This window comes from Carlito syrichta, unplaced genomic scaffold (assembly GCF_000164805.1).
Source record: "Carlito syrichta isolate Samal-C Ts95f unplaced genomic scaffold, Tarsius_syrichta-2.0.1 Scaffold302067, whole genome shotgun sequence".
NCBI lineage: Eukaryota > Metazoa > Chordata > Mammalia > Primates > Tarsiidae > Carlito > Carlito syrichta.
Window position 1 is genome coordinate 143,698 of NW_007246163.1, and position 70,909 is coordinate 214,606.

General features: G+C 41.9%; 1 protein-coding gene across 1 annotated transcript; it reads left to right on the top strand.

Annotated features, from left to right (window-relative positions):
* The first annotated feature begins 17,558 nt into the window (after nucleotides 1-17,558).
* On the top strand, nucleotides 17,559-33,764 carry TNFSF15 (TNF superfamily member 15). The gene is made up of 4 exons (XM_008055991.1): nucleotides 17,559-17,878; nucleotides 30,876-30,918; nucleotides 31,978-32,025; nucleotides 33,187-33,764. Exons 1-4 carry the CDS (start codon nucleotides 17,594-17,596, stop codon nucleotides 33,639-33,641), a joined length of 831 nt encoding a protein of 276 aa, XP_008054182.1. The 5' UTR covers nucleotides 17,559-17,593; the 3' UTR covers nucleotides 33,642-33,764.
* Nucleotides 33,765-70,909: the final 37,145 nt, after the last annotated feature.

The following is a 70,909-nucleotide window of genomic DNA, read 5'->3' on the forward strand; positions in this document are numbered from 1 at the left end:
AAAAAAAAAAAAAAAAAGAAAAAGAAAAAAAGAAAGTGTAAGACAAGCGTGCCACTCTACAGCTGAGTAGAGGCGTGCAACAGCTCCAAGAGAGCATGCTTTCCTTGTGAACCAGAATGTGCTTTGAACGCAAAAAGACGACAACAGCTTCTAGGAATCACCAATGACCAAAGCAGCCCATCCTGGTCTTTCTCACCCATATCTCGTTCTGGGTTAGCCACAACCTCCCCTGGACATGAAAGAGGAACAGCAAGGCACCCCACAGCTCCTCATCCTGATAGACTCTCCTTACTCACCCATAATAAAAAGCATCATGACAAGCTGAGAGAGAGACCACGAAAGAAAGAAAACTGCTCTGCATTTCAGTACCTTCAGATGCACTTTTTGAACAAGGAGTCTGGCATTTTCGTTTTGTGCTGTGCCCTGCAAATGATCTATCCAGCACCTTAGATGCCCTAGAACAAAGATCCTCACTAAGGCACTGGGCACTCGCCTTGAGCCAGGAGATAGGGTGGAGACTGGAAAGCCAGTCTCAACAGATAAGAAGCCACAGGAAAAGAAAAGAAGCCATAAGCCTGCAACGTTAATCAACCTCCACGGACAGGACAGAGCAACATTCCCTCCAGAAAGTGAAATGTTAATCAACCTCCCAGGACAACAGAAGTGGCATCTCTTCCTGAGACAAGATAAGGCCATAAAACTTACGCCCCAGGTGTGGCACATGCGCAGACAGAACTGCCTTGAACTCCCTGTAACCTATCCATGCAAAAAAGCTAGTCAAGGCTGATGCATATGAACTGCATCTCATCCATACAATTAAGATTATAGGATGGTGGGAAGAGACATGCGCAGTAACCTGAGATGTTACCCCTCCCCCAGGAAGTGCACTTAACCCTAGAAACGTCTGTCAAAGTGTTATCTTTTTGCATGCTTTGCAGAATAGAGCCCACTTTCCCACCAAAGAGAAAACGAATGTTCCCAGCTATGTTTCACTCTTGGCTTTAGCTCTCTTCGTGTGTGTGTGTGTGTGTGTGTGTGTGTGTGTGTGTGTGTATGTGTGTGTGTATGTGTGTGTGTATGTTCTATACTTTTTTTCTTTTGGTATTTATTTTTAATTGACAAATAGCATTCATTTATATTTATGGGGTATAATGTGATATTTTGATCTGTGTATCTACATAGAAAGATGCAACAAAGTTAATCAACATACCCATCATCTCATCAACTTACCACTTTTTGTCCTAAAAATGTTAAAAATCGATTACTCTAGCAATTTTAAAACATGCAGCACATTATTATTAACTGTGATCACTATGCAGTGCAATAGATCACTAAAACTTATTTCTCTAATCTAAGACTTTATACCGTTGGACCAATATTTTCCTTTCTCTAACTCCCTCCTTTCTACAACCAAGTCCCAAAGATATACTACTCCAAAATCATAATTTATGAGCAGATTGGTTGAGGAGAAATAACTCAGACTTGCTCTATTATTCTTGACCTCTGCTTCTCTGAGTTCTAAGTGAATTCTAAGCTGTATATGCAAATGTGTGGTTGGATTTTTGCCTTTTATGGGCCGTGCTCTTCAAAGACCACCCCTGTATTTCAAAATTTTCAGAGGTAAAGCACACAGGCTCTGAACTCAGGCAAACATGGGTTCCAAGCCCAGCTTTACCATTTAGTAGCAGCTCATATACCTTGTTTTCAAAGCACAAGATAGTAAAACCCACTTCACAAGGATGTCCTGAGGACTAATTAAGATTAGCGCAAGGAGATCTCTTAGCACAGTGGCTGGCATAAAAAAGTGCTTAATAAAGGTGTTCATCAGTGGTATGTTTAAGTCATGGTTCTCAACCAGGGCCATTTTGCCACCCCCAACCCCCAGGGGACATTTGCCAAAGTCTGCAGGCTTTTGGTTGTCATAACTTGGCAAGGGGGTGCTACAGGTATCTAGTGAGTAGAGGGCAGGATGTCATTAAACATCCTACAGTGCACAGGCCAACAAAGAATCATATAGTCTAAATGTCGTTAATGTGCCAGGCACAGAGGCTCACACCTCTAATTCCAGCACTTTGGGAGGTTGAGATAGGAAGATCACTTGAGCCCAGAAGCCTACAGAAGCCTACAGAGCCTCCATGGTTTGCCCAGGGTTACATCCCTCAGCTGTGTAACCCTGGGCAAACCATGGAGGCTCCTTAGGCCTCAATGTCCTCTTGGACCACAAGATGACAAGAAGACCATGTGCTATGAAGAATAATTGACACAATGCTCACGAAGCTCTAGGCACATAGTGCAATACATATTCGTGATCACTGTCTTTCATTGGGACAGATGCAGCCAGAGGGACTGAGCTAGGAAGCCCTCACCCAGGACCCCACTGACCATCCTCTTTTCCTTTGTAACAGGTCAGAAAATAATTGTCCCAGTCACTTTCCCTAAATGGTTGGCCATGAAAACATCCTCACAGCTGAATACCCAGACAACCAGTTTGCAATCCGAAGAGTTCTCTTCCTGTCCATCCAATCCTTCCTTGAGACCCAAGCTCCTTTCTGGGATTCCATTTTATTCTTCTGTGAAATAAATAAATTAGATTAGATCATCTCTAATCTATTTTCGTCTCATCCCAGTTCAGTTATTTTGCTTCAGCTAAAGCAGGATTTCTCAGCCTCAGCATTGTCGACATTTTATTTTTAAAAGTTTAAGAATTTTTAGTATAATTTTAGAGAAATGACCTTACTCTGTTGCCCAGGGAGGAGTTCAGTGGCATAATTATAGCTCACTGTAATCTTGGACTCTGGGCTTAAGTGATCCTCCTGCCTCAGTCTCCCAAATAGTCGAGACGACAGGCAATCACTACAAGGCCCAGTCAATTGTTTTTATATTTTTTTCCTAGAGCCAGGTCACGCTATGTTGCCCAGGCTGGTCTCTCTATGTTGCCCAGGCTGGACCCAGGGTTCACACTTGGACCCACATCTCAAGGCTGTCGCCAGCAAGACCCCGGCCTCAGCCCCCAATCCCTTCATTTCCTCCATGCTTCTAGGAGCAGAGCAGCTTCTTCTGAACACAGGGTTTGGATCAACAAAATCCCAATCATCCATCATCATCAAACAGCATATTTCACTGGACTAGCCCATGGAATCAGCACCAACACATGCACAGATGGAACCATGAATGTGGGTGGTTTCTTAGCCCATGAGTTTTACTGGAGACCAGAGTCAGGGGTGTAAATAGCCTGATGTCACACAGTAAGCTTTTGACTGGTCTCCTGACTCCTTGTCTGTTTCATATTTGGGAACAGAAAAGCAAAAGTAGAAATACCAACTCTGAATCTTGTCTTCTCATGGGTGGAAAGGAGACTGACCTTGGGGTAGTTTCCTTCTGAGACAAAGACATTTGCATGAAGTGATTCCCCAAAATGCCTTGGAGGAAAGGTTTTCTTGTCTTCTTCCTCTCCTAGCTAAAGCAAACAGGACTCTGGATTGTTAAAACAGCAACTTAAAAGGGGTAAGTAAAACTACAGAATGCAAAAAGAAAAGCTATTTGAAGATCCCAAACCCCAAAAGTTTCGATTCTGTAACTCTTCCAGCCAGGACCCAAGGCTCCACTTTCCTTTTTAAGAAAGAAAAGAGGCACTTAGTGGTTCCTTGATTTCTGTTTCACAGCAGCCATCTGCCAGCAAGAATGCTTTTGCTTCATTCTTTTAGCTTGTAGCTCATCTCATTCCAAAGGTATTTTGAGGCAACAGACAAAAGTATCTACAATATGATAGCAAGGAGTGGGGTGGGAGAACAAATCAGAGCAATGGGCAAATGAATGCCAGATAGTAAGATGAGCCAGGGAACATCAGTATGCAGCAATGAACAGTCGTTGTAATGAGCTGCCTAGCAGCCAAATCAATGAAGAAAACCAATCCATTACCAGGTTTGCATCTTCCAGAAGAGAAAAAATATGTCCATTGACCAAGAGAGAGACAAATTTTCCCTGACATGACATGAAAAATATACCTTTATTTTTTAAGACACAGAGATTTGGGGAGTTTGTCTATCGCAGCAACTAGTGTTAATTACCCTGACAAATCCCCACTCCTCCATCTCCCCACAACCTTCCACAGACACTAAGTGTCTGTTGAATGAAGGAATGAGTACCAACTCCATACACCAGGCTTTCTGATTTCCAGGTTATGCCCTGTTGTCTTGCTATTAGGTTGAAATGTTGCACCTTTTATCCCCTAGACCAGGGAATAAATGTCTTGGTCTTGTTCACATTTTGGACTGGATAACTCTGTGTTGTGGGGAGCTGTCCTGTGCACTGTAGAATGCTGCAGGATCACTGGCCTTAACCTGCTATAGGGCAATAGCAACAAAATCTCCAGTTGTAACAACAACAACAAAAATGGTTCCAGCTATTGCCATATGTCCCCAGGGTCAAAGGGGCTCCCAGTTGAGAATCACCACCCTAGATTTATGATCTTTAAGGATATTTTTATATAACCCTTTCTCTCAACAACCCCTGCCCCTAGCCACACACCACACGCCACACACCACACATCCAATATGCAATGGTGGAACAGGAGCAGGATGGCCACAATAAATACACCTGCTGGAAAGAGTGGGGCAGACACAGGAGTGGCAGATCAGGGTAGTTCTGAAATCCTACTGGATAGATGTCACGAAGGCTTCTTCTCTGGGTAGGGGTCTGTGAATCTTCCCTCAGGGAAACTTAGCTTTGTTCACTATTCTCGTGACCCCCAGCTCCACCCTTTGGGGGTAAGAGGAGCTTCATTCCCATAATCTTGATTGACAACATATGAAGTGAAAAATGGGTGTTTTGTTCTCCTTGGAGTTTGCATAATTTTCTTAATCCACTTTCTGTTTCCAGAAGGTTGACATTTCAAGGGTTGTTTTAAATCTTGAAGATTGTCTAGCCCAGGCTTGTGGTTTCTTTGGCCTTGCATTTCACTCAATAACTTAATAGGCTTCTGGTCCATTTGCCAGTGACCACAAGCAAGTTTCTTTTTAAGACATAGGTCTCAAATTTGCCTTTTCTCTTGCTTTTTCATCTCCTTGCTTCTCTCTCTCTCTCTCTCTCTCTCTTTCTCTGTCTTCACCTAATAGCAGCTACCTTGAGGCTATATGGAAAAATCAATGAGAAGTCCACACATTTTATCTGATCTTTACCCTGAGTCATTTTCCACATCTGAGATTTGACTGGGAGATTGTCTCTTAAATCCTCTTTAAATCTTCTCTCTTACTGTGTGATATCTAGAAGTCTGCTATTTCAACTCTAAGACCTCATGTTTCTGAGCTATCTGGTCTTCTTAATTTCTGCTTGCGACTCATCTAATAATTTCTTGAGCTCATGTAATACTGTAGTACCTTGCCAAATATAACCATGTACCATCATCCTATTCTCCTACCTCTTCCCCTGGAATGATGAGTTAAGTGAGCAGAATTTGCCCTTCTAATCATCACAGGTGACAACTTAACGAATATCTTGCCCCTGCATAATCTGACCTCCATCTTTTCAGTCTCCAATTCAGTTTCCCATCACCTGCCACTTGATCACTAACCTAATATTTCATATTTTATATTATGAAGTGATATTTTATATCTCTAAGCTAACATCTTATATTTTATATTGGTACCCCAGTCCTGGTACCAATTTCTGTATTAGGTTAATTGACATTAGCTGCTAAAACAGACATATCCGGAAGATTTCAGTGTATTAACACAATAAAGGCTTACTTTTCAGTCATTAGAAGTCCAATGAAGGTAGGAAAGCCCTTTTGCACATTGGATCTACTGAAGAACAAATTGCTTTCAGACCCAGGCAATAAAAGATGAGATTGCTTAAAAAGCTTTGAAGGATAAAGATTCAGTAAACCTGGGTACAGAGATCAGATTAAAGGTGTGCTTCTTTTCTCTCCATGGCCTTGGAAAACCCAGTAGACACATATGGTATATAGTACAGCTGTAAGGCAGAAGATCATACATGGATGGCCCCATGAACCTCACCTACCTGTGAGTTTTTTGACCAGTACTGGTTCCTAAACATCAATAAACTTGGGAGCCTTCATAAACAGGGCAGTAGCTTCAGTAGAGAGCTGAAAACTGTGGGGTGGGAGAAGCCGGTTGTAGCAGACTATTACGATTCACAAATACTCGCTGTCCCTTCTTTAGTGCAAATTTCCCTTCCCAACCTCACTGGGATAGGCTATGGCCAATACAGTGTGAGTGAAGGTGTTATGTGTCAATTCTGGTATAAATTTTCAGAAACAGGGTATGGAGACACATATTCTCCTTTTCTTTAACTGTCATGTGGCAATGTTTTAGATACATAGAGTCTGCTTGATCATCCTGAGTCCTGTAATGAATATGAGTTGGAGGAGGGTTGTCCTTGATTAGCATACATAGTGTAAGCAAGGAATAAACCTTTGCTCCTGACATCTTGGAGTTGTTACTACAGCATAATCTAACCTGTCCTGACCCATAACACCAGTGGTCGAAGATTGTCCCAAAGAAAGAGAACATAGTGGAAACAATGTTGTGGAAATAATAACCTGTAGAATCAAGAGAAAAAAAATTGCTAAATTTGGTCATGTGATTCTCCCAAACTGTGGAAGTCACAGGGAGATAGCTCAAGCTAAAGAAGAAAGTTCTGAAAAAATACTGAGCAACTGGTGATTGGAGGCAATTACAGAGGTAAATGCAGCAGTCTGAAATGAGCAAATGAGATGAACCTAAGAACTCTTCCAATGCAAGATGCTGTGATTACGTGGAAAGTGTATGTTAAAGGTTGCCTTTGGCCTGTGGATTTCCACATGTCAGTGAGCGCTGTGGTCTGAACCTTTTGTTAACATTTGTCCCCCTCACCCACCAAAAGCAAATTTGACACATTGAGGTCTAATCCCAAATGTAACAGTATTAAAAGGCCTTTGAGAGGTAAGAAAAGAGACCTAAGGGAGCTGGTTTGTCCCTCCCTCCACGTGAGGATGCAGCAGGAAGACACCATCCTAGAAGCAGAGAGCAAATCAGTCACCAGACACTGTATCTGCCGATGCCTTATCTTAGACTTACCAGTCTTCAGTGAGCAATATGTTTCTGTTGTTTGTAAATTACCCAGTCCACAATATTTTTTCTGTAGCAACCAAAACAAACAATAACAGTGAGGAAAGCACAGAGACCACCCAGCACCTCAGCTAAGCCAAAGAGTCCACCTGCCAGTGAGGCCCAAAGGCCTCAGGAAGTTAGATGGTTTCTTTTGTTAAGCACAGTTATTCTTGTGTTGGGTGTCTGCATCATCATCTCCCTTCCTCCTGTTGTCTCTTCCTGTCTCTCTGGCTCTGATTCTCGGTCCCGTTTTCCATTCATCCCTGGATCTCTGGCTTTCTACCTTCATCTCAGTCTGTCTCTCTGTTTCTATGCGTCTTTTCACCCCTTTCCCAGCTTCTCCCATCTTTCTCTCTCACACATATTGCCTCCACCAACATACCAATCAGATGCTTTTTGATTTAAAAAAAAAAAATGGTTTCTACCTCCAGGAAAATACAAAGGAAAGTCCCCCCGCAAAAAAAAAAAAAAAAAAAAATGGTTATTTATAAAAAATAGTGTATTTATTATTTTGTGTTTAAACTTCAATCACCTTCAAAGTACTCTCCATTTGATGCAGTACTCCGTTTGATGAAGTGCTTTATCCACTGTTCAAAACAGGTTTTGAACTCATTAATTTTGATGCCTTTTAGTGCTTCTGCCATTTTTTGTTTTACCTCTTCCACATTGACAAAACATTTCCCTTCAAGGACTTTTTTCATCCAGGGAAACAAAAAAGTCATTCGGGGAGAAACTGGGTGAATAGGAAGGATGAAGTATGGGAGTCATGCTGTTTTTGGTCAAAAACTGCTGAACACTCAGTGTGGTACGGGCAGGTGCATTGTCATGGTAGAAGAACCAGCCACCTGTTTGTCACAACTTAGGATGTGTCTTCCGTAATGCAACCTCTCACAACAACACTAACTGGTACACTGATGCTGATGGGTTCCTAGAACACTTACCTAGCAGGGGAAGCCTGTACTACAAGGGGCCTGCCCTCCAAAAGATAATTCGGGGACTTTTGGGGTCCTCCCTCCTCATAGTCCTTGGGTTTCTCTCTCACCATATCTGGTACTAAAGCCATTTACTTGTTCAACCACATGTTCGAGGTCTAATTTGGTTTTTTTTTTTTCCTTTTCTTAAAAAAAAACGACAACAGCAACAAAAACCAACTTCCTTTGCATCATAACTCATCTCTAGCCCCTGTGGCCAAAGACCTTGGACCCAACCTCTCCCCTCTAAATTCCAACATCATTATATCTGACTCTGACTCCAGGTGGTACTTTCCCTTCCATACAGCCTGAGCTCTGTTGTTCAGTTCCAGAAACATTCTCTGGAAAGGTCATGCCAAGGGTGTGGCCACTGTGAGCATTCTTGGGTATGAAGGAATAGAATGTTCCTAAGCATGCACATCCTACTAGGGCACTATATCCACCCTGGCCCTAAGGAGCCTCCCAGCCCTCTGCTGAAGCCTTGTTTCCTGCCCTTCCCCCACATGCTCCTCTGGGTGTATCACACGCCTCCCACTTGCACCTTGGCTCTCACCCTGACCCCCCTGGCCACACCTTCCAGAAGAACAGAGCACAGGACCAGGACCTTAGGAACGTAGGCTCAACTTCATTTCCAGCTCTACCACTTGCATTGCCCTGCTGGGTCTGTTTTCTCCTTTTCGAAACTGGAGTAATAGTGCCTTCCTGTCACAGTTGTGTGAGAACCAAGAAATACAAGGACTGGCAATTAAGTTCATGAACTCATCCTAAAAAAATTACTACACATCTCATTGCCGAATAACACTATGGTCAGTTTCAAAGTAATCCTCTTTGGAAGCTATGCATCAACACCAGCACCTAGTCACCTGTCAAAGCAATTTTGGAATCCTTTTTCTAGAATGTCCATCAGAGCTGTCATCATGAGAATGTCAGAGTTTGAATTAGAGCAATGATCAAACATTAAATTTCTCGTTAAACTTGACAAGAGTAGAAGTGAAATCAGGGACATGTTAGTCCAAGTTTATAAGGATAATGTCATGAAGAAAACAGCAATGTACAAATGGATTAAACATTTTTCTGAGGGGACAAAAAGCATCACTGATAAAGAGAGGTCAGGACAGTCAGTAATGAGCAGAACTGACAAAAACATTGCAAAAACTTATTGAATTGTGCATCAAAAAAAATCATTAGCCGACTGCAGGAAGCATAGCAGAACAAATAAAAACTGATAGAGAAACAGTAAAATCTTAACTAAAAAACTTAGCATGAGAAAAGTATGCGCAAAAATGGTCCTGAAGGAGTTTTTGCATCACAACAATGCACCAGTTCATATAGCACTGTCCATGAGAGAGTTTTTAGCCAGTAAACAAATAACTGTGTTGGAACACCCTCCTTACTCACCTGATCTGGCCCTCGATGACTTTTTTCTCTACCCAAAGATAAAGAAAATATTGAACGGAAGACATTCTGACATTCAGTACATCAAGGGTAACATGAAAACAGCTCTGATGGCCATTCCAGAAAAAGAGTTCCAAAATAACTTTGGCAGGTGAACTAAGTGCTGGTGTCAGTGCGTAGTTCCCCAAGGGAAGTAATTCCAAGGTGACCATAGTGATATTCAGCAATGAGTTATGTAGTACTTTTTCTAGAATGAGTTTATGAACTTAATTGTCAGCCTCCATTATCATGTACAGAAAGTTCTTGCTACCACACTGAAATAAAGGCAATGATACTGCAACATTTATTCCCATTCTGCTTTGCACCACCCAAATCCCATATACCTTCTCATCTTCTGGGAACTTACAGCCAGGGTCTACTCTGATGGGCAGTAGGCATGCAACTCCAGCTGTTGTTTACCTTGAATCTCCCCACATCACCACCACCAATACCAAAACCCCCTCATCTCCATCCTCACTTGCCCCCTATCTTTATCCATAAAATCCACTTCAAAGCCCAGGCCAAACCTTTCCCTCCTCTCTAACTCCCTTTTCATCCTTCCTAACCTGTGATCATCTGTCCCCATCTTGTGGTCCCACTCACTAGGCAGTGTACATAAGGTGTATTGCATGGTATCCCCACAAAAATGTATGTAGCATCCACACCATGCCCTAAACTTGGGAGACTCAGCAATGAAAAAGGCATAGACTCTACCCTCAAGATGCTCAGAGGCTAGTGGGTGGGAACTCTGGGCAAATAAATCATGACAATGAGGTGTGATAAGACTGCAGTAATTGAGATGTGGGCTGGACACACTGTGAAGAGGAAGCTCTAACTTTGCCTGGGGCTGCCACTATGAGTGTAATATCTAACTTGATGGCAAGATCCACTGGACTCAGTTCAGCACTAAGAGCCAATACTGTCCACCTGAGAAGTCACACTATAACCACAGACAAAATAATGATAATCTCCAATCTCAGATCTTGGTTATAACTGTACCTCCAGGTTCTGATAGAGTCTGGGTCACAGAGTTGCTGCCCAAGGAATGAGAGAATGCCCACACCCACAGTCAGGCCTCACAACTTAACAGCATTGTTAGTTAAAACTGAGTAATGATTTCAAGACCAGAGAAGGGACACAGTCCAATGAGGATCAGGCGTGGTGTCCTAAATCCATAATCCCAGCACTTTGGGAGGCCGAGGCGAGAGGACTGCCTAAGCCCAGGGATTCAAGACAACCTGGGCAACTTGACGAGGCCTTGTCTCTACAATAAATACATTTTTTTAAAAAATGAGCCGGGCATGGTAGCACAAGCCTATAGTTCCAGCTACTTGGAAGGCTGAGGCAGAAGAATCACCTGAGTCCAGCAGGTAGAGGCTGCGGTGGCAATGAGCATGCCACTGCACTCCTACCTGGACAACAAAGTGAGACTCCAACTCAAAAAAAAAAAAGGAGTCCAATGAAGCTGTCTGGTTGGCCAAGACTCCTTGGGATCTACCTTGTTTGCTCAGAGTCTGCAGACACTCTGTCACTAGCTGATGCATCTCTACCTCGGTTCTGTCTGCTCTTCATTCCGGAACCTCTGCCAATCCTCTCTCCACATAGGTACTTCCTTTCTAATCCCAGCTTGTCACCTACCCAGAGGCAGGTCTCCTCCTGTATTCTGACTGGAACAAAATGGTCCACAAATAAAAAATCCAACTCCAGGTTCTTTTAAGGAAATGTTTATTAGCTTTAGCAATGGGTTCAGATTCAGCAAGATCTAGTGTATCTGGCAACAGCAGCTGTCTGGACCAGCACTAAGAACAAGGAAGAAAATGTAAAACATTCCTCTGTGAAGCCAAAATACACATCCTGAAATCTGTGTTCTAATGCTCATCCACGTGGTTAATGGAAAGTCATCTAGGATCACACCCTGTCCACTGACTCCTTTTTTTTTTCTTTTCTATTTTTGGATCTCAGAACACAGAGTAGGAATCACTGTAGCCTTCAAGTCATTTCACACTGTCATAGAGGTCCATGCTTGGGCTGCTTTGTATTTAGTCGGTTGATTATTTAGTTATAGTGTTGTAAGTCCCTGTGACATGTAATAAAAGGCAGGACCTTGAGTGGTATCATATGACACCATAGGCAACCTCTCACCAATTCACCCTCTGACTCCCCCGGCTCAGGGTATACGTCATCCTGAGTCCTGTATTTGTCACTGCTTTACTCTCCTTTTCAACTAGTTGTACGTAAGCCTTGCTGTTTATCATCTTTGAGGACTTGCTTCTCCATTCAACATTACTGTGCTGAGATTCAGCCACACTGAGGCATGTTGCAGTTGTTCCTTCATTTGGACAGCTGTACAATGCCCCGTTGTGTGGTTCACCACAGTTTATTTACCGCCTTTTCTGTTGACAGCCATCTGGTATGCATCTGGGTTTGTGCTACTGCTGCAATTTAGATCCTCGTTCTTTGCATATGGCTCCTGTTGAACATGCACAAGAGTTTATCTTGGGTATATGCCTACAAGTTGGCATAGTTGGCTTTAACCCTCTTGAGAATTTCGATCATCCAGAGCAAAGCTAGAATTAAGCAAAGCAGGAAGAAGCTTATTAGGAAGGAAGGTGAAAAAAAGGAATTCCAAAAGCCTGATTTTCAGGGCATGATCAGCATAGGAACAACACTGCTCTTTGTGATTAAACAGCTATCTTCCTTATTTTATTTTATTTTTTAGTTTTCTAAAGTCAAAATATAATCCAAAAAAACAAAAACTGTTTTAAAAATTTAAACTATATTTTAGAAAGGTTTTCATACAAAATGGTTGCACTTTTTCTGTTGTAAGTTAAAGGGTTGTGGGTCGGTCACTGAAAAAAAAATGTTCATTGAATAGCTCATTTCCCAAGAGGGACGGTCCTTCAACCATCAGAGCAAGCCAGTGCAGGACATTAGAGTTGTGCCCTGGATTAGCACTCTTGCAGAAAGACCATGGACGCTGCATAAGTCAAAACATGCTTAGATATCAAGAAGTAATGCTGAAAAATCAGCTTTTTCCCATTTCAAGCAGCAACAGGGAAAACGTCTGCTGACGAATTCCAGCTGTCCATTCTAATCCCTCACTGCACATTGTGGAGAAATTGCTATGCTACAGTCTGGGGAAAGGGTTACTCACAAATAAGGAGGTAAGTCGGGGTGGCAGAGATGGGTGGGGAAACAACTGGTGAGCAAAGAGAAATCACAGAGAAACACAGAGACCCTGAAAACATTAATGCCAAAAGCATCCTTAATCACCACAAAGTTCAACTGCCCAGCTCCATTTTACAGATAGAGAGAACAAGGTCTGAGAAATAGAAATGATTTAGAATCATTCTGTCTCAGAAGATCAAGAACTGTGAAAGACATAAACTCCAATAGCCTCTTCAATAATCAAATTTCCTCTAAAATATTCCCAGTAAGTGATTGTTCAGGTCTGAAACTTACCCTTGAAACAGAGCTCCCACCTTGGGAAGCAGCATGATTTATCTTTGAACAGTATTGACAGAGGCTTAAAATTGAACTGAAATTTGCTTCCACTTATTGGCCTAGTTCAAACTCCTGGATGCCACGTAGAATGGTAATAATAACAATAATGACAACAACAATGATAATAATACAAGTCTATCAACAGAATCCAAAAAGCTCTAAAAACTGAAGCTTTTTGTAACTCATTTGACAGCAAAAACTGACCTGAAAGGGCATGTGTTGTTTGAAATCCTTATCTGCCACACTCAGCATGAACATGTCAGGCTGCAGAAATGGTTCCGTATTTGATAATTTGCTGTTGTTTCAAGTTCCACTGAGAGTGTTATATAATATAAGGCATATGTCATGCATTACTTGGGAGAAACATATGAAACTATTATTATTGTAAGTCAAAATGGTCAGATATTTGCAATTTCAGGTGGTTCAACTTAATACTTTTCTAAAACCTGGCCCTAGGGATATTTTAGATATGGAACCTGAGGAACTATAACCATTTTGGGGAACCTCGACTTTGAGCACTAGTTGTGTGGTAGGTGCTGTGTCGAGCATAACTCTCAAATTAATATCTTCACACAAGTCTCTCCCTGGGTGGACTCACCATCCAACTTCCTTCTGATCATCTCCACTTGGTCATCTCAAAGTCCCCTTAATTGGCACTCATCTCAATCCGAGCTTACCAGCTTCCTGTCAGTCTTCTCTGTCTCGATTAAAGACATCTTTATCTAGGCTGAATGTGGTGGCTCATGCCCATAATCAAAGCACTTTGGAAATCCAAGGCAGAGGATTGCTTGAGCCCAGGAATTTGAGACCAACTTGGGCAATAGTTCCTACAAAAAAGATCTAAAAATTAGTGGGGTGTGGTGGTATGCAACTACAGTCTGTTACTTGAGAGGCTGAGGTGGGAGGATTGCCTGAGGCCAGGAAGTCGAGGCTGTAGTGAGCTGTGATTGTGGCACTGCACTCCAGCCTAGATGACAGATGAGATCTCATGTCAAAAAAAAAAGATGTCTTCATCCATCCACTATCCAAACCAAAAAACTTCAACCTCAGACTTCCTTTCTCCTTCTCTCTCACCCCACATCTAGCTCAGTAAGAATTATGACTGCTGTAGTTCAAAATACATCCGAGATGTGCTATTTCTGATGACTCTTGCTGCCACCACCCCATGTTAGTCACTATCATGCCTCACTTGGATGCCTGCAATAGTCTCCAAACGGGTCTCCCTGATTCCACCTTTCTCCCCTCAGGCCGTTCTCAACAGAGCTACCAGGACTTCACTTTCAGAGTGAAATCAGAATCTGCCACCCCACTCACCCACCCAACACCTTCCAAACACCCCACCTCACTGAATGAGACACCAAGTACCAGCCAGGCCCAGAAGGCCCTACAAGGCCAGCCTCCACTGTCACTCAGATCTCGTGGCTCCCACACACTGCCCAACTGTCCTGGCCACCTGACACTCTGTGAACGTGCCATGCACACTCGCTTCAAGGCCGGGAATGCTCTTCCTCCAGGCAACCACATGGTCTCTCCCCATTCACCTTCTTCGGGTCTTCACTCATATGTCTCCTCTCAATGAGGCCTTATCTGACTGTTCTATTTTAAATTATAATTAAAATAATTACTACTCCTTTTTTTCTAAACCACCTAAGACCATCTAATATACTATAAATTAACTTATTTATTTTCATTACTGGCCATCTCCTCCCTACTAGATCATAAGCTATGTGAAAACAAGGTTTTTTTTGTCTGTTGTCTTCACTGCTTTGTTCTCAGTACCTAGAATGCTCTCTTGAACATAGTAAGCACCCAAGTGCCGTAACTCATCATCTCTCTGTAAGCAATTTACTCTTGCCTTTGAATTCAGTGAGAATCAAGGAGGAAGCAAGAAGCACCTCATGGTAGCCGCAATAGATGTCTGTATTATCAAAGAGGATATACAGATGGCAAATAAGTACATGAAAGGATGTTCAGCAAAATTAGCCCTCAGAGAAATGCAAATTAAAATTACAGTAAGATATGACTGCACACCAGTCAAATGACTAAAACAAAAAGAAATAATGATAACACCAAATTCCGAAGAGAGGATGCAGAAAGGATGTTGGATTTTTCACACATTGCTGATGGGGAATAAAATGACACAACCAGTCTGGCAAAGAGTACAGCAGTTCCTTACAACATTATATGTGCTTATTGTATGTTCCAACTATTTCTTGAGCATTTATACCAGAAAAATGAAAACATATCCACACAAAAAAACCTGTACATGAATATTAATAACAGCTTTATTCATAACAACTCAAAAGCGAAAGTAACCCAAACATCCTTCGGTGGGTGAATAAACAAACTGTGACATGTCCATACACAGAATACTATTCAGTCATCAAGAGAAAAGTTAAATTACTATAGCAAAGATTTAGGTTAGTCTAAAAGAAGTTTCGTGATAGATTTGTTAAACCAAGAATGAGTAACCATGGGACATGAAAATCATTATTTGTTGGAACTCTTTGAAAATGTGTTAGATGCTTTATTTCAATAGATGTTAGTCATGAGTCTATTATGAGTTACTATGTTAGAAGCAATAGCCACAGGGAAGGAATATGACTTAGTACTTGCCCTCCCAGATCTGAGGGTCTGCTGGGGGAAACAGAAAACTAGAGTCTAGTATGAAGTGTTCAATGATAAGGAAGAACGGGAAGCTATAAGAACGTAAAAAAGGAGCATCTCACCTGATCGTAGAGGCGGGGGATACAAAAGAGGTTTCTACAAGCAGTTAAAGAATAAAGGATCAGCTGGGTTCGGTGACTCAGCCTGTAATCCCACGCCTTTGGGAGGCTGAGGTGAGTGGATTGCCTGAGCCCACGGGTTTGAGACCCACCTGGGCAGTGAGACCTCATCTCTACAATAAATCAAAAAATCAGCCGGGCGTGGTAGCACATGCCTGTAATTCCGGCTACTCGGAAGGCTGAGCGGAAGGATTGCGGGAGCCCAGCAGGTCGAGACTGTGGTGGCTGGGAGCAGCCACTGCACTCCAGTCTGGGCGACTGAGTGAGACTCCAACTCAAAAAAAAAAGAATAAAGGATCACAGTAATAAGGAAGTAAGAGGACTAGAAGCTTCCACAGCAGAGAGAACAGCATGTACAACAACACAGCTGGTCCATAGTGTCTCCGGGGGACTGCAGCTTGGGAAAGCAGTAAGAAATGAGGCAAGACACTGGGGCAAGATGACGAGATCGGGGCCAGGCCATGAAAGTTCTTTCTAAGAAGGCTGAAGGATTTGGGCTGTGATAGTAGCAATTGAATGGAGACTTTAGTCAGACTGTTTTCCACTATATGCTCCAGACCGTTCCTTACTTCCATTTCTGACACCTACCTTTTTGCAGGATCCTCTATTCTCCTCTAAGGTCAATCCTCCCTAAGCTCCAAGGCCTAGGTCCAACATCACCTCTTTCTCCAGGAAGCCTTCCCAGAGCTCTTTCTGGAGGGAATTACCTCCTCCTGGGCAGAGAGGGCGCAAGTGTCTGTGTAGTGTGCTACTCAGTAGCACATAGAGTGGAGTGTGTCAATGGTGAAGAAGCTCTGGCTCTGTCCCCATTAGTAGGTGTCTCCTTTCTGACTCTACCACTGACTCTTGGTGCTTCATTTCCCTTTCTGCAAGATAGGAATAATAATTTTATTATCACAAAAGTTATCTCAGGATTGAATAATTTTATCGAGACATTTAACTTAGAGCAGAGATTGGCACAAAGTAAGTGCTTAATAAATGTAGCTTTTATTGCATGTTGTGACCCTCATATACCCAACATTAGGTGAGCCATATCACTGGTGATCAACTAACTTTGGGCTAACTAGAGAGTAGAGTTCAATACCCTTCCTTCACAGACAATCGCATCTATCTATGACCTCATACTCTCTGACTGAACAATGGTCAACACTGGTTAGAAATGCCCTTTCTTTTCCTAGGCAGTCATGTGGTAGAGGCCAGAATCCCAGCCCTGACGTAGAAAAACTAGGTTCTTTTCCTGGCTCCTCTGTCTTCAGGTACTTCATCTTTCAGATCTTTGATATTCCCATCTGTACAATGCACATGAGTTCTCATGAGGTTCAAAAGGACAGAGGGCTGGGCAGCACTTTGCAAAGGGCTGATGCAAACGTGATTTCCATTTCCCAGTCTGCAAGCTACACACACAGCCCTCACTTTCACTTCCAGAAGAAGCACGCTCCCCAGACCAGCACAGCTGGCAGGCCTCCAGTTCAGGGAGCAGGTAGATTTTCATTTGCCCCTCCTACTGACTTGATGACTTCTTTCTCTCCTCCTCCAGGGACTTTCCTAACTTCCTTTTGTAAACGAAGGCAGGAGCACATGAGCCTACTGTATATAAATATGCTTGGGAAAGCTTTCTTCTTCTTCTACTTCTTCTTCTTCTTCTTCTTTTTTTTTTTTTTCCCGTTAACCAAATTTGGTTTCTGATGTAGGCGGTGCATTCCCTAGCAGGGCGGGGCCACAATGTGCTTTTGAGGGGCGTGGGGAGAGGAAGAAGGGAGGAGTAGGCAGAGTGATTTATTCACCCACCATGAGAGCTGGCCTTCTATTTAATGGAGGGTCTCTCTGGCCAGGAGTCAGAGGCGCTTCTGAGACCAGTAGGAGCATGGCTGAGGATCTGGGGCTGGGCTTTGGGGAAACAGCCAGCGTGGAAATGTTGCCAGAAGACGGCAGCTGCAGGCCCAAGACCAGGAGCAACAGCATGCGCTGGGCTCTCACCTGCTGCCTGGTGTCGCTCCCCTTCCTGGCAGGACTCACCACCTACCTGCTTGTTGGCCAGCTCCGGGCCCAAGGAGAGGCCTGTGTGCAGTTCCAGGTAAGCAAGACTGTTCTGATCTGGGGAGAGGAGGGGTAGACATCAGCACTCTGCAGGCAAGGGCAGCTATTTCAGCTTTGGACGAGTGCAGAGTTCCCTGATGCATCATGTCCCTTGCTTTGTCATGCAGAGAAAATTTAGATTTGGGGGAGAGGGAGGGCAGATTGGAGAGGTTCATTCTGGTTTTTATTCTCAATATTTCCAAGAATGAATTGTCCCTTTTTTCAACATGAAAATAGCCTCAAACCTCCTATTTTTATAACCACAGTGTACTGACAATTTGGGAACATTCTTATTTATGTTTTTAAAAGCTTATAAAAAGTACATAATTGACACATGGTCATTGGAAAAAAGTTAGAAAATACAGACAAAGAATGAAAGAAAATTACTACCCATAGCCCCTTAGAGCTAACCACTATAAACAGTTTGGGATCTATAATTCCATATAAAGTACTATAGTAGATGGAAGATGGGATTATTTTTAAGTAGATCGGATTATTCGAAGTCTTCTAATAGATTATGATTTTACTACTATGTTAGTAAGTTCAAAGCAGCATGATACTATAGATATACATTCCTATATATGTATGCTAGAATTAATTTACATAATTCCCTTTTTTGAGTTTAGAACTAGTATTTTTTAAGTGCTCAAGAAAGAGTTTCCTGCCCAATTGTCTGTCTCTAAGATCTTGCTACAGACTGGGGAGAAGAATATAGAGTCTATATAGGCTCATGTTTTTGGAGCCAAGTCAAAAAAATAATATAGAGTCTAAAGAGAATAATGGTGGGGAAATGGGAGTACAGGTGTCAAAATTTAATTCTGGACTAGGAACATCAAAAATCTACCTTCAAAGCCTAAAGAATGCTTCATTCAAAAGCAATATCCTTTTTACAAATGCTCCTTCAAAACCTATGATGGCTGATTTAATTTCTAAGTATTAAGTGTCAAAAGTATTAAATGTCAAAGGAAATTTCAGTTGGTTTAACTGGAAACCTGGTCTCTAAGCAATCCCAAGCAGCTTCAAAGCAGAGATGCGTGGCTAATTTGTAACTCTTCCCAGCCCATCAGTGTCAACAAACAGACTGTGATTCAGGAAGCAGCATGTGTGGCCACATGCCATGGCTCATAAAATGTAGAACTATGCAGACAATCCAGAAACGCTGCTCATGTTGGGGAGCTGCAGGGCCAAGGAGGTCAGGCCGCGACCTCTCATCCACATGGGATTGGGTACCACAAGAAGCCAAATTGCGGTGCCCAGTCAGTGCTCTGAGATTCGGTCCTTTGTCAGCCAGAAGGAGGCAGTTGTTCTTGAATGGGGCACCGAGTGGTTTCCAGCACTCTCCACACTTCTGAGGCCTGACGGGAACCCAGGGGCAAGATGAGTGCCCGCCACTCAAGACAATGTCTGAGATCCTTTAGGTCAGTAGATGCCAGAAAATACCTTTGTCTACCTGGAAGACCATTGAGTGGAATGCCATGGTGCAGGGAGGGCCAATGATTTGCTCAGTCAGGAGGTGAGTTGGAGACATGAGCAGTCACAGAATAGGAAGCCCCGTGAAGGAAGGTGCAGGGTCTCCTTCACTCACCACTTACACCCCAGTTTTATTGCTGTGCCTACCCTATTGCAGGTGCACCAGAAATAAATAAGGCTCCTACTATTCGTTCTATGACAGTTAAACCAATCTCCCTGGAGAGTGGACACGCAGGGATGTCTGGAACTGTCATTTGGCCAGGCTACATATGTAACTCATTAGTGCGTCAGAAGAAAGAGAAAGGGAAATAGCAGTGAGGCTGGCTTACGTTTAGCAATCAGGGTCTTGAAAAGAAGCAGCTGGCCCACTCAAAGAAGAGTGTTGAAAGAAAAAGAACATTTATGGAGTTTTGAGGGATTTAAAGAAGGACCTATTTGGTGAGATGCAGACTGATTATAGGGAACTGAAAGGGCTGGAAGCAAGAGGAATTGGCAACAGTGGGAGGCCAGTTAGTTACCATGCCTTGACATGAAGGGACACATGGAGGGAAGAGTGTTAAAGGAACCCAAAGAGAACTGAAGCCTAGGATAGGGCTTCCCTGGGAAACCTAAGGGTTTGGTGGAGAAAGGCAGTCACTGCCAAAGCAGCAGGGAGAGAGCAGAAACGGGGAGGGAATGCTGGCCAGTCTCTCCCTCCAACCTCTGATCCCATTGGCTAGACTCAACAGGAAGCCAGAGCTCAGTAGAGCTAGGGAACAGCCATGCAAGACATCAGCCTCACAAGGCACAGAGCAGGACTGAGAAGGGTGGAGAGTGGATCTAGAGGGACTGATGAGAAGAACCAGCTCAGAGGAGACGGGAGAAGATGGAATTCAAGGAGGGAAAACCAGGTCACTGAGGAGAGCTTGGATGGTCATACAGTGACATACAGCTGTGAGACATAAGGACTTGAAACCCAGATGTATGAATATAGGACATAGTTTCATTTCTTTGGGGTTGATTCCTTTTCTACCAAAAAGGGATACTAATCCCAGTACTACATTTTGTATGTGAGAATGTTGGGAGAGCTTCATGCACACAGTTACCGTGATGTGACTGTCACTTCATGCCAGGATCCAGGCAGCTACTGAGAAAACTTGATCTTGACTTCAGGAAATAGGTTATTTCAATGCTGAGGTGTTGTGGAATTCCAGATGTTCTCCTCGCTCAGCCAGTGGTAGGGATGGTTCAAGGAAGGCTTCCTGGAGGAGAGAAGAAAGGCATTTGGGCTAGAATGCTTAATCTCCTGGCCCAGCTACAGAGGTAGGGATGGTTGAGGGAAGCCTTCCTAGAGGAGAGAAGAAAGGCACTTGGGATAGAATGCTGTGCCTGAGGTCCACGTTATGGACCCCCATTACGAATAAAAGCCAGTCAGAATATCATAAGTCATTGGAGGTAACAAGATCCTTGATGGTTACCCAGCCTAAAACCCTTTATTCTACAGATAAGGAAATTGGAAGAGATTTGCCCAAGCCTGTAACTCTAGTCAGTGGTAGAGCCCAGATTTGAAACTGGACCATCTGACCTCCTTCCCTGTGCCAGTGGGCATACTAGGCCAGGCACCTGGTGGTCATACCATGGGCCAGAGAAGGAGATCAGTAGTATTCATAGAGGAACACAGCCACAACTATTACCAGTTACTAAGCTTCACCCCCGTGCCAGCCTCTCAGCAAGGGCCTTCGCATGCTGAATCTTATGTCGCCCTCAGAACCACCCACTCAGGACTCCTGGACACACAGGGGAGTTCAGGTTGTCTGTGCTTTTCCAAAGAGAATAGTAAGAGTCAGAGCGCTCGCATGGCATGCCCATGTTGCGGAAATACAATTAAAAACACAATCCTCTCCCAACCCAGAAATCTCCTCTTCAAAGATAGTAGAGAAAGAAAACAGCCTTTTTCTCAAATAAACATTAAGCCAGAGTGTGAGGCACATTCCAAGCAATCTACTAAGAGATTGCAAAGACGGAAAGAAATCTCATTCTTTTATATAGCCATCAGATACAGCCTGTCATGTACAAGTTCAGAGAAAAGAGCAAAATGCCTAATAGCACATATAATATGGTACACTTCATTTTATGAAAACATTCACATATATGAATGTGTGGGTAAATGCATAGACTATCTCAGGAAAAGCCCAAAAGAAATTGGCAGCTCTGTTAGCATCCAGGTAGGGAATGGGTGGCTTGTCAACAAGGGAAGGATAGAGCCATGTATAAACCTAGCCTCTTTTGTACAAGATGTGTGTGCTGCCTATACAAAAAAAAATATCAAAATAATAAAACGTTGTAGGAGCTTTAGACTTCTGCGGATATTTGGCAGATTTGCATTTCAAAGACATCATGGGTCAAAAGCCCAAAGTCAGTTTAAATTCTGGCCTAGATGCTTCTTAGTCATGTTACCTGTTACGTAACCTTTCTGGGCTTCTGCTTCTTTGTGTGTGAAATGGAGATAAATAGCAACCAAGTATTAAAAGTGTCTGTCAGGGGTGGAGGATTTGTAAATGGTAGCAACTATTAGTATGATGACCAGGGAACTTCCCTGCTCGGAGCAATTACATCACAGAGGACAACTTCTCCACCTGCTCTGGAGTCTGTCATCCTCTGGCCAGGGAAGAGGTTTGGATGCTGGAGGGCTTTTCTTGGTACGTGATGGGTTGTATCTGCTTGGCTGTATAAAGGCTGAGATTTCTTTCCGTCTTTGGAATCTAATGAGCTGTCTTTGTGCCTCCCTCTCCACCCTAGTCTTTCACCTAATTCCCACAATATCCCCCATTCCTCCTTTACCCAGCTGCACCTGGGTCCTTCAGTGGCTTCTGTTGCCTTTAGGGTGGGTCCACAAGCCCCACTCTGGCCCAGGTGCTCTGAGACCAGGCCTCCATTTCCCTGGGCACAACTCTGGCACAGAGTCTATGCTGCAGGCAAAGCCAAACACACCAAGGTGACTTAGTCCAAGCCTGGCAGAGCGGGCACTCAATGTGCAATGAATCATCAGCAGTGCTATAGGAGGTGTTCCTGCCCAGGGTTAAACCACTGCCCTGTCTGTCCTTCCCATCCTGGTCCTACTTCTAGAATCATCTGCACACTCTTTCATGTTTTACTTGGTTCCCTCCAATCTCCCTTCCACCACTTCCTAAAAATCTATACAGAGCTCCTGGTCTTTGTTCCCCATACCTTTCTTCTCCTGTTCATGGCCCCTGAGACACCCTGGTCTCCACTCAGAACAACAGAACACCATGGTGATAACCAGCTTGGGCTTCAGTCACACAGACTTGAGGGAAGTCTGTGGCTCCACCACATCAAAGCTGTGATCTCTTAATGTCTTATTATATACCAGACACCATGCTAAGTTTTTTTTTTCACATTTATGCCTATTTATAGTGTGGCAATTGGTATCTGAGGTTTAGTGTGGTATCTGGTATATAAATATGTGTAATACATGTTTGCTATTATTATTATTACATGCGTCATTATCAGTTGATCATGGAAAGTACTATTATTATCCCCATTTTTGAGATAAAACTGAAGCTTAGAATCTGTGATGATTCTGAGGCCCAGAATCATGGGTGCAAAAGCTCAAGGATGTGACATTGAGATTCAAATCTACTCTCTATATCTCTTCTAACCTCTATGTTCATCTGCCTTTGTTGAGTATATCACATTTGTTTGGTATAAGTCCAACAAAGTATTCATCTCCTGGCATGGTCACGAGGATTTAATCCTGAGAAGTGCCAGGCACATAGTAAGTACTCAATAAATGCCAATTCCCTTCCTCCCTTGAGGGTACCTAGCAGCACATGACACACAGAAGACACTCATAAAGTGTTTTCTGAATGGAAAAGGGGTGAGGGGATGGGCAAGGTGCCAGACCTCCCTGAGCCTTGCATCAACCCTTTATAGAATGAGGAAGTCAATGCACTTTTTCCTTGGCACTGCAGTGAGAATTATGCAAGACGTCCAGTAAGATATCACCACAGGGTAGATGCTCAGCAGACATGATTTATCTCCCCACCTCTCCTTGGATGAGCCCTTTTATCTCACTCAAGTTGTTTCCTCTTTTGGAAGGAGGACAATCGTGATAATACCTTTCAGTGTTGTCTAGGGGAAACAAACAGATAGTTGAGATAAAAATACTCTGTAAATTGCAGAATGCTGATCCCTTAGTGACGCTGCCCCTGCTGTAGCCACAGGAAACCCCAGCGCACCTGGAAGATATCATTTCACTCCAAAGTTCAGCTTGGACAAAGGGCAGGGAAACCAGGGTGCAGACGCAAGTGCAGAGGCAAGAAGGGTGAGAGAGCCTGTGTGAATCCCAGACATCAAGGCAGCTTGCAGCTGGTCATATCACGATCACCATTTCACACACATCACTCCTGAGTGCCAGGCCAGCATGGAGAGACCCCGCATCCTCATCCAACAGAGCACAAACTGCCAGCTGCGGCTGCACACTGGCTACAAGAGGTCATCCCCCAGCCTTACTGCCCTAATGAGGTCTAGCAGCTGACTTGAAACGGGTGGTGCTAAATTCCATTCCCTCAAGCCCTTTGTCTTCTTTGCTTCTAGAAGCAAACTGTGGCCTAAGGAAGCCTATTGAATGTCTGTCCTTAGGAAAAGGAGGAAGCCACCCAGAGCTCCTAAGGGATCCAATCTGCTGCTTGCCATAAGGAGACACAAGGGTGGCTTCTGTGTACAACTGAAGTCTTAAGACCAAAAGGAAAATGTTCAGAACTGACAATATAGCCCACAAGCGTTTACTGAGCCCAAAGAAAGAGGGGAAATGAGTTGGACACACATGTTATGTGTGTGGTCTCTCTGAGCCATCCCAAAAGTCCTGGGAGGAAAGAATCACTGCCTGCTTTCATTGATGAAGAAATTGGGTCCCACTGAGGTCAGGTGACATCCCAAAATTGGAACACCAGGAAATAATAGAGCTGGGATTTCCAGACTTGCTCTGCTGCAAACACCAGCATCTTTGCTCTGTACTGTGCTGAATGTTGCATGTAAAACCCTTTCCAGGGCACCTTGGAGGATGATGAAATAAAATGACCTCAGAATAAAACATTTCCACGTTGGATTTATCTTTGTGCAAGTATAAACAGAGAGAAGCAAAAGGAAGCAACAAGGAGGCGAATGTCTGCATATTTCTCCTAGACGTGCTGGGAGAATGTTATGGGTCATAAAACATTTATGCCTTTGCAATGGCAGCATTTATGACAGCAAGAAATGAATATCTCTTCCTGTTTATGAATAGATAGGGAGAGAGACCACAGAACATGGGAGGAAAGGCTAAGTAGATCATTAGTTTAAACACACTCAAGGGAATTTTCTGGGGAAATGCCAGGGAATTGCAAATCATCTCGCTTCAGGCTTGTCTGTTGTGCACTCAACTAATGCTTGTGGAGCTCCTGATATGTGCTGGAGTCTGTGCTTAGTCTAAAGGTTCAGATCCCAAGCACTCCATGTATTCTTTGACCTTGGACAGTTGCTTAACCCCACAAAGGCTCCGTTATAAGGTTTACACAGACTATGCTGACCCCTCCTTTGAAGGTAGCTGGAGTATTAGATAAGGAACACACATAAATGCCCAGTACAGGACCTAGCACCTGGGGAGCATTCAACTAAATATCAGTTTCTTCTTTCCTGCCATTTTTTTTTTCTGCCCAACTGAAAGAATTAAAGTAATTCCCAAAATACCTGTAGTAATGCCCAAGCCCATTGAAGTTCTTGATGCAGGATGAGTGGCCACAGCAATCAGGTTTCGGTTTTCAAAGACCATTATACTCATGAGCCTATGCTAAGTATGCATCATGTATTCATTAAGTAGCAGGCCATGATCAATTTGGGTCAGGGATTAACAGTCAACAAGCAAACAAAAACAATCAAATGTGATTGTCTGCCTCTGTCCCAAACTATAGAAATGAAAAGGGATAGGGAAAGGAAGCACCAGCTTGTTTTGCCAGGGCTAATATGTGCTGGTGGTGGCAGGTGATCCACTATCCCTTTAAGAAGCAAGCTCATGGGCATTTGCCTTTTCTGACTCTGGCTCTTGGCTCTTGCAACTTTCAACAAATATATCTAGAGCTATGACTATGCTCCACACAGAGACTGATAAAGACCTTTAGAGGCCAGAGTATTAGAAGATCATGCTACCCACTTCTATGCAATTAAACATGTTTAAGTGTAAACAAAAAGATCTCTTTGCCAGATTTTTGGATTGTGAAACTCCAGCCAAAGTCACTGCATCTGAATTTTACCCCATCTCTTGCTCTGTTTTCTTCCTCTGTCTTCCTGATACCTGGCAATCTGTACATTTTGCCAACTGGATAACCCAGCACAAGTGCCAGGCACTGTCTGAGGTCCTGGGAATACAGTGTGAGCAAGATGGACAGACTAGGTCCTCGCCCGTGTGCAGTTTGAATTCCACTAGAGAGAAAGGCAACAAGCACACAGATAATAAAATAGAATCCTGGTTCTCAGCCAATGGTTTGAAAAGACACGTAAGGGGAAATAAATCACTCTTCAGGGTACTCTTGGGCCCCATGTTTATTCAGAATTGGAGGCTAATGTTCAGTGACCAGCACCCCTTAGGAGCCACCATCTCCTTGGTGCCTCAGAATAACCCAGAAGTCGTAGAGATGAGTCAGGGATGAAACTGAAGACATTGTGTTGACCTGATATCTCCAACAACCATCTTGAGAGCAGGCATAGGGACAACTTCATAAAATTTTCCCCAAATAAGCTACTATTTCATCCTCTCAAATCTCCTTCTCATTCTTTTCTGCTTCCTATCACAATAATACTCTTCTCATAATAGAGTCATTACTAAGAGAAGCAGTATTGGAAGACTTAGATGTTGTTCTTGGAAAAAGAATCTAACTGATGTTCTTCTTTTGGACTCTTGGAATGTTGTGGTCTTTAACATCTGCCAACTGGCACTGCTACTGCGTCCAGATGTTTAGTGGCATTCTGGACCAGTAAAATTCATACATGACTATCCATATATTAAAATAAAATGTGTGCCTAAGTTATAGAAATCCAGCAGAGTAAATAGTGAAATGTGTCCACATCCCAGATACATGCTAATAACAATAGAATTCTGATTCAGAGAAAAATGCCTCCAAGCTCTTAGCTGGGTATCTGCTCAGTCAAAGATAAGAGGAATGTTCGAGAAGGTTCCTCAGCATAGAAATAAATGAATAGAAAGAAGGCCAACCAGGGCAAGCACTCTTCCTCCACAAGATGATGCAATCAGTATCTCCCCAGTTCTCTTTAAGAACCCCACCTTCAGTTTCTGCCTTTCCAAAGAACCAAGTTATCAGCTTTATCAATAGCAAGTAAGGCAATGGGCCACAAAATAAGCTCACTTCTGGGCTTCTTCTCCACTCCCATCAAAGTTACTGATGGTAGACAAGTGGTCACAGCCATCCAGTTTTGGTTCTCAAAGACCATTTTCCTCAAGACTCTAGGCTAAGTGTACATCATGTATTCAAAAGGCAGCAGAAAGCTGAGGACTAAACCTGACCTTTTTTTCTCTTATCCAAATTCCTAACTAAGAGGCTTGAGGAGTCACACCTAGTAAGGACTCACCAGACAGAGCTTTATTATGCTATTATCCTATATAATATAAAGTCTGTTTTCCAGTCTGACTCTGGAATAACATCACATAACAAATAAAGAAGGAAATTAAATTATTCTATGGCCCTACACAGCCATCTCTTGGGGACTCTCAAGGTTCCAAGACCCCTGTAAGCCACTTCTCTATTCTCTCTAAAGTGTGACACATGGAGGACTTCATCTACATATCAACAAACCTGGAGTTTTCCACCCCCTTCTCTTAACACAGTATCTCCTCTACTAATTTCCAAAATTCCTTAGATATGAACTACAAATTACCAGTCAAGCAATCTCTAAATCTATCTATGACCTGTAAGTCACTACTTGGAAATTTCCGTCCTTCCTGGTCCAAAAAAATGAAAATCTCCCACATATTGATTTATGATTTTGTGCCTAACTAAAATGTATATGATCAAGCCACCATTCAACCACAGTGGGCACATGTACTCAGGACCCTCTGAGGATAGGTGTTCCCAGGTATAGGTCCTCAAGATTGGTTCAGAATAAGTCATCTTAAAATATTTTACAGAGTTTGGCATCTTTTCCTCTACAAAGCCTTGTGTTCTGATTGCCACCATGTTCTGCTAGGCCTCCTTACTCTTGCACAAGCTTTTGGTCTTGTCTGAAGTGACCATTACCTTTTTTATCACCTGGCTAATATCTACAGAACCTGTAATATCCTGACACTTCCACTTTTGGGCCAGGTCTCTGTCTGCTGATCTCTGGACTTAACCCACTGTCATGGAGGAAACTGCTGGTATATATTCATCCACCTCAACCAGTGAGGAGCTTGTCTAGAAGCTGTGAGGTACCATGGTTTAGGGCTTGGAATTCTGGAGTCAGCACGCCTGGGTTAAAAACCTACTCCTCTACTTTCCAAGTATGGGACATTGGGAGAGTTATTTATTCTCCCTGAGCCCCATTTTTAGTGTGAAGATATGAGTAGCATCCACCTTACAGTACTGTTGTGCAACTGAAGGAGATAATGCCTGCAATTTGTTTAGTGTAGCACAGTGTCCCTACTCGTTCATAAACAGTAGCTGCGCTTGCTATGTTTTTTCAGATCTCTTGAATCACTCACAGTGGTGGCCTCTTATGGCTGGATACACAAAGGGCTTAGAGAAAAGTAAAAAATGTGTCACAAGACTGGGATGGAGAGTTGGGACTTTGATAGTACAAGGTCTTGAAGACCATGAGGAGCTACTGAAGGTTTATGAGCAAATTGTGTCTTGATAAATCAGTGCTTTAGAAAAAGTCCTCTGAAGGCAGGCTAGGAAATGGTTGAGAGAAAGGGAGAAAACAGAGGCACAAAGACCTGCTAGAAGGCTCTTGGAAGAATCCAGGAGAGCAGTATGCCAAGGCCCAGAGTAGGAGCATGCTGAGAAAAACTACAAAATAGAAATGACAGCCCTTGGGTTTGTGGAAGAAGAAAGAAGCAAGTTTCAGGTTTGATAACCAAGGGGAAGCAGTAGCGGTGCCATTAACAGAGTTAGGAAGTGGAGGAAAAGGGGCTGGAGAGAACATGAAGTCAACTAATCATTCAAAGACAAGATCTCTGCCCTCAAGAGGGTTTCCAGTAGCAGTAATGTAGTGTGGCTTAGGATAGAAAAAAGCCAGGAGGTCCAGGCTCTAACAAGACGCAGAGTCAACAATGACACAGTGATTGTTATCAGTGACGCAGAGTCACTGATAACACAGACGCAGAGTCAACAATGACACAGTGACATCCACATGACGAGACAGATAGAGTCAACCGTGCACACGATACCTTATTATAGACACATGTAGTGTATAGATGCTAAAATACACCAATTTGCTCTTTCTCATTCTCACACAGACACACAATTCCTCATTCACAAGACATTCCTGGGTGTCCACAGAGATTGGCTCCATGACCTTTGTGGATACCAAATTCCTTATAAAAAATAATGTAGTATTTGCATATGACCTACACACATCCTCCTGTATTCTTTAAATTATCTTTAGATTACTTACAATAACTAATGCATTATAAATGCTATGTAAATAGTGTTATACTGTACCATTTTATTTGCATTACTTCTCATTGTCGTGTTATAATTTTTCAAATATTTTTGATCCACGATTGGTCAAATGCACAGGTGTGGAACCCAGCTGTACACTCACAACACACACACACATGAATTTTAAGAGGCAAAATCGATCAAGTGTTTATAGTAGCAGGAAGATCACTGTTAGTGAGGACTATGTAGTTGCAAGAACCAAATCAGAAAACTGGGTTAAGTCAAAATCTCAACAGAGAAGGGTTTTTTGAAAGTATCATAAAATGTTTTTATTTTTTATTGGTACATAATATTTTACATATTTATGGGGTAGATGTAATATTTTGTTACATACATAGAATGTGCAATGATCAAATCAGGGCATTTGGGGTAACCATCATCTTGAGTATTTTTCATCTGTATGTGTTGGGAACATCTCAAGTTCTCTCGCCTAGCTAGGAAATGTATGATACATTGTTGCTAACTATATTCACCCTACTCTGTTATCAAACATTAGAACTTATTTCTTCTATCTATGCTTGTGCCCATTGACAAACCTCTCTTCATGCTCACTTCCCATGCACACACTCAGCCTCCGGTATTTATCATTCCACTCTCTTTTCATTGAGATTAACTTTTTTAACTCCCACATTGAAGACAGAACATGTGAAATTTGTCTTTCCATGCTTGGTTTATTTTACTTAACATAACACTTTCTAGTTCCAACCATGTTGCTACAAATGACACAATTTCATTATTTTCCATGGCTAAATAGTATTCTATTGTGTATATGTACCATATTTTCTTTATCCATTCACCTGTTGAACTCTTCAGTTATTCCTTATCTTGCTGTGAATAGTGCTGTAATAAACATGGAGTGCAAGTGTTCCTTTGATCAACTCATTTATTTTTCTTTGGATAAGTATACAGTGGTGGAACTGCTGCTTTGTATGATAGTTCTAATTTTCGTTTTTTGAGAAATATCCATACTGTTTTCCATAGTGGCTATACTAGCTTGCATTCCACCAACATTGTGTAAGAGTTCAATAGTGATATTATTTCTAAGCTAAGAGTATAGTTTTGCTCTTAAGCTTTATGTTGAGAAGTGAGTAGTGACTTCTTCATTCTCCAGGCAATCTTTGCACTGACTCATGCATTTTCTGATTTGACCTTCACCTCAGCCCTACAAGTAATTTAGGGCTAGGTATGTTATTTCCTACCTTACAAATGAGGACACCAAAGCTCAGAGAAAAAAAAATCTCTTGCTCATGTACTAATAAATGGTGGAGCCAGGATTCAAATTCAAGTCTGCCTCTAAGGCAGTCACTCTCCCACTATCACATGGTATCTGAAACAGCTCACAAACTAGAGTTACAATGATTTTTTTAAGTCTTTATGTGTTGCATGGAAACAAGGAAGAATTATTGAGGCTGATGAGAGGACATATCCATTATTTTTATCTGTATCGTGTTTTAAGAAGAATTTATAAATTGTAGTGAGGAAAAGAAAATAAAGCAGATGCCATTATTCATTCAACTAATAAAAGCAATGACAAGATGCTAGGGTCCCCTGGAAATTGAATAGGAAAGGTTCTCAAAAAAAAGAACTTTAAAGTTGAGCTTCTAAGGCAGGCATAAGAGATAGAAAGGTCACTGGAAGTACCAGAGGAAGAAAGTTGAAAGTTGTGGTGCAAGATTACCATCAACAAAAATATTCTCATTCCCATTTCCCTCATCACAGAGTACCCAGGCTGGGGAGCAGCGTCATCTTAATCATACCCATGGTGTGGGCAGCTGTGTGGGTGTTGGGGTCAGAAGAACCACATATGGCCTGAACCATGCCTTTTTTTCCCAGCAGGCTCTAAAAGGACAAGAGTCTGGACCTTCACATCAGCGATCTTGTAAGTGTGTTCATCTTCGTTGCCTTTTTTTGTGGGCAACAGGAACGTTTCTAGTAGTTCTTATATGTAGGAAGTTGAAACATGGGTCTTTAATTACCAAGTGGCTAAGCTGAGGGCTACAAATCCAGAGGAAAAGTGAGCCTCCACTCCAGGCACTAGGAAGGCAAAATGGCACCTTGGCTAAGTACATGGCCTGTGGAGCTAATGACCTGAACTGAAATCCCAGCTCTGGAATCTACTAGCAGTGTGACCTTCAGGCAAGTAATTTCACCTGTCTCTGCCTCCATTCACTCACCTATAAAAAATGGCTATAATACTACCTACCCAACAAAGTTAGTTTAATCAAATCAATTAATTTCCATAAAGGGATTAGAATGATGTCTAGCACATCAGAAGTATGCAAGGTATTTGCATTTTATCATTATCAACAACATTATTTTTTATCACTTCAATTGAAACACAATCCAGTATGATCATCTCTGAGAACCAATGGGAAAGTCTAAGGTCTTCTTGAGAACTAATGAGGAAACAGAGGTCCAGAAAGGAAGGACTCACCAAAGTCATATAGTCACCCATTCCCCATCCTGTTTCTGTCGAGCATTCATACACCTCAGTAGATAAAGTTAAAGGGATCTTAAAGCAGGCAAAAAGCCAATTAACTCCCATGGAAGCAGCTTGAGGGAAGGAGCAGTGAGTTATGCTTTGCCTAACTCTGATCATGTGCCAAGAATCATGCTGAGCAGTCTTTGTCCGTGGTAGGGATTGCTGTCCCCATCTAAGAGATGAGTAAACAGAGTCTCAGACAAGATAAACGTGCTCAAAGTCATGGAACCAAAATTCATTTGCATTGAAGACTCTTTTTCCTGAGTCTCCACTGTCCTCATTGGTACTTGATGTAGGCACTCCCATCAAATTCAAAACTCACAAGAAGGGGAACTGGACCAAACTAGAAGAGATCATTGTGTCTCTCTGTCACAGGCACCATGCAACTCTCAACATGCTGTCTTCACTTCAGTCACCCTTTGACTCATTCAAAGCACATTTCTTCTTTTGTTTCAGACACACCTCTCAGAATTGATGGAGATAAACCAAGGGCACACCTGACAGGTAAGCCTCCCTGGTGTGTTTTCCAACAGACCATGGACCATGGTTCCAAGATTTCTTTCAGCACATTTACCAAAATTCATTCTAGTAACTTAAAACTAGAAACCATGTCCCATGGTAACTAGAAACCACACTCTTTCTCTCAGTATAGGGTTTCAGACATCTTCTTCCTTGTGGGGGTTCCAAAGGTCCTTGTCTCTTGGGCATATTTTTCCAGATTTTATCAGCCCTCTTCCTTTCTTTCCTATCCCTCTCTTTCATTCACACACCTAGTCATTCGAAAATGGCTTTCCTCAGACTCTGGATCTGGTAGCCGATGAAAGGTCTCCTGAGTTGTAAATATATCCAGTTCATCTGTGCCCTATTCAAGATGATATCTCTGGACATTTAAAATCAGAAAAGTGCTGCCAAAGAATTTTTGCTGATGTACAGAAACCGGGAGGAATGTTATGCTGTCACCCGTTGGCTAGCTTCCCAAGTCAAGTGTGGAAATTCCTCATACCTGGAGTTCATACACCTCTGAGACTCCAGAAGAAAGGGTAAAACAATGCAGAAAGATGTGTTAAAATCCAGGCTGGATTAGAGTATTTGTTAAAACCCATACTCTCCTGACCCATAAGAAAATTTGCAGTCAGCAGGGGGATATCCTTATGACCCAAGACATTGGTATTACCATTTGACTAAGAGGAAATTATTTGTGGTGAGTCCTGAGTGAGGATTAGAAAGAGGGAGATGCCAAGTTGCCATCACTTACCTCTTGCCTACAAGGCAAGCATTTTGTTTTAATTGATCAGGGGATAAAACAATTCCACTAATCATTTATGAGACAAAGAATAGGAATTTGGAGGGTGTGCTGTCGTGCCTTGTCATAGGTAAACAAGGGGGCATCCGTGAGTTTATCTAAGTTATTTGGGATAATTATTTGCAAAAAACCATTTTCCTGAACACAAAAAAAGCAGGGGAATTTTTTATTTTCACTGTTTTCCGGGATCGCAGGACTTGGGTAAAATTCAAAATTATCAAGTCAGACAGCTCAGGCTCAGAGGGGCAAAGTAATAACTGCTGGTTATATTCAATCACTTAACTCTTCTTTCAAAGTGATAAAAGACTCTTTAGCGAAGTCCACAGCCTCCAACAAATTAAACCTCTCTCTTGTCTTTGCAGTTGTGAAACAAACTTCCACACAGCACTTAAAAAATCAGTTCCCAGCTCTGCACTGGGAACATGAACTGGGCCTGGCATTCACCAAGAACCGGATGAACTACACCAATAAATTCTTGGTGATCCCAGAGTCGGGAGACTACTTTGTTTACTCCCAGGTCACTTTCCGAGGGGCCACCTCCAACTGTGGTGAAATCAGCCAAGGGAGCCGACTGAACAAGCCAGACTCCATCACTGTGGTCATCACCAAGGTAACAGACAGCTACCCCGAGCCGACTCAACTCCTCATGGGAACCAAGTCAGTGTGTGAAGTAGGTAGCAACTGGTTCCAGCCTATCTACCTAGCGGCTATGTTCTCCTTGCATGAAGGGGACAAGCTGATGGTGAACGTCAGTGATATCTCCTTGGTGGATTACACAAAAGAAGATAAAACTTTCTTTGGAGCTTTCTTGCTATAGGGACAAAGCAGATATCATTATGTGAAGGTTCTCTGCCACCTAGTTCCTAATTTTCTTCATTTGTATGTAATTATAACCCAGGGTTTTCTTGGGACCAAGGGCAGGGGGCATTTCACAGAGACAGTGATTTAGCAATGCAATTTAGGGCCCAAAAGTTCATACTTCATATGCCTTACCGATGGGAACACTAATCAGGAAAAGACTAAAGAGGCCTGATACATTATTATGGTTGCTTGGAGAACTGGTGAGTTTCTAAACTTTAAGACGTGAATCACTACATAGATGGGTGATCCACTCAAGTCAGGATTTAAAGAAGAATGTTTCCATGCCGTCCTGCTACACATCTGTCACCAGTGGCCCAGTTTCTGTTCAAAAAATTTGATCATAAATTTGCTTTACTTCAGGAGCTTTGAAAAAGATTCAAAGAAAGTTCTAGAAAACAGTGTAAACCCTTCAGAGGCAAAATTCTTTATCAGTCTCTCCATACTTTCAGGTTTTGACTTTTAAAAAAGCAAAAAGAGAGTTGGTATTTCTCATGAATGTTCTCAAGAAAAGAATTGGGTTTGTTGTTGTTATTGTTGTTGTTGTTATGTTTTGTTTTTTTGTGGGGGGTGTGGAGTCTCACTCTGTCACCCAGGCTGGAGTGCAGTGGTACACACACTCATGGCCACCCCAGCATCAACCTGCTGGGCTTCGGCGAGTCTTCCATCTCAGCCTTCAGGAATTGGTATTTATGTCACCTAGAGCATATGAGAAAAACTACCTTTCCTTTGACTATGTACACAGGTATCAAAATAAGCAAGTAGGAGTTTCACATGCATATCAAAAATACAATAACAGCATATATTCAGCACAGTTTTCTTGAGCACCTGTTATGTTCTGGGAACTACCTTTATCCAGAAGACACTATGAAGAGCAAGCAGACTCTACTCAAAAGTTATTATCAACATCACTAAATGCTTCCTGGTCAAATATCAGTCAGTATACTCTAAGTAATAACTCCAAGTCCTAAAAAGAATCATTTGTAATTGTTACATAAGATTTCTGGCACTGTCCTGTGTAAGATATCCAACTGATTAGGTCTCTCAAGAAACCTGAAGATAGATTTCCAGCTAACTAGATCAACTATATGACAGACTTGCTTAATGCCAGGAGATTATGGACTTGTTTCCTGTTGAGGAAAAAATAATTCAGTCACCAAATCTGGAGAAGTTAACCCATATCTGCCTTGAGGTTTGATTTGCAGCTTTGTATGCAGAGTGTTTTGTGGGTATATTTCCCTTAAAATATTCAAAGGGAATTAAAATATAGGATTAGCTAATCAGCCTAGCCAAGGCTTCTTCCCTGAATCAGGGGCTGGACATTGAGGGGGGTCCCTTTTGTGCTTCAATGGTTTAATATCCTCTAGTCTGTATGATTTTCCTGCACTAAAAAACAAGGGCAGGAGGGGTAGTTCTGCTCTTTTAACCTTTGTTGATTTGTCTGTAAAGCAGGAATTGCCAATTTGTTTCTCAGGATCAAATGGGCTCACGGGAATGAAATGTGTAAACTTCACGCATCCTGCATGGTCTAAGCATTTTGGTGAGAAATGGCCAGGAACCCCCATCCAGCACCTTGACCTCTGTTATAAATGCTCCCTTAGCTGGGCATGGTAGATCATGCCTGTTGTTCCAGCTACTTGGAAGGCTGAGGCAGAAGGATCACCGGAGCCCAGCAGGTCAAGGCTGCAGTGGCCGGGAGCAGTCACTGCACTCCAGTCTGGGCGACAGAGTGAGACTCCACTCAAAAATAAATAAATAAATGCTCCCTATCCTTGGAGACATCACAGTTGTGTCTGAGAGCACACTTGGCACCAAATCCACTTTTGCTCTGCTTGCTAGCAGACTATAGAGGCAGAGAGGCACATGAGAGGCTTCTGAGTGCAGTGATCAGTGCAATAGTTGTATTTGATCAACACTGGTTGAATTATAATTCAATAAAAAAATTAAATTCCAGTTTCTCAGTTAAGATGTTAAGGCTCTAAGTATGTTTCCTAACCTCTGCTTAGCTAACTTATACTAGGCCTCTCTGGCCTTCAGCTTCTCAAAACAGTCAGCACAGGACTCAGTGGGAGCTCAGAGAAGGGTGTGGTCATCTCCACCTGCTTCCCAAGAGCCTTCATAGAGGAAGTGAAGCCTGAAAGAAGGTGGGCGGGCCCCAGATGGCCACAGGGAAAGGGCATCTCAGACAGAGGAATTACCCTCGACTTAAAGCAGAAAAGAAAGGTTTCTCAGTAACTCCAAAGCTAGCTTGATAACAGAAGGTTTTCTCTCAACCAACCTCTAGAATAATATGTACTGGTAAATTAAGACTGTTTCCTGAATGGCTCTAGTCTGACTCCATGACTGGAACTAACACCCATTAAGAAAATACGAGGGGGACCCCAAAAAACTGGAATTATCTTTTGGAGAGCAAGTCCTTGTATATAGGCTTCCCCCGCAACCAAAGTGTTCTAGGAACCCATCGGCATCAGTGTGTCCACGTTGTGGTGAGAGGCTATGTTCAGTTCAGTGAAAATTCTTTTGGAGATTCTTTCAATGTGTTTGCCTATTTCATCATGGGTGATTTACAAGCTCACCTGCCTATACTGTGCTGACTGTTCAGCAGTATTTGACCAAAAATGTCATGACCCTATGCCCCACCCTCCTTATTCACCCAATCTCATCCCTAGCAACTTTTTTTGCTTCCCAGATGAAAAAAGTCCCCAAGGGGAAATGTTTTGCCAATGTGAAAGAGGTGAAACAAAAAATAGCAGAAGCACTAAAAGGTATCAAAATTGACGAGTTCAAAGACTGTTTTGAGGGGTGGAAAAAAGCGTCTCAATAGGTGTATTGCATCAAACAGAGAGTACTTTGAAAGTGACTGAAGTTTAAACACAAGAATAAATACACAATTTTCCATAAATAAACTCTGGGTTTTGGGGGTCTCCCCCTCGTTAAATGCTCTTTCTGCACCTGACTTCATGCTGCATGTGGGCACAAAGCAACTTGGTTGTGCAGGAAAATATTTGCACAGAGGAGTCCCAAGTGGCCTGCTCAGATGTGCCCACTGTTCCATTAGGAGATCTGCTGGATTTGGAAGTTTATTCCAGAAAAAAACTTCCTAATTTGGGGGAAAATCCCTGCTATATATTTATTTTGCTCCTGTCATAAGTTTGTTTATTGAAGAATGTTTAGTAGCTCAAGTTTCACTGCTGATTTTGTCAGTCTCTACAATACAATATATCTTTTACTATTCATAAAGGCATAGCCAGGCATTCCTAATAGGACTCAAGTGAGAATGTCTGTTCCCAAGGCATTATCTCCATAACAAATATTAGTGCAATATTATTTAAAGCAAGGTGGTAGAATGCTTTTTTAAGACTCGTGATGGTCCTCTAAAAGGGGTTCATAGGATGCATTCAAGGACTTGGGAGAGAGGGAGGAGCATGCTTTAGAAAATAGTTAATTTAGAGAGAAAATGCTTTGCTAGTTACATGTCTCTCAAAAGGCTGAATCCAAATCAATTCCACAAACATTTACTGAGTAACTACTAGCCCTGGGGACACAGTGATAAATTATTTTGGTCTCAGACATGCTCACTCTAGCTGCTCAGCACCTTCCTTGTCTGAAGATCCTTTATTTTGGTTGTATTAGATAATTAATTAGCTAACTTTAGGCACATGGATATTTTCTCATTATGAAAATGGGTACCATTTGATGAAGGCTGATCACTAACAAAATTATTTGTGTCTGCTCTAGGGGGTTTTATAAATAGCTACTCAAGGATGGCTTTCCATAAATAAAAGAAGGGGGGAAAAGATACCATTTTCTATGGTAGAATTCATTATTTAAGCCACATGTAGAGAGAGGCTATTATTGGCTGGACTCATGTTTGATCATCAACACCTTTAAAAATATTAGAACTTTATGGATGACCCAGAAATGCTTTGAAAAGTATGTGTTCCTCAGAAAACACAGGAACCGTGGTCAAAACACATGGGATCATTTTGGCCCTAGCGTGGTTTAGATCTATTTGACAGAACAGAATTGCTTAAGCAACTAAAATTTCTTTCTTTTTTTTCCTGAGGTACAGTAGGGAAAGGGAAAAGTATACCTTTTCTCTTCCTGAAATGTGTCAGGTTTGGTTCAGTAACAGGGCATGCCAGAACTCTTGGCTCCCTTTCAATCTAAGTTACATCACCCCAGAGGAAATTCCACCTCTGTGCTCGTAAATAATTCCTCTGGAGCCTAAAAGTTCAGCTAACTCACTGTGCACGAGGCATGGACATTGCCAACTTTCTCTTACAAGATTTTCCCAAGCCCTTACCCAATCCGTTTTCCATAATTGTAACACCAGGGATTAATTCTGCACAACCAGACTGTTTATATTCTCTACCTTAAAAATTACATGCAAACCTCTCTTGTCTCAAGATTTCTTCCTCTCCTAAAGCTGAATCCTGAAAGTCTTCTGCCATTTTTAGAATTTTTTTGAGTGTAAATCATAATTCTGAATACTAACAGTATTGCATCATTTTGGCATCTGGGCCTGGGGAGAATTCCATAGGCTAATAAGCCCTGAATACTTTTGCACCAATGGTGAGAGAATATGGGCCAGAGCAGTCACATCCATGCCCTGCCCCACTCTAACAATCACATTTACAGCTTGCCAAGTTCTGAGGCACACTTTTCCCCCTCCCCTTCAATCACTCCATTTTAAGACGAAAATACCGAACCAGCTTGGAGCGGAGAAGTTACGCATCTAGAGCCACACAATGAGTTAAGGGTAGATCTAGAACTAGGAGGCTATCTACCTGAATAATCCTGAATAATCCTGGAATCATCTGATCCTCTCTATTCTTAGCAAATAGTGTTCATTTTAATGACTTGAAGAATGACAGACAAAATATCTTCAAATACCTATGGGGTGACGTGGAACATGGGAGGAGATTTCTTCTGTGTCTCTCCAGAGGACAGATCTAGGGTTACAGAGTTGCAGTTACAGGGTGACCATCTCTGGCTTGATGCTCAAGGGAATTTCTACTCAAAATTTTCCAGGTCGTGATTTTTTTTCAGTCCCTTATTACTAGGATTTTGTAGAAGTCACTCCTTCACTGAGATTGGGTCAGGGATTGAGCCAAAGAACTTCTGAGGTCTTTTCCAAATCTGTGATTATATGACCATTTTTATATTGACTTTCATGTGTTCTAGCTGATCATTGCAAAGCCGGGAGGGCCTTGACTAGAGTTCAGTGGTTTCCAGGTCAAAACTAACTGTCATTTTTCACTTGTTCAGAGAGTGTCCAACACAAAATGACTCTGAGATCTTGGCCAATAGAGAAATGTCATGGAATTTTAGAGATGACAGTATCTGCAGAGTTTATTTCAACTTACATCATTTCAATGATAAAGAAATTCAGGCTCAGAGGGGTGACATAGTGACCCAGTGCCAGTCAGTAGCTAACTGGAGTACTGAGACTAGAATTTATAACTCCTGAAAACCAAGCCCAGCAGTCTTTCAACTTCATCCACAAATCATTTATTTTCTGAGCATCTGTCACACGACAGCACTTATCTAGATGCTGGAGAGCTGAGAGGAGACATGACAGACAAGTCCTTCTCCCATGGTGCATCCACTCAGGAGGAAGGAGACACACAATGTCAAGTAAATAAAGTAGCTGAACTTCATCAAATGATTTTATTCTTAAAGTCATTTAAACAAGTAACTTTCTCCTTTTTCTGTTTCGGGGTGTACAGATTGAACAAATGTAGGTGTTTATCTGGTTTTAGTGATAAGCCCCATGTGCTTTCATTGATTTTATGTTTTATGTTAAAACATCAACCGCAAGTAAAATGCATATTGTATGTTGTTGAATATGAATTTAATTGGTATGCATCCCATGTCTTTGGGCACTGCTGTATGAATTCTAATCTCTGTAAATGAAATGTTATATGGGTTAATGTATTTAATAGATGTAACTTAATAAACTGGCATTGAAGGCCGCAGAATTTTGGCACTAATTGTCAATTCTTTTGTTAATCTGTTCATTTATTTTTCTTTCTAGATTAAGATCTAAGGGTAACCTCTTGGGATTTAAGAAAATGCATCTAGTCATCTATGGACTTGAATGCAAAAAGGCAACTGACTTTCATAAGTTATAATAAATCTTATATGAGATTGATTATGAAACACCAGAGTTTGTACCACTGTAGTCAGATGAAGGGAAGGGAGGGAAGGAGAGAATCTACAGAGTTCCTTTTCATGAATTTTTATAGTTGAGAAGCTTAGTCTCAACAATCCTGAAAAAGAAAGGCCAGAGAGACCCATGTTAGCAGTTAAAAGAGCCAGAATTTAGATCCAGGTCACTCTATGACACTGACCTGCTGCCTCTCATAAAAACAGCAGGAATCTACAGAGTTCAACACATCCATTTCTTTCCATTTTCCAAAACAGTAGCTGGAACAGTAACTGTTGGTGTTCCATCAATAGTAGGTTAGACCATATTAAATGGCCATTTCTGAGGGTCAAAAGGAATTCCATGTCAGAAATTTCATTTGTTTCTACCTAATAGTTATATGTAGGATCAAACATTATGGGAAAGAGGGTAAGGCTCTCCTCCAAAACATCAGACTCAAAAGTTTCTCTCCCAGTGGGGAACTAGAGAGAAGGGCTTCTGAAATTCAGTTCTCACGCCATCTTAAAATTCAGTTCTCACTCCACTCCTGGGAGCAATAATAATAAAACATTTTTTGCAGTTGTGGAGGGAAGTAGTTTTCCCTAAGCAAAATGTAAAAGTCATAATGCCAGTTATCCAGAGGAAAAAATATTGATAGTTATCTAATCTAGGTCACCAAAGACAACTTTTTGGTGCACTCTCCATCCTTAGGAGCTTGGCTCAAGGAGACAAAACTAGCCAATGGTCTCTCTTGTTATTTGTCCAGTTATTCACAAGGGATATCTAGTATCCAACCAGAGCCCATCTGACAGAGCCCAGGATGCACAAGGATGGTGTCTGTTCTGATTTGTTAGATGTGATTCTGACTGACCAGTGCTCATATCACAATGGTTGTGAGGCATTTTGACTACTGGTTTGCATTGCTTCTATCACTTCCACTATCAGCACACATATACTTCATCATCACTACCTTTATCCTAAACAATAATGATCATGCCCAGGGTGGAACTGCAGAATATGCAGTGAATCTGGAGTCAGCTGACCTGTGTTCCACACCCAGGTCTGCCAAGCTGGTAAACTGTGAGGGCCTGGGCCAACCATATCCATAGGTCTCAGTTTCCTTTTCTGAGAGTCCAGCACACTAGAGTGAACTCAAGTCCTCTCCATTTGCAGTTTAGAAATAGTCTCAGTAATTCTGTGCTTGTAGTGTTTGAGTTTCAAATGAGCTTCCCTTTTTCAGGTATGTGGAGGAAAACAAGAGGGTTTCTCCAATAGAAAGTAAAATTCCCCATGTACCTTAGGCTACAAAGCTCTCCAGCTGGTACATGGGGACTTTTTGCCTCTTCAGGGCAGGAGAGAGAAAGGTAACTGGAACTGAGTTGTGAACTCCAGAGTCTGCCAGTGCTGTTCCATTTTGACAGCACTCTTCATTCCCCCTCTGCCCACCTGGTCCCTCTGACCTTCAGTGGGGCTTGGCGGTCCACCCTCCATTCCACATAGCCATGGACAACAACCTCACAGGCTGATAAGACCTTGACACCCATTCTTAGAGCTGGTGTTTCCTGTGCACATAGTGTATGTCGAGTATTGCGCTCCACTCTTTGCATAATTCACCTTATTTCACAATGAAGTGAGATTAGCTCTATCCTCTTGTTTTTCAGATGAGGGAAATGAGGCCTGAGAGATTAAGTCCACTTGCTCAAAATGACTCAGTTAAACCAAGAGTGCAACTCAGTCACAATCAAAGTGCCCACCCCTCTGAGTTTATTGTCAAAGGTAGACAACAATTGCTAACATTTGGGGGACATTTATAGGGCTGAATGCTTCGCCAGTATCCTCTCATTTAATCCTCAAAGGCTGATTTTCTGGCTCCAAGTCAATAAACCACATCTACTCCTATGGAGGTTTGGCATTCCCAGGAATGGACCATCACATCCTCAAGGATGACTGGGTCTTCCATTCAAAGCAGTATCCATAGATTGACCACTCTGAACCCTTCAGGGAGCCAAGGACGTCCTGCTTTCTTGAATACCAGGTTCTACTTGATGCACCATTCCTGGTTCCTGTAATAGAAATGCTGGAATTGCCACTCTTCTGTCAGTCCAAACTTGCCCAAGCTGGGGAGCCCCAACTCTGACTACACCCAGCCCTCAGACCAGCCCCAATGAACAACCACAGGATGAAGTGGGTTCCTTCTCCACTGGCCCCAGGGTCCTCTGCAATGTCACCATCCACCCAGATTGGCCTCTGACACCCCATTTTGTCTTTGTCTCTGTTCTCTATTCTGCTTTTGTCAACCACAGAAAGATTTAAGCATCTACCCTGGGCCAAAATGCTATGCCAAACACTTTGCAAACACAATTTCCTTTCATCATCACAGAACCCTGGAGAGTAGGTGCTATTATGGTGGTTTTACAGATAAGGAATCTGAGGCTCAGTGAGGCATGCTGACTTGCCCAAGTCACACACAGCCAGAGTGATAAAAAATTTGGATTTGGACCTGTCAGTCAGTGTTACTCCAGTCTCCCATCCACTGTCTTGTTCTGCTTCTCGGCTTTGTCCACATCTCTGCCACATATGTACCCATTGTGTGGTCTTGAGTAAGTCATCTAACTACACTGAGCCTCAGTGAGGAATGCTAGGTTCACTTTCAGCCTGAAACTTCTAGGATTTCAGGTAAGCAATGACCAGCTGAGTATTCCCAGATGAGCAAGTCGAGTCTCAATTTTTAAGGGGATGTCTTATCCTCTTTGGCCTGTGCATTCATCCTGGGGAACCATGAGCACCATCATCGAAGACTTTCCCAGTAGACCCTGCCTGTAGCTGCCGCTGAAGAAAGATGCTTGGCTGGCTCCACGTTTATCTCATTGCCTTTCAGAGCGGTTGTTCCCAATTTGGGCGAAACATTGATGGGAGTAGGGGTAGGGATCGATTAAGAAGCCCAGTGTCCAGGTCATACCCCAGACTAATTAAATCAGAACTTTTAATGATGGAAGACAGGCAATCATATTTTCTTTTCTTTTTTGAACCGTGGTCTCACTCTGTCACCCAAGTTGGAGTACAATGGCATGATCACAGCTCACCGCAGCCTCAATCTCCTGGGCTCAGGTGGTCTTTTTGCCTCAGCCTCCTGAGTTGCTGGAGCTACAGGCACGTGCCACCACATCCACCTAATTTTTTTTGGTAGAGACAAGTTTCACTATGTTGCCCAGACTAAGGCAATTCACCTGCCTTGGCCTTCCATAGTGCTGGGATTACAGGCATGAGCCACTTCACCAGGCCAGCAATCGTGTTTCCTAAAACCCTTAGGAACTTCTAATGTGCACCCAGAGTTAAAAATCACAATTTTCAAAGCACTGGCACAGGAGAGAAACAGCAGGGTCCTGAAGCTAGATCTTCATGATGTCCTCAGCTCTGCCATATTCCAGCTATGAGATCTCAGAGAGCTGAGTTCATCCATCAGAGCCCCAATTTCCTCATGTGCAAAACAGGAGTGATAGTAGCACATGCCTCATGGTGCCTTTGTGAGGATAAAATGAGATAATGCCCGTGAAGGTGCCTGACCCTTGGTCAGAATGTCTGCTCTCTGTATTTCTTCTCTTCTGCATTTAAGGAAACAACACCAAATTACGGAAATCATGAGACCATAATGAAATGGTAAATGAAGGGCTGGAGACTTGGTTACTCATTTATGCAACTGATACTTAATAAGCATCCTCAATGCCAGGTGCAGTGGGTGAAATAAACATGGGCTATTGGGTTCATCAAACTTCCATGTTACTGGGTTTCAGTTGAGGCGGGTGATGGTTTACCATAAAGGAATTGAATTGCTATGCAATAACATATTGTGAGAAGCGATCTAAAGGAAGCAAACAGTCTAGGAGACAGAGAACAAAAATGGGACCCACTTTTCAAATCAGTGGTCCAGAAAAGTCTCTCAGAGGCCACTCTGCACAATGTGTTTAATTTAGTGAACATTTGGACTTGTGTCTCCACTGCACATTACTGACCATTAGCAAGTGTGACTCACTCAGTGGATACTGCTAATTACTAGAGCCTCCAGGGGCAAAGAGCAAGGTGGTTGAGCACTGGCCAGTTGCCAGCTGTTCCCAGGCCAAAGCAAACAAGTCACACCTTGGGCTCTGCCGGCATATCTGGTGAAAATCCCACCAATCCCTAGGGCTCCACTCAAGGCTTTCAAATGGGAAACTTTTCTCCTGCAGGTGCTGCAGGGAGATCTAATGTCCCCTTGGCACTGCCTCTGTTTTTCAAGAATGACACCCAATTAGACTTTGCTTTCCCATATGCCAGGAAACTCTCCTGATTTTTGCCCCTGCACTAGCAAATACAATCTGACATCACAAGGATAAGGAAAATTACCAGCCTGTGTTGCACTCTAGCAAACACAATATCTGACATAATAAGGATAAGGAAAATTACCAGCCTGTGTTGCACTCTAGCAAACACAATATCTGACATCATAAGGATAAGGAAACTTACCAGTATGTGATCCATGGGGAGGAGCCTAGGGTCTGGAAGAGATGCCCTTTCCCAGAAAGACAAACTGAGGCTCAGGAAGGCAGTCACTGCATTCAAAAGAATAAAGAGACTGAACCAGACCTGACCAATCCCAGTTCTGTGTTTCCAGTCCCATGATGCTTCTGGGAGGTGCAGTCTATGGGGAAAAGGGTCAAAGAGATCCCACACTGGAAGTCTACACAGCAAAAATGAATCTCTATGCTTGTGAATTTGATGCAGGCAGGAATTGAGGAGTTATATTTGAATGCTTTGGGACTTACCATTCCCTCCAGGACACCCTCACACTTTGTGTGTCTGCTCAAGAGTACTTGTGCTTCAGAGGCATCACCATCTTCCACCAAGTATTCCAAGACAGAACCCAGGGTCATCTTACGCTGCTCTCCCTTCCTCTCATTAATCACTCCCTAAGGCCCACTCCTGAGTCTCCCCACTCCAGTCCATCCACTGCCCAACAGCCAAAGTGGTCTTTTTATTACAAGAATAGGTCACAGAGCTCGCCTGCTTTGAAATGCCAGGATAGCTTCCTAATACCTTTAGAGAGAAATCCAAGCTCCTGGACTTGGCATCCAAAGTCCTTTCTGATTCAGCCCCACCAAATGAACTATTTCATCTGATATCCCATGTCCCATCTCACCTATGTTGCAGGCAGTGAGGTGCTGATAAGTGTTCAACCACCTCTCCCAAGTAAAGCCTGGATTTGTTCTATGTGCTGCCATCTGTGGTGTAAAAATTTCCACCATGACCAATTTCAAAAGCCAACGTGTTGTTACTGAATGGGGAGTTGAGAGATGTTTAGTAGCACACCATTAAACAGTATTTCTGTCACAGGGACAATAGAAATTTACAACCTTAAGAAGACAGATAATAGTAAAATGCAGTGAAAAATAGGAAGTGATAAGTTTTGAGTATTCATTACCTTTGTTTTAATAGAATTGATATAAATGTAGGTTTATGCAATTTAGTTTTTATGGTGTCTGTATTTAATGACCAGCTCATAAAATTCATGAAAATTTAACATTGCCTTTTTGCACATTGGTACACATTGGTCTCAGTGCTGCTGATTAAGTAGTACTTTTCATACTTCTTGGCCTACTTTTGCCTTCTGGGTATAATACCTGCTCTCCTCCATCCTCGTGGTAAAGATTCAGCTCAACTGCCACTGCATCCATGGAGTCTTCCCTGAATGCCCCATGCAGACTCCCCCCACCCACACCAGACACCCCTTACTCCCTGTCACAGGCTCATTGTATGAATGTGTCTTTCCACATTCAGTGGTGCCTTATACACTCTTGGAACTAGGGCAAGCAAATCCTAACAAATGATTTTGGGGCAAACATAGCTCCATATCTGAATCCCTTGCCTATAAGCATTTGTCTTCCAATTTCCAGCTCTTATTCAGTCCTACCTATTCCTGAAGACCTCACCCAGAGCCAAACAGTGGGGAGCTGCAAGCAGGTTGGGGAAAATGGAGGGAGGGAGGTTCCAACCCAAATCTGCAAAATGTGTTTTAGTCATTTCTGGATTTGCAGAAATATAAATCCAGATTTTACCCACATCTCCACCTCAGATCAACTCTCCCTAGCAAGGAGAAAGGAGAGTGAGAGTGACTCAAAATGGGAGGACCCCAGACCAACCAAGCAGCTGATCCCAGGGCTCGTTCTAGGATTGGCCCACAGCTAACTGGGAGAAAGAACCCCTGAGCACCTGCCACAGGACAGGTTAAGGTGGCTGCTTCTCATTTACTCAGTTTGTATTCACATTTCACGATAACCTTATCAATTGGAAATGGTCACCCCCATCTACAACTGAACTGAAGCCTGATGCAGTGACCTATCCAAAGTCCCAAAGGACATGTGCTGTGGAGCGCTGCGTTGAACCAAGGTCTTGCAGATTGCAAAAACCATACTCTTATCCACTTTTAATAAAATATACTGTTTCTTTCTTCCCCTGTCCTCTCTTAACAGAGAGAGAGGAGGAGGAGGAGAAAGAGAAGAAGATGAGGAGGAGAAAGAAGAGGAAAAGTACGAGGAAGAAGAGGAGGAGGGGAGAATCAAAAGGAAGAGGAGGGAAGGGAGGGCAGAAGAGGGGAGGGGGGGAGAGAGGCAAAAGAAAGAAAGGAAGGAAACATGCATCATTACTGAGAACCTCCTCTGAGGCAGATACCACACTGGATGCTTTACCCTTGCTAACTCATTTAAACTTACCTAGAACATAGGTATTATTATTCCCATTTTACACAAATAAACAGAGGCTCAAAGAGCTTGAGAAAACTGACCAGTGCTGCTATCTTATATACAATAAAGCTCAGTTTTCAGAGGTCTTCTTCCTTCCGCGGCCCACATTTCTGCTCTTGACACAATCTTCTAACCCCACTTCCCCCTGAAGCCACTCCCAGGAAATGGCTTAAATAGAAATTAATCTTTCAGCTTCAATTTGACAGAATGTAAGCCAATAAATGGTTGCTCCCAAAGGACCAGGCTAATCATTATGATTACTCAAGGAAACAGGAAAGTAACTCCTGATTTTATCAGACAGATGCTCTAAGCCAAGTTCTGTGGCTTTGTTAAATGAGGAAGGAAGCTAAGAAGCGAGTACTGAAAACATCTGGACATTTCCCCGTATTTCCCCCACAGCCCCTAAAGTGAATCCCAAAAGGTTAAATGTGGTTTCATCGCAAGTGTGGGTGTCAATTTCACAAAGGAGGGAAGAAAAAGTCATTCATGAGAAACTTAAGCCTTCTTTCCACAAAGGTATATGTTGGGTGAACCCAATTCAGAACCACAAGAGAAGAAGACAGTCACTGCAAGCCCATGTGATATAGCACAGAAAAGTCCAGAGAAAGAAGCAAGAGACCCAGGGTCTACAGTTTATTCTGCCATGTACCCTTAACCAAGTCACATATCAAAAGTATCACACATTCATTCAACAAACCTCAAGCACCTAGTTCTGGCACTACTCTAAACTTTGAGAAAACAAAGACAAAGAATACATTGGAGCTGGGCTCGGTGGCTCAGCCTGTAATCCTGCGCCTTGGGAGGCTGAGGTGAGTGGATTGCCTGAGCCCGCGGGTTCGAGACCCACCTGAGCAACTTGGCGAGACCTCATCTCTACAATAAATCAAAAAAATTAGCTGGGTGTGGTAGCAGGCACCTGTAGTTCCAGCTACTTGGAAGGCTGAGGCAGAAGGATAGCCGGAGCCCAGCAGGTTGAGGCTGCGGTGGCCAGGAGCGTGCCACTGCCCTCCAGTCTGGGCGACAGAGTGAGACTCCAACTCAAAAAAAAAAATACATTGGAACTTCCAATTCTAGCCATGACTTAACATGAATTGGGTTCACCCAACAGCTAAAGGACTTAACATCCTGTTATAACAGCTATAAAACTGGACAAAATATATACGAAGCAAATGTTTTGGTCATTGACCAACATAGGGCTGTAATTTTTGAGAAAAGGGAAATAGATATGTTTACCTGTTTTCTGCCTGAGCAACTTCCATGCCTTTGGGTCTAAGAAAGTGGAGGCCAAAGAGAAAGCAGCAGTCTTACAAGGTGAAGAAAACATATATCAGGTTTGGAGGCTATTGAGGTAGCTAGAATGTGTGGGAAAGGATACAGAAAAGAAGGACACTCTACAGAGAAGGTGCAGAAATCTTCATGCAGGGCCCTTAGTGTGAATGGTAAATTCTGCAAGTGCAGAAGCATTGCAGAAAACACTTTCAGGGGTCAAAGAGCTGAATGGAATGCACAGAGGCCACACACTGCCGGGATAAGATAGAATTAGTGTCGGTGTACATGTCGGTGTACAAACAGATCACTGCAATCCCAGACATTCACTGAGACCTAGGAAGGCCATGTTTAGGAGTAGGCTGCATTACACTACATTAGTCCCATCCCAACAAGCCCACAGGCCTTGACAGAATCAAACCTGCCCGAAAACAAAACAAAACAAAAATCGCAACACTCTCCAAAAGAAGACAGCAAAATCCAAGCCTCTCAACAACATAGCTTCCACAATAACCAACACACGATTTAAAAACTCACTAGAAATGCAAATAATCAGGAAAAATGTGACACATAACCAGGAAGAAAAAAACTAATATAAACATACTCAAAAATGGTAGAGTTGTTGGAACGAGGAAACAAAGACTTTTAAATAATTATCATAAATAATATATAGTTTAAAATGAAAAGATGGACATACATGAACATCTAGGGACTCTCAGCAAATAAATTGCAATCATAAAGACAATCAAAAGAAAGGTTTACCAATAGAAAGTCCCATATCCAAAATTTTAAAATTCACTGGGTAGGCTTGACAGCATAATGTATGTTGCAGAAATCATGTGATTGGTGAACTTGAGACAGGTCAATAGAAACTATCCAAAATGAAGCATAAAGAAAAAAATGGACAGAGCCTCAGTGTCCTAAGGGACAAAGTCATATCCAACATATGTTCAATGAGAGTCCCACAAAGAAAGAAAAAGGAAATTGAAGCAGAAAAGAAGTACAGAAATAATAGCCAAAATTTTCCAAATTTGATGAAAAACCATAACTCACGGAGCCTAGAAATTTAATAACTACAAGCGAATAATTCTTTGAAAGAAAAGTAAACAAAAGCACATCATATGCAAATGAATGAAGAGAAGCAAAATATTGACAGCTGTCAGAGAAAAAATATGTATTACGTTCAGGAAAACAATGATAAGAATGACTTCCACCTTTTTAACAAAAGACAATGAAATAGCATTTTTAAACTGCCAAAGGAAAAAACATATCAACCTAGAATTCTGATTTAATGAAATCATTTTTCAAAAATGAAGGCAAAACAGATATTAGATTGCAGATGGGGAGAGAGGAAAGATTTCAGTAGTCTAGATTTGCCTGTGGATGAGATAAATCGTGTCTTCCAGCTCTTAAATTAAAATCTCAGAGAATGAGACAGATCATGATGACTTTAGTAATCTCTTCTACTTGTTCATTTGGAAATAGCTTTTGCCTACTAACACGTTCTAGAAACTTTCTCTGGAGCAAAAAGTTTCTTTGGGAATTTTAACAAAAGATAGACAAAAAAGGCATAGTTTAGGGAATGATGAATGGAACAGACTACATGCGGAAGTTCTCATCATTTAATGTTCCAGTTTATTATGATATAGAGAAAATCTGGATAGGGATTTTATGAAAATAGTGAAGTTTCCTTAACTATGATACTGTCCCCATGAACAGAAAGTGAAGGTCTTGGTGTGAGCATGATAGAATATGTATTAAGTTCCTTTCCTGCTGATAAATTGTATTCTCAATCTAAGAAGGACATGTTTGACAACAGACATGCTAAAACAAATGGATCTGAGAAGACAGATCAAAAAGGTAAGATTTCTATATTTGAGGAAAACAAAAATGGAGATCTGAAACAGAGGGATGATGATGATTCTACAAGAAATGGGGAAAAAGTCAGATGGAATACATGTTAATTGCAAAGTTTTTTTTGTTTGTTTTTTGTTTTTTGAGTTGAGGGGCTCATTCTGTCACCCAGGCTGGAGTACAGTGGCATGATCACAGCTTACCGCAGCCGGCTTCCTGGGCTCAAGTGATCCTCCTGCCTCAGCCTCCTGAGTAGCTGGGATTACAAGTGTGTGTCAGCATGCTCAGTAAATTTTTTTTTTTTTTTTTTTTTTGGTAGAGATGAGATCTGGCTGTGTTACCTAGGCTGGTCTTGAACTCTTGGGGTCAAGTGGTTTTCCAGCCTTGGCCTCCCAAAATGCTGGGACTACAGGCATGAGCCACCACACCCAGCCAATTGCAACAATTTTAATTGTACTCCTAGAAGTCATCGTGTCTCTCCAGCTGACGTAGTTGAGCAGCTGGGGCCCAGTATGAATCCCCCAGATGAACTGGGACCTCTGCCTAATTCGACAACTAATATGCTATTCAATGAAGAATTTTCAGGTCCTGAAACTCAGAATCTGGATGTCTGAACAATTTGGTCTGGATTCCTCACAGTTTGACTATCTTGATATTTAGGTACCAGTGGACTCTTCAGAAGCTACTGCAGGTCCTTTTGCCCACAATTTCCAGCAGCAGCTCTTCCAGGGGACTAATGCACTAACAATTCAGCATCCAGAACAGCTTAACAGCAACAATATGCATTCCAGCTCAGTAGTCACATATAGAAACTCTCCCAAAACTGAATGAAAGGAAACTAGATTCCATATTGCCACAAGCAAGCTGAAATGATTTTGCTGTTGTCTTTGACGGCATGTTGAGACCGTCCTTCTCATCCATGTTTTCACCAATAGTCACTCAGTCAGCCAGTTCATTGAATACCTTCTTGTGGCTATCCTGGATCAGCTCTACATAGCGCCCTGTATCTCATTTCCTTCATAGTAGCTTGTATTATTTGGGTTTTTTTTTTTATTGTTTTATTTTAAAGATGCAGGGTACAATTCAGGGTTAGGTAAAATGTCCATTATGCAGGTACCCTTGTTGATGAGGTGTGCCCCCCCATCTCATGGCAGTTTCCCACTACTGCCAATCCCACCTCCCCTCCCCTGACAGTTTCCCACTACTGCCAGTCCCTTTTTTATAGTACTATGATAATTACTCAGGGTCCACTTATGAGTGAGAACATGTGGTACTTGGTTCTTTGTTTTTGTGATAGATCACTCAGTATTATAGCCTCTATGTCCATCCAAATGCTGCAAAGTTCATAATTTTGTCTTTTTTTATGGTTGCGTAATATTCCATCATGTATATGTAGCACATTTTTTTTCCAATCCTCTTTCGATGGGCTATTGCAAATAATGCTGCAATAAACATGCATGTGCAGGTATCTTTTCCACAGAGTGATTTGGGTTCCTCCAGGTATATTCCCAGTAGGGAGATCACAGGGTCATATGGAAGGTTGACTTTTAGATCTTGTAGGAATCACCACACTGTTTTCCCCAGAGGCTGTACTAGTTTACACTCCCACCAACAGTGGGCTTCTTTTAATGTGTAGTAATCACATCTGCCTTCTCACTGCTAAATCTTAGCACCTAGCCCAGTGTCTTGCATACAGTAGGCACATAGTGAAAATGTGCTGAATGAAGGAATACTCAGTTGGGAAATAGCCTACTGAAAGGAAGAAATTAGATATTTTACATTCTAATTGTTTGCACTGAGTTACTTTACAGTTTTTAATTATACTAACTCTTTTAAAAATTTAAAACTTTAAGTCAAAATTGAAGCACGTAACTAAAAACAGTCTACAAAGGATGTTAATTCTATTCCTGAGATATGATAAAGTTATGAAGTATATGTAAAATACTGCAGATTAAAGTTCATTACAAAAATTTATTTAAAGCCAAAAGATACCTACAGCTTTCCCTTCTTAATAGAGAGTTCCCTTTATGTTGAATTTTGAGTACACATAATTTTTTTATTTTGGCAACTTTAAGGATTTTAATTTACTTCTGACTCAATAACTCCAGTTGGGCATAAGGGCATAATGCTTTGAAATGATAATAGACCTTAGCTTTAGTAAAGCCTTGGTGATAATGGAGAGAACTGAGAGGGTGTAACAAAAAGAGAAAAAAAATGTAGCCAATATTTGGAGCTTTGAATTAAAATTACAGAAATTAGTTTTCTCTCTTGTTATGTGATAATCTAACTAATATCTTTGATTTTGCCTCTTGGACACAAAGTCTAAAAAACTTACTACCTAGACCTTTACAAAAAAAATTGTTTGCCAATTTCTACTCTATAGTGAAAATCACTAAACAATGCTTGGAGAATTTACAGAAGACCTAAAAGAGTACAGAAATTTATCATTTCTGGATTGCTAAACTCAGTATTAAGATGTCATTTCTCCCTATTATTGATTAATAAATTTCTCACCATCTAAATCAAAATTCCAGTAGGCTTTTTTATAGAAATCAATGGACTGATTCTAAACTACATAAGGAATTGCAAAGAACTTTGAATAGCCCACACAATCTTGTGAAAGGAGAATGTAGTTGGAGGATTTACTCTACCTGATTTCAAAATTATGGTAAAGCTATGGTATCAAGGACACAAAAGTAGATGAATATTTCAATGGAATAAAATAGAGAGTTCAATAACACTCCTACATTCATACAATCAATCTATTTTTGATAAAGGGCCAAATAATTCAAAGCAGAAAATAAAGTATTTTCTACAAATGATGAATGAACAATTGGCTATGCATATAAAAAAAATAGCTCACATTATGCATCAAAAAATATTCAAAATGAATTTTAATCCTGACTATAAAAGGTAAAGGTAAAGGAGCATATATTCCCAACTTTGTAGGCAAAGATCTGTTAGAACACACCATCTTGTGTGCATTAAATAAGATCCCGTGTGTAAACTGCTTAGCACATTAACCATAAAAGAAAAAATAGTTAGACATCAGCTTATATAAATAACTCCTACAACTCAATTTTTAAAAACCCAACAACCCAGTATAAAAACGGGCAAAGACTTGAACATATATGTTACCAAAGATAATATATAAATGGCCAATAAGCACGTGAAAAAGTGGTTAGGATCATTAGTCATTAGGATAATGCAAATAAAACCACAATGAGAAACCACAACACACCCACTAGACTGGCTAATATTAAAAACACTGACAATACCACATGTTGTCCAAGGCATAGAGCACTTGGAACTCCTACACATTGCCGGAGGGAATTAGAGCCACACTGGAGAGTGCTGGCAGTTTTTATAGTTATCCTTATATATCCACCCATGGGTTCAACAATTCCATTCCAAGGTATTTATTCAAGAGAAATCAAAATGTACATCCCCAAAAAGAATGTACAAGGGGGAACCAAAAAAAAAAAAAAAAAACCAGAATTATTTCTTGGAGCATGATCCCTTTGTAGTACAGTCTTTCCCTTCTAGTTAAGTATTCTAGGAACCCTTCAGCATCAGTGTACCAGTTAGCATTGTGAGAGGCTGCATTCGGCTTCAGCAAAATTTTTTTTTAGATTCTTTCAAAGCATTTGCCCTTTTCACGATGGGTACTTACCCATACCACACTGAGTGTTCAGCAGTTTTTGACCAAAAACAGCATAATCCCCATGCCCGATCCTCCCTTTTCACCCGACCTTGCCCTGAGTGTTTGTTTTTTGTTTCCCTAGATGAAAAAAGCCTATTTCTGCAACTTCATATGAACAAGCTAATATAGTAAACATTCTTTTGTGAACTGCCTTTTCACTCAGCATAATGTTTTTGACATTCATACATGTGGTTGCATGTTGAGTGGTAACCTACTGCATGAATGAATTACAGTATGTTTATCTATTCTCTTGTTGATGGGCATTGGATCGGTTCCAGTTCTAACTACTATGAATAAGTTACCCTCAAAGGGAAATGTTTTGCCAACATAGAAGAGGTGAAACCAAAAAAAAAAAAAAATGGCAGAAGCACTAAAAAGCATCAAAACTGACAAGTTCAGAAACTGTTTTGAGCCAGGCTCGGTGGCTCAGCCTGTAATCTCGTGCCTTGGGAGGCTGAGGTGAGTGGATTGCCTGAACCCGCGGGTTTGTGACCCGCCTGGGCAGCGAGACCTCATCTCTACAATAAATCAAAAAATCAGCCAGGCGTTGCAGCACATGCCTGTAATTCTGGCGACTTGGAAGGCTGAGGCGGAAGGATCACCGGATCCCAGCAGGTCGAGGCTGCGGTAGCCGGGAGCGGCCACTGCACTCCAGTCTGGGCGACAGAGTGAGACTCCAACTCAAAAAAAACAACTGTTTTGAGCAGTGGACAAGGCATCTTGATAGGTGTATTGCATCAAGAGAAGAATACTTTGAAGGTGACTGAAGTTTAAATATGTAAGAATAAATACAAATATTTTATAAATAAATTTCAGGTTTTTGAAGCTGCATTGTTTCAGTGAATTTTTTTTTTTTTTTTTTTTGAGATTCTTTCAACGCATTTGCCCATTTCATGATGGGTGATTTATGAACACATCTAACCACTCTACACTGAATGTTCAGCAGTTTTTAAACCAAAAATGGCATAATCCCTATGCCCCATCCTCCCTTATTCACCCAATCTTGCCCTGAACGACTTTTTTTTTGGTTTTGCTTTCCCTAATGAAAATGCCCCCAAAGGGAAATGTTTTGCCAGTGGAAGAGGTGGAACCTAAAAATGACAGAAGTACTAAAGGGCATCAAAACTGACTAGTTCAAAAACTGTTTTGAGCAGTGGGCAAGGCATCTTGATAGGTGTATTGCATGAAGAGAAGCGTACTTTGAAGGTGACTGAAGTTTAAATATGTAAGAATGAATACACAATTTTTTAATAAATAAATTCCAAGTTTTTGAGCTCCCCCCATATATAGAGAAGACTTATTCATAATATTTAAAACTGGAACTGATCCAATTGTCCATCAACAAGAGAATAGATAAACATACTGTAATATATTTATACAATAAGTTAACACTCAGCATGCAACCACACGTATGAATCTCAAAAACATTATGTTGAGTAAAAAAGCGATACACAAAAGAATGCATACTATATTATCCTATTCATATGAAGTTGCAAAAATAGGCCAAACTAATCCACAGTAAGGAAAATTCAGAACCAGGCTCGGTGGCTCAGCCTGTAATCTCGTGCCTTTGGGAGGCCGAGGTGAGTGAATTGCCTGAGCCCGCAGGTTCGAGACCTGCATGGGCAACTTGGCGAGACCTCATCTCTACAATAAATCAAACAATTAGCCGGCCATGGTAGCGGGTGCCTGTTGTTCCAGCTACTTGGAAGGCTGAGGTGGAAGGATCACTGGAGCCCAGTAGGTCAAGGCTGCAGTGGCCGGGAGCGCACTCCAGTCTGGGCGACAGACAGAGTGAGATTCCAACTCAAAAAAAAAAAAAAAAAGAAAGAAAAATTCAGAAAGGGGGGGCCATCTTGTCAGGGGATAGCCAGGGATTGGCTGGAAAGAGATACTAGGAAACTTTCTGGAATGAAGGAAATAGTCTATATCTTGATAGGGATATGGATTGCATCAACGTATGTATTTGTCAAATTCATCAAACTGTATACTTAAAATCTGTATCTTTCACTGTATGTAAATTGCACTTCAACTTTTAGAAGAAAAAAATCTTGACATTGTCATCAAGAGGTTTATACTCTAATCTTTAATTTCATCAGGACATGGATGAAATCCATTCTTATCATTTCTCCAGTTCATCTGTTTCAACTGTACCCTCATTTCCTCCATACCCATTGAGGGTCTAACACTTTAATGACTTCCTAAACAGACTCCCAGCTAATGAGGCCCGCACACTGCAGTCAGTGATTGGTTCAAAGTAGAAGTATTCCAGTGTCACTATGCACTGTCCTTAGGAGAAATTTCAGCTCCTCCCAGGTACGGCCTTGTGTGATCCAACTCATGTATACCTGTGTCTCACTTCCCACCATGCTCTCCCTTTGCAAAGTATCTTGTAGGACACTTGAGTCACTTAACTCTGATTTTACACATTGCTTGTTCATTTTTTTGGGGGGGGGTTATTTTCTTTAAATAGGGACAGGGTCTCACTATGTTGTCCAGGTTGGCCTTGAACTCCTGGGCTCAAGCAATCCTTCCTCCTCAGGCTATACTTGAACTCCTGGGCTCAAGCAATTCTTCCACCTCAGCCTCCCGAAGTATTGGTATTATAGGCATGAGCCACCACATCCTGCAATTCCCTCTGTTTTTGATGTTCAAATGCACGCGCGCGCGCACACACACACACACACACACACACACACACACACACACACACTTCATCTAGCCAACTTCTTTACATTCAGGTCCCAGATGTCATTTATAGTATTTCTTGACACTGTCAGGTCAGAGGCCTGCTCTGACTTTGTTACACAAGTATCTTCCTATCATTTTATGTAGATATATTGTGGTCACATTTTTAGTAATTGTATCTATCACCCCTACTCCACAGTGGATTCCCTGAAGGCAGGGAATATGTCATATTCTTTTCGTCTAGCTCAGCAGTGGCACATAGTGGGTGTTCAGTAAATCAGAAGATGAATTAGGTCAGAAACTCAAAAATAGCCACAGTCTGATAACCAGAATCCAAGAGCTCTGCTTCCTAAGGAAACCCAGGTACAACGAGTATCAACCAAAACTGGGAGTTGGTGAATGACTGACTTAACCAGTGAAGACCAACTGGTCCTTCTCTTGAAGAGAAAGCTGGAACTCATGTACCTTGGATTTCTTGAGAATGCCAGAACCTACCAGCTTCAACACAGAAACCAAGCCAAGTGCTTGATTTCACAGAATATTCCAACACAAAAATCTCAGGAAAATGTAGGTCCTTGAAGATTTTTCTCTAAAGAAAAATGTTCACCCTAGTCCATTAAAAAGCAAAGCAGTGAGAATCTTTCCAAATGAAGCCCCACTGTGATTGCAAACCTTAGAGAAAGCTCAACAATAGATATGCTTTGGGAGGTGGGGGGCTAGAGTCAAACCACTAGAGTTCTCTCCACTCCACTCGTTACCTGCTGAGTAACTCAAGCAATTCACTGAAGATCTCTAAGATCCACCAGCTGCATGACCATGGGCAACCACTCATAGCCTCAGCCTCTTCATTAGGAAAATGAGGATGAGGATAATTATGCTTCCTCATTTGATTATTGTGTGCATTAAACGAGACCCCACATGTAAACTGCTTAGTACACTCTAAGCTCTCCGTGAATGTTATCTATTATTATCTTTATCCCAGAATTCTATTTCCATGACTGAATACCATCTAATGTTTTCATGCCCTTCTCATTTGTACAAAATATTCAAGAAGGAAAGTCAGAGTTCTCTTAGGAGGTGTCAGCTCACAAATGATTTGAGTCAGTTTTTGTGGACAAGTCTGTATATTTTTATCTTGTGTAGCCTGCCATATGGACTCAAGACGATCAAAGCAAGTTAATTTAAATGTCCCTACAAGAGTGAAACAAGAATCCTGGAGAGAGTGAGATAAGCTGCCAGGTGCTTCTCCAGCCAAAAATGCTAGTTCTGTGAAATCCTTATTAACTCCCCATCTCCTGGAACAAAAAGGGACCTCCAGAAAGGTGTTGTTATTTCATTGTGTTGGCTCTACTCCTCCTCTTGTCTCATTCCAACTGCAGACACACAACACACACACATCCACTCCTTATGCAAACACGCATACACAATCACTCTAAACATACACACTCACACACACATTCACCCTCCATACAGACACACACAGACACATTCATCCCCATGCACATACACATTCACTCTAGACACACACATTCATCCTCATGCACACATAGACACACATATACTCACCTCTGTGTACCCAGACACACACATTCACCCTCTAAACAAACACAGACACGCATATCCATCCCCATGCACACATACACACACACACTCTAAACGCACATATTCACCTGCCATGCACACACATACATATTCACCCCCATGCACACACATATATAAACAATCATCTAAATACACACATTTTCCTTATGTGGACACACACATATTCACTCCCTCCTTCATCTTAGTCTGTTTAGGCTGCTATAACAAATTATAGATGGAAACCAAAAACTCAGGGAAGGAGAGAGACTTGCCACAATTTATCTACAGAGAAAGTGGAAGGACCAGGCTTTGAGGCCAGATCTGTCTGATCCCAACTCAGTGATTTTTTTGAAATGCTGGTGGGAAGGAATGTTATCAGAACTCTATGGACCACTCTCTTTCATTGCTGTGGATCAACAATATGCTGGGGTTCTTTTGTTTAAATTAATCACTAATACCAAATAGAAACCAAATTTAAGACATCTATTCATGTATTCAGTTTTTTGAGTGCATACTCTGTGCCAGGCATTGTATTAGGTGCTTAGGACCCAACAGTGGACAAGATAGATAAGATCCTTGCTCTCCAGAACGTTATAGACTAGCAGAGAAGTCTTAGTCCATACAGACTGCTGTAACAGAATTCCATTGATTGGGTGGCTTACATATAACAGAAATGTATTTTTCCTTTGACCTCTCTGCCAACCACTCTCCTCCAGGAACTCCAGGGACCTTGTGCTTGCTGTCCTCCTGCTTGTAATGTTCTCTCCAGAATTTTGTGTAGCTCATGCCTTCCCATCAGTTGGTCTCAGCTCAAGCATTCCCTCCTTCAAGAGGTCTTTCCCAAACCTAGTAAGCTGGATTTCTGCCCCTTGTTCCCATCACCCCCCTACTGCTGCTCTTGCCCATAGATCGCATGTACCATTCTTCAAAATTATGCTGGGGTTTTTTGGTTGTTGTTGGTTGAATCTGTCCTTTCCCACCCCACTAGAATGTAATCTTGAGGGTAGAGACTCTGCCTGTGTTATTAATGATACAGCCAATGTATGCAGAACACTGCCTGGCACAAAATACGCTCTCAATAAATAACTGAATGAATAAACAGAATATGTCAACCTCCTACAATGACATCAACCCCATAGGTCCATTCTGTTGATCTGTTGTCAATCACAGGAAAATTCCCCTCCTGAAACTCGCTAGGGTATTTTAACAAGGGATGGGAAATTCTATTTATTAAGTTCACACGCTTAATGAAGTTGCTTTCAGTTTACTCAATTAAGAAGCTTTCTCTCCCAACCTTGTTGATTAGTAGCCTTAAACTCTGCGAAGTTAGGATTTTTTAAAAAGCACCTTGATAGCATTCTTTTTAGCCAAAGCAGTTTGATTTAATTCTGTGGACCCATATTTCTTAAAGAATGATGTGTCACCAAGTTTTGTATTATAGAGCAAGGTGATGAATTCCTTGCTCCTAGAACTTCAAAACAATAATTACATCATGGGCCTCAGATCATCTCCAAGACATATTTCATATGTATATTGCATAGTGCAAATTCAGCAGTTTGCTTAAGTATAGAGGACAATGAAGTATAAAGCTGTGGTTTCAACATTCAATAACAGGGCCTTTTATTTAAATGAAATGTGAGATACTTTGAAACCGCAGCAGTCAGTGAGCAGAATCTTAATTTCCCATGGTATGGCTTGAGAACACAAAACCAACAAGTAATATCTTCTGGGCTTCTGCTAGTCATTCCACCAGGGAAACAGGTGTGATGCTGCTGGACCCTTGGAGGGTCTCACCCCACACTACCTTTAAGAAAGTGAGCTGCCAGGCTCGGTGGCTCAGCCTGTAATCCCGCGCCTTTGGGAGGCTGAGGTGAGTGGATTGCCTGATTTATTATTTCTACAATAAATCAAAAAATCAGCCGGGCGTGGTAGCTCATGCCTGTAATTTCGGCTACTTGGAAGGCTAAGGCGGAAGGATCGCCGGAGCCCAGCAGGCGAGGCTGTGGTGGCCGGGAGCGGCCACTGCACTCCAGTCTGGGCGACAGAGTGAGACTCCAACTCAAAAAATAAAATAAAACAAAGAAAGTGAGCTGAAGCTTGTTTCATCATTGAAAGGTATAGACACACATTGTACATACACCAAGCCCAGTAAATAAAGGACAAAATTACTCAACTGAAGAAACAGTTCCACTGGAACTGTGCTGTGCTGCCCCTGAAACCTTCTCCAAAACTAAACCTTCCAAAGGGGTTTCATGGGCTAACTTTTTTTTAATTGTCTACATGATCAGGGAAATTTCTCTATTAATAAACTATAGAAATGATCCCTGAAAGTATAGTCTTCCCAGGCTAACTTTTTTTTTTTTTTTGAGTTGGAGTTTCACTCTGTCGCTCAGACTGTAGTGCAGTGGCCGCTCCTGGCCACCGCAGCCTCGACCTGCTGGCCTCCGGGGATCCTTCCACCTCAGCCTTCCAAGTAGCTGGAACTACAGGCACGTGCTACCACAGCCGGCTAATTTTTTGATTTATTGCAGAGATGAGGTCTCACCAAGTTGCCCAGGCAGGTTTCGAAACCGCGGGCTCAGGCAATCCATTCACCTCAACCTCCCAAGGTGCGGGATTACAGACTGAGCCACCAAACCCGGCCCCAGGCTAAATTTAAAAGCTTGCCTTGTTTAAGATAGAATTCTACCATTAAAAACAAACAAATAAACAAACACACACACAGATACAGCAAATCCTCTTCAAGTGGTATGGAAGAAGCTCCAAGATCTTCCCTCAGCCCAATGCAGACTCCTTGATTTTCTACACCTGGTCTAGAGATCCAGTTCAGGGTCATCTGTAAACTGTACATAAGGTGTGGTATCTACTCTCAGAGATCACGTGAAACCTGAGATCGTGTGATTAACAGGCCTGGCTTTAGAAAAAGCTCAATAAGTAAAATAAATCTGTTGAAGTAGGGCACAGGGTAGATTTTGAAGGCTGTGTTTAGGCAAAAAAAAAAAAGACAGGCATTCAGGCGATGGTGGTAGGAACAGTGTGAAAAATACAGAAATGTGGAAAGAAGGTAGATCTTTAAGGAAGAAGATTTACTGGAAAGAAAGATGGGAGCATAGAGCAGCAATAGCAGGTAAGACAAATGCTGAAGGTGGAGCTAGATTGTGAATCTCCTGAGTCTGGACTTTGTTGTGAGGGTTAGAAGAGTCACTAAATACTCTTAGACAAGATAGTGCTTCTGGAAGATAACTTTCTCCTGGTATTCTTCCCACCCTGGTGGCTTACCTGTGTTTTCCATTTATCATAGCAGTTTATTTATCCCTGGCTTGAAGGGAACAGAAAAAAATGAGGAGACAAAAGGGAAGAGCTATTTCAATGAATATTTGTTGAATACCTACCACATGACAGACTTTTTTTGGAAGTGCTGAAGACATCATATGAACAAAAAAGAAAGTATTTTGTCTCTGGAGATGATATTCTAGTAGGGGAAGCTGGTAACACTCCAACTTCTACATGGAGAAGAAAAATATAGTGATAGAATCAGGAGTGATTAGATGGGCAGAAATAAACCAATTATAGACCATCAAAAAAGAGACAATTCCAGGCATGAATAATAAGCGGTAAAAAGACATTAAAGTGTGAATGAGCTTGAAGTGTTCAATGAAAAGTATTCAAAAAAAACTACTGTGACCCAAGAAGAATCGGTGGGGGAGAATGAGGTAAGAATAAGGTCAGAGAGGAAGACAGGGGCCAGGGGCCAGGTTAGGGAAAGCTCTGAATAAGAGCAGAGTCAGGTTTAAGACTACAAGACATCAGAATCCACTATAGGTAAGAAAAGCAGTGACAAAATCTAAGTCATGTCTTCAAAAATTAACCTACTTGCAGTTTAGAAGATTAAAGAAGTATAAGAGTGGAGGGGAGAACACCAGTTGGAAAATGGTTTGGATGGTCCAAGGTAAGAGAAAATGTGGACTATATATGTAGATTCAAGAGAAATTGATTGTTTGGGGCTACATTTTTCAAATAGATCCCCCATGACTTAATACTGGATTGACTGTGAGGGTGGAGGGGAGGAGATGAGCCAGGGTTAGCACTTAATTTGGGGGCTTTAACATTTGGGTGGCTCTTGTTGTCATTTACCAAGATAAAATCAACAAATGGAGGAATGGTGCAGGATATGCGGAGAATCCAGAGTTATGTTTTCAATATGTAAGTTTTGAGATGCCTGTTGAGCAGCCAAGTGGTGATGCCAGGCAGGCAATGGGCTATGAGAATCTGCAGCTTCAGGGAAAAGTCAGCACTAGACAATATGTTTGGGAGCAAAGAGATATTTGTAAAACCATGGGACTGAATGAAGTCAGCTAAGAGATTGTACAGATATAGATGAAATAAAGAGTTCCTAGACCACTCTGAGGCACTCTGAGATTTAAAGATTGAATGAAAGAGAAGGTAAAGAAATCTGAGAAGTGGCAGTCAGTAAAGTAGGGAAAAATCCAGGAGAACAGGAGGTCACATAAGCCAAGGAAAAAGAGTGTTTAAAGAAGTGATGTTGCAGGGATGCCACAGAAGGTAAGACCCAAGGAGTAACCACTGGATTTGACAGCATGAAGATCACTGTCACACTCAATAAGCAGTACCTCAGTGTAGCAGTCACCGAGTAACAAATCAACAAGTACTTAAGACTTTATAAGAACAATCTATTATCTCTCATGATTCTGTGGCTTGACTAGGTGGTTCCTCTCCTCCATGAATCATGTGTTGAGCCTGTATGGTTACAGTCATCTGGAACTGATCAGGCTGGAACATCTGACATGGCTCATTCATTGGCTGAAATTCGATGCTGGCTGTTGGCTGGGAACTCAGCTTGAGCTGTGGACCAGAGTGCCTATGTGTGGGGCGACCCAAAAAAACTTAGAATGCATTTGTAAAAAACTGTGTTTTTATTCTTACATATTTATACTTCAGTTACCTTCAAAGTACTCTTCATTTGATGTAATACACCTATTGAGATATTTTTTCCACTGTTCAAAACAGTTTTTTGAACTCATCGATTTTGGTGCCTTCTAGTGCTTCTGCTGTTTTTGTTTCACCTCTTCCACAATGGCAAAACGTTTCCTTTTGAAGAATTTTTTTCATTTGGGGAAATAAAAAGGAAGTCGCTTGGAGATAGATCGGGTAAATAGAGAGTGGGGCACAGGGGTCATTTTGTTTTTAGTCAAAAACTGTCAAATACTCAGTGAGGTGTAGGCAGTTTCGCTTATAAATCACTCATTATGAAATGGGCAAATGTGTTGGAAAAAATCTCCAAAAAAATTCGCTGAAGCCAAATGGACTGTCTCACAACAATACTAGCTGGTACACTAATGCCGGCAAGTTCCTAGAACAATTACCTAGTGGGGAAGCCTGTACTACAAGGGGCCCACCTTCCAAAAGATAATTCTGTTTTTGGGGGGAGATGCCTCCTCATATTTAGTAAAGGGTGCTGGGAAAACTGACTAGCCACAGACAGAAGAATGAAACTGGACCCCTACCTATCATCATTTACAAAAATCAACTCAAAATGGATCAAAGACTTAAATGTAAAACCTCAAACTATAAGAATCTTAGAAGAAAACTTAAGGAACACCCTCTTGGACATCAGAGTAGGCAATGGATTAATGGCCAAGTCCTCAAAAGCTAAGATTTACAGGTGGAAGCCAATAAAGTAGGGAAAACTAAAAAGTGCTTGCACAGCAAAAGAAACCATCAAAAGAGTAAAGAAACAACCCACAGAATGGGAAAAAATATTTGCAAGATGTACATCTGACAAAGGCCTAATGTCCAGGATCTAAAGGAACTCAAATAAATTGAAAGGAAAGAAAAAGAAAACATTTTAAAATGGGCAAAGGACATGAAGACACTTCTCAAAAAAAGACATACAAGCATTTAACAGACACAAGAATAAATGCTCAGCATCACTAATCATCAGAGAAATGCAAATCAAAACTGCGAGATACCATCTAACACTAGTAAGAATGGCTACTATTAATAAGTCAAAAGCAGGTGCTTTTGTGACTGTGGAGAAAAGGGAACACTTCTACACTGTTGGTGGGAATGTAAGCTAGTACCACCTTTGTAGAAAATAGTGTGGTGATTTCTCAAAGAACTAAAAACTGAGCTTCCTGCAATCTAGCAATTCCTCTTCTGGAAATATACCCAATGGAATATAAATCACTCTTTTAAAAAAGGACACCGGGACATACATGTTAATTGCCACACTTTTTACAATAACAAGTACTTGAAACAGCACAGATGCCCATCAAAAATGAACTGGGTAAAGAAAATGTGGTGGTATATATACACGATGGAATATTATGTAGCTATAAAGAAGAACAAAATCATGGCCTTCACAGCAACATAGATGCAACTGGGGACCATAATACTAAGTGAACTATCACAGAAACAAAGAACTGAATACGGCATGTTCTGACTTATAAGCAGGCCCTGATCACATGAGCACAAGTGTGGGATTGGCAGATGCTGGTCACCACTACAGGAGGGAGGGAGGGAGAAAGGAGGGAGGCATGTGGCATCACACTGGGTACCTGGTCCACCATTAGAGGGCCAGCTAGAAGCCTGAACTTCACCTGTATGCACCTTATTTTAGAGTTGTGGGGTACAAGTGAGGACCTACATATATAGTAAGTCCTCACTTGTACCCCAAAACTCTAAAATAAATAAAAATTAAAAATTATGGTCCTACCTACTTGGGAGGCTGAGGTGGGAGGATTGCTTGAGCCCAGGAGTTTGAAGATGCATTGAGCTATGATCACACCACTGCACTCTAGCCTGGATCACAGAGCAAGACTACGTCTCTAAAAAACAAGAACAAACAAGTAAAAAGAAATCAAGAGTTCCATTTGTAATATGTTAAGGGTGCACAGCCTATGCTATGGTTTGAATAAATCCAATGTTCATATGCTGGGAACTTAACTTCAAATGCAACAGTGTTGATAGGCAGGACCTTTAGGAGGTGATTAGGCCTCCTTTTGGTCCCCAAATTTTGCCTATTCAATGATGTCCACTTGTCTACCTAACCCTGAATTGTACCACACATCTTTAAAATAAAATATTTTTTAAAAGAGAGATGATTAGGTGTGAGGTAACTGTCCAGACATAGACTCTCTCCCCTATACCTAGCTTCTTTCTGCCCCTCCCACAGAGAGCAACCCCTGGCCAAGGGATATCTGCAGGATATACATATTCCTAAGAACAACTTACTGGGTGCAGGTCATTGAGCAGAGTTGAAAACAATGTGGGTGGCACCCTTATTCATTGTGAGTGTAACCACCATGCAGCAAGTTGAATAGTTAGATTGCTCAACTATAAAACTGTTTGCTGTACTCTCCCTAGGTGTGAATTCTTTCTTCACCAACCAGCCACCATTGGTGCCTTGAGAGGAGGTTCTTTTTTCACCAGCCAGCCACCATCAGTGCCTCCTGTAAGTTCTGATAACCTAATGTCTTTCCCTGCCGGATCTCCTAGTGACTTCTTTGGACTATGTAAAGAAACTTACACATAAACCCTCTCAGATATGGGGCTGCCGCATTACATTAGTTCATAAGAGCTCCGTCCTCATGAACAGATTAATGTCATTATAGTGGGAACGGATCCCAGATAAAAGGATGTGTTTGGTCCCCTTTCTCCAGATATGTGTGCACATTCTTGTCCTTCTACCTTCTGCCATGGGATGACAGCGCAAGAAGGTCCTTGCCAGATGCAGTCCCCTTGGTCTGGGACTTCTCAGCCTCCAGAACTGTAAGAAATAAATCTCTTTTTTTATTTTTTTAAAAAAAGGAAATTCAGCAATAGTTATCAAAAGTTCAACTGTATAAAACGTACTGCTGTTCTATGAACATAGCTGTTCTTTTGATCATGCATTTACATGTTCCCTTCGCTCTTACTAGGGGATCATTACCACCCCACTGATGGGAAATTTCTACTTGCCCTCTAAAACCCAGTTCAACTATTAACTCCTCCGGGAGGCCTTCCTTACCACTGCCTTCCAAGGTAAGAGCAAGCCCACCTTCCCTTTCACTGTTTCTGTGCTTCCCAAGTCTTGTTGTTGCTACATTGTAATATAATTTCCCATCTTTCAGCTGGGCAATTTTTAGCAAGTCATTTAAATGACTCTCAATTTCATCTGGTAATGAAGATAATAATAGCAATTCTGCAGGGCTACTGGAAGGATTAAGATACTTTTTGTATGTAAACGATAACCGACTATTTTTCACATTCTTGGTGCTTTCATTCTTGGTCCAGCCTTCCCTTCCTGCTACATAATATGCTCCCTTAGATACAGCTCAGTACTATTTTACTACCTCTCAGTCAGCTTAAATATTAAAACAGTCTCACTTCTATTATTACAGCTTAGCCAATCTAGTTTTGAATTTCCATCTTATAAAAGTTCCCCTCTCCCCTAGTAGCCCAGACCAGGCCATTCTGCTGTTTCAGTAGTTTGGGGCAGAGGGAGCCAGAAGTGGTGCCCTCTCAGTGCATTGGTTCATTGTTCTTCCTGGGTGCCTTTCTGGTGTTGGAGGTGGAAGAAAGGAGAAGGAAACTGATGTTTGTCCTTACCTGCATACTGATGGGGGGTGTGGCTATTCTCTTCATTGTTCATAACTCCTGTTGCCTTTTGTGAGCACACCCACGAGGCTCTATAGGGATTATACTGAGACCTCTTCTTGTCAGGTGTCTCTGCTTTTTGGTCTACCTCTTGAAGGTCTGGCTGTTTCCCTCTAGGGACTTGTGTTCAAATGCAGGCTCTTACAAGGGAAGGGTCAGCAGTCAGTGGACACTGCCAGGGAAGGGAGGAAGGGAGAGGCATGTAACTACACAGAGTGCCTGACCCTAAACCAGGGGAATTGAGGACCAGTTGGAGGCCCAAACTTCGTCTTCACATAGATTACTTATGTACCTAATTCTGACTTGTAGCACACAATTTTATAATAAAATAAACAAATAAATAAAACAAATGCAGACTTTTTTGTAGAGACACTTTGTGGTTCTTTGGGGAGCTCTCTGGGTATTGCCCTCTACCCAGTCTTCCAGTGTGATGAATTCAGCCGAAGCTTGAATTCTTCCTCTTCTCTCAACCCTCCCATTCCTGGAAGGTTGATGGGACTTCATGGTCCATCCTACAGCCTCTGCTGGCAAAAGACTCTTCCCCCAGTCCCACTTGGATAAATTTGCAAAGAGATTTAAACCCCAGGCAGCTTCCTGGGGCTCACTCGCCCCAAGGGAGACTCCCCCATCATTCACTGGAAGCACAGCTTGCCCATGCTTCCTCTCTGGTTTCTACTTGCTCTCACCTACACTTCTTCCAAAATCAGCACCACCAGCTTCAGGGTCTCAGGTTCTCCCCAGATCCAGGTATTCAAAAGATCTCATAATTGAGATGATTACTTCTCCCAACATCTTAGAGAGGTTGAGAGAACAGGAGTTGGACCTTTGCAGAGTTTTGGGATGAAGAAGGACAAGTAAGATGCCTCTCTCTGAGGAGAGGAAGAGGAAAGAGAGTTGACAGTCCACAAAATCAGTGTCCCCTCCCAATATTCCTCCTACCTATGCAGATGCCCTCTCTTTCACTTCTCACTGATAAGACCATCAAATTTGTTCAGCCTCTGGCACCTGGGGGCCCACAGAAAGTCTTTCACCTAAAATTAGACCTTCTTTAAACTAGGTTTGGAGCAATCTGGTGACTCAACAGACTGCTATCTCTACTACAACCCCAGTACTATCGAGTAACCTCCAGCCACATGAAATCAGGCTCTTTTGGATCAATTTGTTTCATTCAGAGAGAAATAACAAGTATCTAGGGTAGTGTCAGTTAATAGTCATAATTACTATCCTTGTCTTAACTGGGAACCCTTTCAGAAAAGAGACCTTATGTTGTTAAATTCACTTCAATGCAATCTAGTAATTATCAGTTAAAGACTTTATGTGCCCTAGATTCATGGTTAATCCTAACCTCAAGGAGGTTGTGCCTAGTATGGGAAATAGACCAAAAACCTAGGTGATCACAGGAAAGGAAGAGGCTGGAGGAGGTATTTTAAGGCAAGTTTTCCTCAGAAGGGACAACTGAGCTACTCCTCCAATAAGAGTTAACCTGGTAAATTAAAAAAAAAAAAAGACTTGTTTTAAGCAAACAAAGAGCCCAGGCAAGGACCTGGAGATATAAGGCAGGGTTTTGTGTTTGGGAGACTTGGAGACCGGATAAGGATTCAGTACAACTGAGAGAAGAGTGATGGGGAGAAAAGGGGAAGATGAGGAGCACAAAGTGACAGGAGGCTGGAGCGGTAGATGGTTCCAGGGAACATTATGCACTGTAAGCCACGTTAATGATTTCAGACTTTCCCTAGAAGGTCCTAGGGAGCCACAAACATGCTTGAAACAGGAGAATAACTTCATACGATTTCCAGTTCAGAAAGATTATTCTGGCTACACTCAGGAGAAGGAATTGGTGGGGAGTAAGGTTGAGTCAGGAAGACCTGTTGGAGGTTGTTACTGTTATCCAGGGAAGAGGTAACGGTGGCCTGGACTCAAGTGTCAGCAGGGGAATGAAGAGGTGAAAGAGGACAAAAGTTATTAATAAGGCATATGCAGAAGCACTTGGCAATTGGTAGAATGTGGGGATTAAAAGAAGGAAGTGCACGTATAACACCCAGATTTCTGGCATGAGCATTTGAGTGCATGGTAGTGCCACTGTCAAAGCTAGAAGACCCTAGGAGGAAAATGAGTTTGGTTCAGGGAATAGGAAAGCGGTGCAGTTAATATCATATGTTATTTAAGTGCTGTTTGCAACTACCCTGCAAGATAGATAACATTCTTCCCATCACATAAATGGAGATACTAACAATCTGTGAGGTGAAGGATCATAAAGCCAAGAAGTGGAGCTGAGAGAGAACCCCTCCTGACTACAGACCCCCTAAAAACAAGGGAATTTCAAGAGGCCAAATCCCCAAGACCAGCATGTGGTTAAGATCACCCTGGAAGCTCCCACTTCCTGTTTAGAAGATCAAAGGAAGAAAATCCAAGAGATATCACCCATAGTCATTTCTGTTCATCTCAAATTCCCCACCAAACAGAGTTGGGGCCTGGACTTCCTTTATCTCCACCACACAAATTGCCAGCCCTTCACCCATGGTTAAAATGGTTCCTGTGCGTAGGGAGGTAACATTAGACAAAGGGTAGCATTTCCTCTTGTGGAAGAATTGTCCCCACCTACTCCTGGTCTCACCTCACTACCCATGGATCCTCAACTGCTGTGGTCTTGGTGTCACAGTGATGTCCATGCTCTTGCTTCTTCAAGCAATCATGCAAAAAGGAAGTAACATATCACCATAATTATTCTGCTCAAAATAAACCACTTCTCTTGGCTCAGAGCTGGGCTTAGTAAATGTTATCTGATGTCTACCACTTCTGGACTTTTAGAGTCTCAGGCCTCAATCCTCTCCCCCTCTCAGCAAATGCAATCATCCACCAGATTTGTATCAAACACCTACACTGTGTCTGTCATCACACCTTGATCAATGGAAAACTCAGTGATGAAGACATATTGCAAGTTGTATAAGGCCCAAATTAAAAGCATAAATTCAAAAGGTAGGGAAACTAAACATTTTTAAGTACCTACTGTATGCCAGGCCCTGTGTTAGCTTTTCATATGGCATCTCATTCAATCCTTACAATAAAAAATGAGATGGAACTTCTTCTCTGCACTTGATATATGGTGGAAAAAGAAACACAACGTAGCAAAGACTGGCAAGCCTCTTCCTGGTAAACAAACCCATGCTCTCTTATTCCTGTTCATACCTGTGGATTACATTTCCCAAACTTCCTTGCAGCTAAATATGGCTGTGAATAAAAGCCCTGCCCAATAGAAGTTACATGTGCCACTTCCATACCTGGTCCATAAAAACTCTATATGATTCTTCACTCCCTCTCTTCTCTATGTCATGCCCAGGAAAACTCTGGAAGCCACATGTTGCAGATGACAGAGACTCAGTCTGATTCCCTGAATCATAATATGAAGCAGAGTGCTCACAATTCTACCATATACCCAGAAAGCAAAGATCTGGAAGTATTTGATAAGTAGCACTAATGGCTACTATAGGGTCCTGGGTGTCAAAGTCAAGAAATACATGTTCCATTGGGAACGTTTTAATTAAAGGACTATCTAATATTTATCCAAAGCCAGAATTTTTATTTTATACAGAAAGCAAAATTATAGATTGAAAGGCCATGTAGATCTTTGGGAAAAGCAGTTTGGATACAGATATAGGAAATTTTAAGAATCTGCATACCTGCAATCTCTCAAGCTCCTGTCATATACAAAATTGCATAGTACCTATGTTCTTTGGTTCTAGAGTCAGATATACCTGAATTCAAATCCAAACTCTGTCACTCACCAAGTGTGTGAGATAGGACAAGTTGTCTAGCTTATCTTAGTCTGGAGTTTTTATCTGTAAAATGAGAATGATGGTAGCAGCTATCTTATAGATTTATTGTGGGAATTAAGTCATTTAACATATGTAAAAGCACTTAGTACAGTGACCAGTGCTTAGTAAATTCTTTTAAAATTTTAGCTGCTGCTAAGCATTCAAGAATTCACAAAGGCATGCACATTCTTTATGGATACTACAGTAAGTTCCCTACATACGAACCTTCAAGTTGCAAGGTTTCCAAGATGCTAATGTGCATTCACATGTCCTATCCTGTAATACATACAGCCCCTGTATGCCAACTGTTATACTGTACTGCATCACTTATTCCTCAAGGTACTGTACTGTAAGATTAACAATGTTTTATTTATTATTTGTGTTTTTTATGTATTATTTGTGTAACGTATTGTAACCTATTTCAGTAGTATATAGGTTACTGTGTTAGTTGGGTACCTAGGCTAACATTGGTGGACTTATGAACAAATTGGCCTTATGAACATGCTCTCAGAACAGAACTTGTTCCTATGCAGGGGGACTCACTACGTTTGTAATAATGTAAAATGTGAAATTCGCTAATGTTCCATCAGTGCAAAAATTATTACAGGTGTGGAAGGTAAGAGAGAAAGAGAGAATACCAACAGGCTTTTTTTTATTTGTTTGGTTTTTTAAAAATAAGATAGAAGGCCGGGCTCGGTGGCTCAGCCTGTAATCCCGTGCCTTTGGGAGGCTGAGGTGAGT

Bases quoted from the DNA above. Each gene is read 5' to 3' on its own strand.
- TNFSF15 (XM_008055991.1), top strand. From the start codon at position 17,594: ATGAGAGCTGGCCTTCTATTTAATGGAGGGTCTCTCTGGCCAGGAGTC. The intron at 17,879-30,875 runs GTAAGCAAGACT...TTTTCCCAGCAG, and splicing joins AGGCCTGTGTGCAGTTCCAG to GCTCTAAAAGGACAAGAGTC. The intron at 30,919-31,977 runs GTAAGTGTGTTC...CTTTTGTTTCAG, and splicing joins ACCTTCACATCAGCGATCTT to ACACACCTCTCAGAATTGAT.